The sequence below is a fragment of the Mustelus asterias genome, chromosome 8 (assembly GCF_964213995.1).
Source record: "Mustelus asterias chromosome 8, sMusAst1.hap1.1, whole genome shotgun sequence".
Lineage (NCBI taxonomy): Eukaryota > Metazoa > Chordata > Chondrichthyes > Carcharhiniformes > Triakidae > Mustelus > Mustelus asterias.
Genome location: NC_135808.1, coordinates 68,397,964 through 68,470,052, shown reverse-complemented (window position 1 = coordinate 68,470,052; position 72,089 = coordinate 68,397,964). Strand labels below are relative to the sequence as shown.

At 44.1% G+C, this 72,089-nt stretch overlaps 1 protein-coding gene across 1 annotated transcript; it reads right to left on the bottom strand.

Moving 5' to 3' along the window:
* Positions 1–60,298: 60,298 nt before the first annotated feature.
* LOC144497742 (regulator of G-protein signaling 8-like) lies at positions 60,299–69,205 on the bottom strand. The gene is given in 7 exon segments (XM_078219180.1): positions 60,299–61,401; positions 61,696–61,862; positions 62,521–62,582; positions 62,710–62,814; positions 63,564–63,615; positions 63,618–63,824; positions 69,106–69,205. Coding segments are annotated over 7 exon segments (879 nt in total). The 3' UTR covers positions 60,299–61,215.
* Between the last annotated feature and the right edge of the window lie 2,884 nt (positions 69,206–72,089).

Genomic DNA, 72,089 nt, shown 5'->3' with positions numbered 1-72,089 from the left:
CATTTACCATTAGTAAAACCCCCTTCTCAGAACCACCAGTGATACAGGCAGGGGATATTGCTATCTCTGTTTGCCCAAGGAGCCAGAGAAACTGCGCAGAGAGAATGGGAAAGGCAATTCATTGCTAACTGCAAGACATACTCATACCATGGGAACTTTTCTTAGCCACTGCATCTGTCGATTATAAAATCATCATTGACATTTATAAAACCGTGTCAGAAACTGCAAAGTCTCCACTCATTCTATGAGGTGAAAGCTTCCTCCAAATTTTACAATGAGTAATATAGTGTGGGGGCACCAGCCGGTTAGACGGCTAGCACGTGATTCCAAATAATGGCAACAGAGTGGGGTTTCCATTCTGGCTGATGGTTTTGGAAGACATGAACCTGCCTCCTCATCCTGCCCCTGAGAGTGGAAGGCAATGGCAAACCACCACTGACAAAATGGGCCAAGCGAACAGCACAGGATGAAGCATCAGCAGACAATGAACCAAGAAGGTCTTGTCTTTGGGCAGAGCACACATGATGTGAGTATAGTGTGGCCAAAACTTTAAAGCAACTCTCAACTCTGAGAGCACCTCCTACCTCTTACCATTGGGCTTCCTCTTGATGCCTGTGTGTGGTACATGACCCATTGCATTGTGCTCCTAAATGTTGAGTGTCAATAGCACTTGAGGTGAGTGATTCTTGTGTCCCAGCACAATCCCTTTGGGACTGAGCTGGCTTGTCACTCGCTGGGTGTGAGGGCAGAATATTGTGTCCTTGTTGTAATGGGTGGTGATCTGCCTTAACCAATCCCAGCCTGATTACCTACCTCTATCTGCATACCACACAAATACCAGCCCATACTCAGTAAAAGATCCAGGCTCTTTTGTCTACTTTTGCAAATATCTTCCCACTTTGTTTTGTTTTTAATCTGCCTCCTGCACAATGTAACATTACTCAGACGAAGGAGTGGGCAGGTGGTTATGCTTAACCTCTAACAACGCTGCTTTGAAACCATTTTTTAGGACCTGTATGAGTGCTGTTCTAATTGACTCCCATTTCTCCCCTCTCTTTTGCACTGGGCTTCGGTTTGGTACGTGCAATGAACCCAGGATGGCACTGCGCAGGGGGGTCACAGTTACAAACCTGTATCTTACCACTTTGTGTTACTACGTCAGCCTGTTGGGCAAAATCAGAAAATGTTACAGGATAAATGTGGCCTTGTCCTGGACACAGAAAATGCTGCAGTCAACAAAGAACAAAGAACAAAGAACAGTACAGCACAGGAAACAGGCCCTTCGGCCCTCCAAGCCTGTGCCGCTCCTTGGTCCAACTAGACCAATCATTTGTATCCCTCCATTCCCAGGCTGCTCATGTGACTATCCAGGTAAGTCTTAAACGATGTCAGCGTGCCTGCCTCCACCACCCTACTTGGCAGCGCATTCCAGGCCCCCACCACCCTCTGTGTAAAAAACATCCCTCTAATATCTGAGTTATACTTCGCCCCTCTCACCTTGAGCCCGTGACCCCTCGTGAACGCCACTTCTGATCTGGGAAAAAGCTTCCCACCGTTCACCCTATCTATCCCCTTCATAATCTTGCACACCTCTATTAGATCTCCCCTCATTCTCAGTCTTTCCAGGGAGAACAACCCCAGTTTACCCAGTCATAAGAGTTATAGAATCCCTACACATGCAAAAGGAGTCCATTTGGTCCATCATGTGTGCACCAATTCAGCATCTTACCCAGACTCAGCACCATTCCCCCCTCTTAACCCGCTTGCCCTAAGCCAATATCGCACGCATTTCACATGGCTAATCCATCGAACCTACACACCTTGGGACACTCATGGGCAATTTAGCATGGCCAATCCACCTTACCTACACATTTTTGGACTGTGGGAGGAAACCAGAGCACCCAGAGGAACCCCACGCAGACACAGGGAGAATGTGCAAACTCTGCACAGACAGTCACCCAAGGCTGGAATCGAACCCGGGTCCCTGGCGCAGTGAGGCAGCAGTCCTAGCCACTTTGCCACCATGCCACCTCTGGTGCAAGTTGCTAAATAGGCAAATGTAAACTGTGGCATTTATACTGAGATGTCCAGACGGGGAGGTTCCCAATTACAGTAACTGGTCTATTTTGAGTTAGCTGATGTCAGCCTCAGTGTCCCTGGACTAAGGAAAAATAAAACTCACCACAGTTCTCAGTTCTGTTCAATCTCCTGTGTCAGTGAGGGGACTCTAACCTCAGAAAGTTTTAGGTTTAAGGGAATTGAACTCCAGGCAGATTTGGGCTGACATTTCAGCACACGACGTGGTGCTGCACTTTCAAAGATACTGAGACATTGAAGTAAAGGTTCCATGGCATTATTTCGAAGAAGAGGAGGGGAATTGTCCCCATTGTCTTGGTTAATATGGATCCCTCCATCAGCATCAATTAAAAGAAACAGATTATTTGGTCATGATCACATTGTTGTTTGTGGGACATTGCTGTGTGCAAATTGACTGCCACATTTCTTAGTGGGCACATTAAAAAAAACATTGGCTGATAGGGTTTGGATACTCCTGAGGCTGTGAAGAAATGCACTAGTGGAAACGCTCTACTAACAATAAGTATGTATATGTGGCTGATGGATGGAATGAGACTCAACTGCATTGAATCCATTGTTGGATAGCATACTGGCATTCACAACTGAGGCTCACAGCTGGACAAGGTACTGAAGGGCTGAATATTCTTGAGGGGCAACACCTCTGGATGAATCAGGGAAAGGAGAATATTAGGAGAAAAGGAGAAAGGTGAGCTCTCTGGCCACTGATTAAAGTGAAGCATTTGTAAATTATACAGCTTAATAGGTGCTGTCTACGTTGGAATTCATAAAACTAATGAGTGATTATGAAATAAATTGATATCAGCACAATACACCAATCTGATGACAGTTGAAAGTGACGGGAATGCAGGACTATTTCACTTCTTCTTTAGTTAGCTCCATTCTTTGTCCTGTATGTTATTTCACAAAGTGTAATGACTTGACAAATCCACATACTTCGTCTTTTTAGCCTCAAGCCTTCAGCCAGCATTATTGCAACATCATCACAACCAAGGGAAAAAAAGTGCAGACCCAAGGTGATAGCTTTTCACCTGATACAAGATTTGCATATCTTGTTTTAATTTTAGTTTTGTTAAGGATGAAAAAATATTTAGTTGCTCAGTCATATTGTACAATGTAATTGTTAAAGGTACCGTTAATGCTAACATCACTATGTGTCTCTCCAGTTGTAGAAACATAGGCCAGAATTATCTGGCTGCTCACGCCAGCGGGACCTTGTGGTCTTGCCAAAGGTGCACCTCCTTCTCGGGTTTCCAGGCGGCGTGGGGTGCAGTCAATGGGAAATCCCATTGACAGCGGTGGGACCAGGAGATCCCGCCACCAGAGACTGGTGCGCCACCTCCTGCCGTGAGAAACATGCCGTAGGGAGGCCAGAAAATCCCCTCTGTAGAAAATAAGAGCAGGGGTAGGTCATTCAGCCCTTTCAGCCTGCCTCACTATTCAGTATGATCATGGAAAATCCTCTATCTCAAGGCTGTACGTATGCGATCTCCCCATACCCCTTAACTTCGGTACAGTCTAGCAATCTATTTTATTCTTAAATACATTCAGTGACTTGGCCTCCACAGCTTTCTGTGCAAGAGAATTCCACAGGTTCACCACTCTCTGAATGAAGAAATGTCTTCTCATCTCAGTCTTAAATGGCCTACCTTGTATCCTTAGACTTACCCTTTGTTCTAGATCTAGCAGCCAGAGGAAACATCATCCCTGCATCCAGTCTGTCCAGCCCTGTCAGAGCTTTATACATTTTAATGAGATCTCCTCTCATTCTTCTAAACTCCAGCGAAGGCAAACCTAGTCAATCCAATCTCTCCTAAATGACAATCCTGCCATCCCAGGAATCAACCTGGTGAATGTTTGCTCCATTCCATCTACGGCAAGTATATACTTTAAGGCAAGTACTTACTCTCTCTACGAAAATAATGGGTTCAATATAACAGATTACTGTCACTTAGCAAAAAAGCCAAGCTTATGCTCAGTTCTTCAAAGGGATGTATGACCCTGATACCAGAGACATAACTTTAGTCAAATCTGCCCAGCAGGAACCTGGTGGAATCCAATTGATCCCTTTCTTTTACACCACTCCTGATGTGGAAATCCATCTAGTCCTCTGCTGATTCTTCATGAATCAGCCTGGACAGTGAGAGCTGTGATGGCAGACTCATGCTGATCCTGATACCCAGAGATGCTTAACATCCTGCTGAGTGGAGAGTGGGAAACCTGGCTGTTTTTATATCCTTTCCCAGGCAGGGGTCACTGAAATCAAATAATTCAGTGTAAACTGATAATTGAACCTGCTGCAGTCCAATAATGGATGATGCCTTAAGCCTCCAAGCTATATGGGGGAGCTCATTTATAGAACCTTTAAGTGTGACCAACAGACTTATGTCAACGTGTTGCTTGCCACTTTGAAACATATAACAGGGTTGTAAGATAAAACAGATGATTAAAACTTTACTAATCCATTATGAGGCATAATGAAGGAATGTTTCATGATATTCAGCAATTCTAATTATTCTCCACAACAAGGCTGTTTGATCCAATTTGTGTAATTAATTTATTCATGTCAATTATAAGCAGACATACATGTGTATTGTCAGCCAGGGGTAAATTTGGCCTTCGGGGGTAAATTAAGGTTACCAGAGGATACGTTTAGGCTGCAGAGTTGAAAGCGGGCAACGTGACATTCCAAAATTAGAGTCCTTTAAGAGCATACGCTATGGAAAATATGTAAAGGAAGTACATCTCTGGATAAGATTATATCATGTGTGGTTTAACTAATGATAAAGCAACCATTGTTATCTGTCGGCATTATCTCGCTTTCATGGTGACTATGATAATTCCATAGCTGAGGATCTGGAAGGGAAGCAAAATGACAACTGAAATTGTAATGTGCCTTGAATTGTAAACAAAAACATCACAAGACACTTTGCAGATGAATGCCGGAAATGGATGTCAAAGAGATTAGGAGATGGACCAAACGATCTGGCTAAAAATATGAGTTTTGAGAAGAACTTTAAAGGCGGGGAGGAGAATGGTAGCAAGGCAGAAAACTCGAGGCAAAGCATTCCAGACAGCAGTCCAGATGTGTCTCCAGTGATGGGATGAAGAGAGGAAGGATAACTGGAGGGGTAGAGTCAGAGACGTAAGGTTTAAGAGACGTAAGAGTTTTAGGATTGGAGAAAGTCCGGAAATTGGTTTGAAGACAAGGAAATGGAATTTAAAGCTGATGCATTGCAGGACAGTGCCAACAAGCATCAGTGAGGGCAAGAGGGATAGACAGGGCTCAAGTAGAGTATTGGACAGAATTATGGTTTACAATGGATAAAATATAGAAAAAAAATGGATGATATTCAACTAACCAAGTCAGGAAGTGACAAAGCCATGGTTAAGACAGACTGGAGTAACAATGGAACAGGACTAGTGTGACAGCGGAAGTAAGTCATTCCATTCATTGTAGGATGCAGCATCCAGCGATGCACCCAGGTTTCCTCATTGAGATTGAGAGTGAGCTGGGGAAGGGGTTGGAGTCTGTAGCAAGGGGGCAGAGTTTGTGGACAGCTCAATTGATCAGAGCTTTGAACTGTCCAATGTTGAATTGGAGGACTTTTGATCCAGCCTGGATTTGAAGTAGGGCAAGTGGGGTCGCTTTCACTTTGGGTTGCAGCTGTTAAATTGAGTAGGATGTATAATGGACACTTGATCACTTCTGCCTATTCCATCCCCAGCCCCAGACCCCACCCAGCAAAAGTGAAAATTGCTCTCCCCCCCATCTCATGCAATATGTGAGCAGCTGAGGAATTGAATAAACTAGTGGACAGGCCTAGTTGAGTGTTATGAGCATATTCTGAGGAACGGCATTTATAGATCAGAGAGAATAAGAAATAGGAGTAGGAGTAGGCCTTTCCACTACTCAGGCCTGCTCCACCATTAAGTAAGATCATTGCTGATCAATCTCAACTCCACTTTCCCCGCACTCTCTCCATTAAACTTGATTTCCTTAACTTTCAAAAATCCAACAACTTCTGACTTGAATTTATTGAACGAGTGTCCACAGTCTTTCAGGGTAGAGAATTCCAAAGAATCACAAACATTTGAGTGAAGACATTTCTCCTCCTGACTGTCCTAAATGGTCAATCTCTTATTTTCAAACTTAAGTCCCATGTTCTAGACTCTTCATGATGTGGAGATGCCGGCGTTGGACTGGGGTAAACACAGTAAGAAGTTTAACAACACCAGGTTAAAGTCCAACAGGTTTATTTGGTAGCTTTTGCTACCGTGTGGCTTTTGCTACCAAATAAACCTGTTGGACTTTAACCTGGTGTTGTTAAACTTCTTACTAGACTCTTCAGCCAGAAGAACTAAACTCCCAACATTTCCATTCTCAATTGCCTTAAGAATTTTATATGTTTCATTGAAGATCTCTCATGTTCCTAACCTCTAGAATATGGATCTAGTCTACTCAATCTCTTCTCAAAGGACAAATTCCTTATCTTAGTCTAATAACTTTTGGAAGTTATAAATTGAGTCTAATGACTTTTTCTTACGCTTTGTCCAAGGCCAGTCATTCCTCCTTGGGTAAGGAGACCAAAACTATATACAGTACTGTGAGTGTGGTCTCAGCAGGACCCTTGCAGTAGGACTTCATGTCTTAGACCTGGGGCACTACCCTAAGGAACTCCTGCAGTGATATCCTGAGGCTGAAATGATTAGCCTCTAACAATCGCAACCTTTGTGCTAAGTATGATTTCCATCAAAGGACACTCTTCTCATTGACTTTAAATTTGCTCATGCTCCTTTATATCACTCTCGGTCAAATGCTGCTTTGATGTCAAGGCCAGTCAGTGCTTTTGCTCTTTTGTCCATGTTTGAACCAAGGCTATAATGAGGCCTGTAGCTGAATGTCCCTGGCAGAATGCAGACTAGGTGTTGGTGAGCAAATTATACATGAATAGGTGCTGCTTGACAGCCGTTGATGACACCTTCCAACACTTTGCTGATAATGGAGAAAAGACTGAGTGTGTGGTAATTGGTTGGATTGGATTTTCCCTGCTGGACAGGACATACCAGGATAATTTTCCACATTGCCGGGTTGATGCCAGTGTTGTAGCTCTACTGGAGCAGCTTGGCTAGTCATGTGGCTAGTTCTGGACCAGAAATCCTTAGCACTAGTCAGATATTTGTCAGGATCCATAACCCCTTTTTTAATTCAATGCCTTTAGCCATTTACTGATATCAGATGGAGTGAAGCAAATTGGCTGAAGGCTGGAATTTGTGATAGTGAACACCTCAGGAGGAGGCCGAGATATATCATCTGCTTATAGCTGAAGATGGTTGTGAATTCGACATCCTTGTCTTTTGCACTTGCACTGGGCTCCACGATCATTGAGGCAGGGAACATGTGTGAAGTCTCTTCCTCCTGTTAGTTGGTTAATTGTCCACTGCCATTCATGACTGGATGTGACAGGACTGCAGAGCTCAGATCTGATTCATTGGTTGTAGAGCTTCACCAGGCTGACATTTCATTTTCAGGTTTGCCCAATGCTGCTCCTAGTATGTTCCACAACAGTCCTCATTGAACCAAAGTTGGTCAGCTAGCTGCATGGTAATGGCAGAGTGAGGGTTATGCCAGCTGTGATGTTGCACATTGTGATTGAACACATTATGGTTGGTGGTCCACAGCATTCACAATGCCCAGTTTTGAACAGCTTAATCTGTTCCAAATCTGCCCCATTCAGCATGGTTGTAGTGCCTCGCAACACAATGGAAAGTTTAGTTTGAAGGCAATCTCCACAAGGCCTGTGTGGTGATCACTCCTAACAACACTGTCATGGACTGTTGGCAGGCAGATTTGGTGAAGTAGCTTTTTCCTTGTGTGGATTCCCTCACCACTTGCTGCAGTCGTAGTCTGGCAGCTATGTCCTGGCCACAGCCAGCTTGGTCAATTGTGGTGCTGCTGTGCTCTCTTGGCAATGGGCAATTATATTCTCCAACCAGAATACATTCGGTGGCTTTGCTGCCCTCAGGGGAAGTGTTGAACAACACAGAGGAGCACTGAGTCATTAGCTGGGACAGGGTGAATGGTGCAAGAGGTTTCCTGGCCCATATTTGTTCTGATACCATGAGGCTTCATAGGATTAGGAGTCACTGAGGACACACATGGCTATCCCTTCCCAGCTGTGTACCACTGCATCACCACCACTTCTGGTGGGCCTGACCTGCTAGTGGGACAGGACATATCGAGGGATGATGATGGAGGAGCCTGCTATATTGCTTGAGAGATATGTGAATATGATTATGTCAGACTGTTGCTCGACTCACCTATGGGACAGCTCTCCCAATTTCTACAAGTCCCCAGTGAGGATTAGTGAGGATGTTGCAGCGTTGACTGGGTGGGATGTGCTTAGTTGTGTTCGAATCTGATGTCAATGCCTGTGGTGACTCTCACATCCTTTAGCTGCTCTTCCTCTTTTTGGTCTGACCTTTCCTCTCCTGCTCTTTCTCAATGTCCCATTTCCTTAATTTTTCTCCATCCAGATCCTTCAATTTCTCTTAAACTTTTGCTCTGCCAAAATCCTAAAATTTTCAATTCACATCTTTCTATTTTTACCTATTTCTTGTCTTTCTTTGTACTTACCCTTCTTCCCTCTCACCTCCCATGTCCCATTTCCCTATTTCTTTCCTTTCCAAATTGCTCCTGAAACCCAATTTGTTTCTTTGCATTTTCCTCTCTAATTGCTCACTGTCAGTCTCTTCAGCTCACTCCTATTTTCCATTAGCATTTTCTCCCAACTTAATCCTACTTATCATTTCCTTTTCGCCTTAGACGTTTTATTATCTACTGATTGAACCTTCTCATCATTTCCTTAATATTTCTGTATAGATTATTTTCCATTTGAGCTCTCATTTTACTATTACGCTGTTCTTAAAGAATTAGGGACTGTATTGTTATGTACATGTACATCCAGAATGCCTCATCACCCACTACTGCATTAGTAAACTGCCAGCCAACAATGTATCTGTTGGCAGCACATTGCGAAATCTGTGATATATATTTGATGACATTTCCTGTATAAAATAATGTAATTATTTTGAAATTCTAGGAACCAAAAAACATAACATTTATCATTTGTTTTATGACCTCCTTCTGATCGGATTCTTTATCTACTGATTTTTCCTCCGCAGAACTCTCCTTTTTTCATTTTTTCTCTCCTTAGCTCCTTTTCCCTCCTTGTCTGTTTCATTTTCATTTTCATCTCTACTATCCTATCACTGTTTGGTTCTTCTATCATTCTGTTTATTCCTCCACTGCTTTGTTTCATTTAACGTTTTCCTTCTCACATTTGGTTTAATATTTTCCTATTTCTTAAGCTTATAATTAACCTACAGTCATCCCAGCAGGGGGTTCTAAATTCAGTTTGACTGGCAGCTCAAAAGTATTATTAAAGAATTAGTGACTTTCATGTGGGCTTCTGAATAGCAGTTTGTCTTTATAACGGATTATGGACTTGAGTATCTGGAAAATGTTTGAATGGCCTTTCTGGAATGGAAGTTTTTTTATTATTGTGAAGGCTGTAGTTGATATTTAGACCTTTATTTATGGCTTCTGAGAGCTGCACATGCTGGATATTAGATAAGGTCTAATGGAGAGTGCAAGAGCCAAGAGGAGCTGTCTACATGCTCCTCTGTCCAGTACAAGATTGCTTCTTAGACTTGGGTTATTTTTTCCTTTACATCACACTCACACTGTGGTTGGTATGGATTGGCATCAGGTTGACATGCAGGGTATGAGGGGATATTGGGCTGGGTTGTTGGACAATGAGATGGCATGGATGGGGCATGGGAATTGATGGGGGAAAAGGAGGTATGAAGAGTGAGTACTAGAAGACCTAAATTATAAGTGAACAACTGGGATGGAGCACCAAGGTGAGCATTTTAAACAGCCTGCCTCGACGCTCAGCAGCCCCTGTGGCCACCTCTGATTTGTGTATCAGGGAGTTGGACACGACTCCAGCCCATGCCCGTTCACCCCTTCCTTCTCACTCAGGGCAAAACCCAGCAGCAAGATCATAAAACCAGCATGGGAGGTGGTGGTCATGACAGTAGTCATGAGTGCCAACTCCAATCAGGAGAGGACAGCCATCCAGTGCTGGAAGAGGATGAACAATCTCCTCTATTCTGCCAAGGTAAATCACTCTCAGCTCACTCATATCCACAGAGATCTCACTCACTGCCAGCTCAAGGTAAACCACCACTCGTTCTCTCACACACATCTTCATCTCCCCTGCAGGCCATGGCCTCATCACCTTGCTTGTCCCACTTACCACCAACATGTGCCAGATATCCTTAGCATATGCCCTGGCATGTATCCTGCTTATACTCTCCCTATCTGTCTTTGTGCAGGACAAGTTGCCACACAAGAGGGAGAGATCACAGACTGGTGGTGGGATGCCCGAACTGAAGGTCCTCAAAGGGTGGCAAAGTGGCACAGTGGTTAGCACTGCTGCCTCACAGCACCAGCGGCCTGGTTTGATTCCTGGCTTGGGTCACTGTCTGTGTGGAGTTTGAACATTCTCCCTGGGTCTGCATGGGTTTCCTCCGGGTGCTCCGGTTTCCTCCCACAGTCCAAAGATGTGCGGGTTAGGTGGATTGTCCATGCTGAATTGCCCCTTAGTGTCAGGGGGACTAGCTAGGGTAAATACAAGGGGTTATGGGGATAGGGCCTGGGTGTGATTGTGGTTGATGCAGACTCGATAGGTCGAATAGCCTCTTTCTGCACTGTATGATTCTATGATTCTATGAGCTTTGAGGAGATAGCGCTTCACCTAGCTGGTGAGGACATGGACCATTCTTTTGCTGATGGTGAGGTCAGCAGTAATAAACCAAATGAGGATCCAACACTGCTGCATCGATGCGAGTCATCTCTCCCGTTTTGTGGGCCCCTGCCATGCAGTAATGGCCTCTCCTTTCTTTTGCAGGCACATCTGGAAGCTTAGGGGGCCACTCGCCATGTCCTGGGCACCAGCTCAGAAAGCAGCACTGACAATGATTTTTCAGGATCCCCAAGGGGACACCCATCACAGTACTCACCCACACCCTCCACCAGCACTGAATTGCACCATAGTGGGATCTAGTTTAAGAACAGCCTCGGGGTCACAATCTGGTGACCATATTTTTTAAAGTTCAATTTATTAGTCACATGTAAGGCTCACATTAACACTACAATGAAGTTACTGTGAAGTTCACCTAGTCACCACACTCTGGCGCCTGTTCGGGTCAATACACCTAACCGGCACGTCTTTCAGACTGTGGGAGGAAACCGGAGCACCCGAAGGAAACCCACGCAGATACGGGGAGAACGTGCAAACTCCACACAAACAGTGACCCAAGCCGGGTCCATTCCTTGTCACACCAACAATAGCAACTTGCATTCACATAGTGCCCAAAATGTAGAAATGCATCCCAAAGTGCTTTCTAGAGACAAAAGTTGAAGCTGGGCTAAATGAAATAATGAGAATGGGTGGCTAAAAGATGGGTTTTGAAAAGGATCCCAAGGAAAAGAAGGAGGTGGAGGAGAGGCAGAGAAAAAATTGGAAGAAATTCCAGTGCCTAGGATCCACTGATTTGGCATTGAGAAGGGCATGGGGATGTACAAGAGGTCGGCCAGAGTTGGAAAATGCAACATTCTTAGAGATTTGCAGGGTTCAGAGAAGAGTAGAACTATATTTTTGTGAGCACATTGATGTGATACTTTTGAGTTGGCAACACAGAACAGGGATTTTAAATGACAGGTGTAAGGCTTGGAAGAAGGAGCTACTCAAAAGATGAGAAGTTGCCAGGGAAAGAGGCCAAAGTGTGATTTAGCTAGAAGGGTTGCACCACCAGCATGGTGTTTTGAATGGGCCTAGTGGTGGACAGTATTGCCAGGCAGGGAAGACTCATTCAGAGGGAAGATGTCATAATCCCTCAGCTGCACCAATGACAGTGACAGTATTGATTAAAGATAGTAACGGTAAAGTTGCCATAATCCCAGATGACCATAGGCTGACTGGTGGTGATTTAACCTGAGGATCACCACACCTCAGGTGAGTGGCAAGGTTGAGAAGCTGGGGCCTACATGAATAACCTCTGCCGGTATGGGAATTGAACCTGCACTGTTGGTGTTGCTCTGCACCACAAACCAGCTGTGGTATTGCAGTATTGGAAAGAGAGGCTGCTCCAGAGAGGTCAAGGACAGAATCTGTCTGGCGAGAGGTAAGGAATGAAAAAGGTGCAATAACACTGATGACTGTAGTATAGAGACCACCAATGAGTGAAAGGGATGCCAGCAACTACAGACCAGTCAGTTTGACTTCAGTGGAAACTATTGTCTGGGACAAAATTAATAGTTCAAGTAGACAGATTAATTAAGGAAAGCCAGTATGGATTCATTAAGGGAAAATCATTTTAACTAACTTGCTGAGGTTTTGTGGTGGTTGGTAACTGAGAAGGTTGATAAAGGCAATGCTGTTGATGTGGTGCATATGGATTTTCAAAAGGCATTGATAGAGTGCCACACAACTGACATGTGAGCAAAATTCTAGCTCATGGAATAAAAGGGAAAGTAATCATTTGGATAAGAAACTGGCTGAGTGAAAAGAAACAAGAGTAGTGATAAATAGTTGTTTTTCAGATTGGAGGAAGGTTTGTGGTAGAGTTCCCCAGGTGTCTGTGTTGGGACCCTTGCTCTTCCTGGTATATATTAATGACTTAGACTGTGGGGTGCAGGGCATGATTTCAAAACTTGTGGATGATACGAAGGTTGGAAAAGCTACCAACCGTGATGAAGATAGTCTTGAAGTTCAAAAGGACATATTGGTGGATTGGGAAGACAAGGACATAGACATGTTGGTGGATTGTGCAGATAGTGGCAGCTGAAGTTCACCACAGAGAAGCGTGAGGTGATGCATTTAGTCGGAAGAATATGGAGAGACAATATTAAAAAAAGGGAGAAGCTCTAAAGGAGGTTCAGGAACAGAGGGACCTCAATGTATATATACATAAACATTGGCCAGGCATGTTGAGAGAGCAGTTAATAAAGCATATGGTATCCTAGGCTTTATTAATAGAGGCATTGAGTATAAGAGTAGGAAGTCATAATGAACTTCTATAAGACACTAGTTAGGCCTCATCTGGAATACTGCATCCAGTTCTGGGCACCATACTTGAGGAAGGATGTGAAGGCATTGGAGAGAATATAGAAGAGATTGTCAAGAATCATTCCAGGGATCAAGAACTGTGGCTATGTGGATCGATTGAGTTTGTTTTCCTTGGAGAAAAGAAGACTGAGAGGAGAGGTATTCAAGATCTTGAAGGGTACGGACAAGATAAATATTGAGACGCTGTTCCCCCTCAAGAGTATATCAAGAACTGAAAAGCACAGATTCAAAATATGCAGACTCCGCACAGTCACCCAAGCTGGGATCGAACCTAGGCCCCTGGCACTGTGAGGCAACAGGACTGTAGGAGAAAACCGGAACACCCAGAAAAAACTCATGCAGACACGGGGAGAATGCGCAGACTCCGCACAGACAGTGTCCCAAGCCGGAAATCGAATCTGGGTCCCTGGCGTTGTGAGGCAGCAGTGCTAACCATTGTGCCACTATGCCACCGGTGACGGAATTAAAATGAATTAACCTAGGCACTGAAGGTACTCAGAGGTTTCCCCCAGGATATCCAATCCCCGGTTCCCACTTAATGTCGGGGCCTAAATAATGCTTGCCATGTAGTGGTGAGCACATACGCTATGTTACTGAAGTTGGTTGAGGGATAAATATTGACCAGAACCCTGGCAAGGACTTCCCTTCTTCTCTTTCAAAGTCATGATGTGGAGATGCAGGCATTGGACTGGGGTGAACCCAGTAAGAAGTCTCACAACACCAGGTTAAAGTCCAACAGGTTTATTTGGTAGCAAATACCATAAACTTTCGGAGCACTGCTCCTTCATCAGATGGAGTGGAAATGTGCTCTCAAACAGTGCAAACAGACTGCGAATACTGATTAGAATGCGAATCCTACAGCCAGCCAGGTCTTAAAGGTACAGACAATGTGGGTGGAGGGAACATTCAACACAGGTTAAAGAGATGTGTATTGTCTCCAGACAGAACAGCTAGTGAGATTCTGCAAGCCCAGGAGGCAAGCTGTGGGGGTTACTGATAATGTGACATAAATCCAACATCCCGGTTTAGGCCGTCCTCATGTGTGCGGAACTTGGCTATCAGTTTCTGCTCAGCGACTCTGCGCTGTCGTGTCTCATGAAGGCCGCCTTGGAGAACGCTTACCTGAAGATCCAAGGCTGAATGCCCGTGACTGCTGAAGTGCTCCCCCACAGGAAGAGAACAGTCTTGCCTGGTGATTGTCGAGCGGTGTTCATTCATCCGTTGTCGTAGCGTCTGCATGGTTTCCCCAATGTACCATGCCTCGGGACATCCTTTCTTGCAGCGTATCAGGTAGACAATGTTGGCCGAGTTGCAAGAGTAGGTACCGTGTACCTGGTAGATGGTGTTCTCACGTGAGATGATGGCATCCGTGTCGATGATCCGGCACGTCTTGCAGAGGTTGCTGTGGCAGGGTTGTGTGGTGTCGTGGTCACTGTTCTCCTGAAGGCTGGGTAGTTTGCTGCGGACAATGGCCTGTTTGAGGTTGTGCGGTTGTTTGAAGGCAAGAAGTGGGGGTGTGGGGATGACCGTGGTGAGATGTTCGCCTTCATCAATGACATGTTGAAGGCTCCGGAGGAGATGCCGTAGCTTCTCCGCTCTGGGGAAGTACTGGACGACGAAGGGTACTCTGTCCACCGTGTCCCATGTTTGTCTTCTGAGGAGGTCGGTGCGGTTTTTCGCTGTGGCGCGTCGGAACTGTTGATCGATGAGTTGAGCGCCATATCCTGTTCTTATGAGGGCATCTTTCAGCGTCTGGAGGTGTCTGTTGCGATCCTCCTCATCCGAGCAGATCCTGTGTATTCGGAGGGCTTGTCCGTAGGGGATGGCTTCTTTAACATGTTTAGGGTGGAAGCTGGAGAAGTGGAGCATCATGAGGTTATCCGTGGGCTTGCAGTACAGTGAGGTGCTGAGGTGACCGTCCTTAATGGAGATGCGTGTGTCCAAGAATGCAACCGATTCCGGAGAGTAGTCCATGGTGAGTCTGATGGTGGGATGGAACTTGTTGATGTCATCATATAGTTGTTTCAGTGGTTGCTCACCATGACTCCAAAGGAAGAAAATATCATCGATGTATCTAGTGTATAGCATCGGTTGAAGGTCCTGTGCGGTGAAGAAGTCTTGTTCGAACCTGTGCATGAAGATGTTGGCATATTGAGCTGCGAATTTTGTCCCCATGTCTGTTCCGTGTGTCTGGATGAAGAACTGGTTGTTGAAGGTGAAGACATTGTGGTCCAGGATGAAGCGGATGAGTTGTAAAATTGCATCTGGAAACTGGCAGTTGATGGCATTGAGTACTGAGGCCGTTGCAGCAATGCCATCATCGTGGGGGATGCTGGTGTAGAGTGCTGAGACATCCATTGTGACGAGGAGTGCTCCTGGTTCAACTGCTCCATGTGTGCTGAGTTTCTGTAGGAAGTCTGTAGTGTCGCAACAAAAGCTGGGGGTTCTTTGTACAATGGGTTTCAAGATGCCCTCGACATAGCCGGAGAGGTTCTCGCACAGGTTTCCATTGCCTGAAATGATGGGACGGCCTTGTGTATCTTTGGGAGGCAGTAGAGATCTCCAACGCGTGGAGTACGTGGGATGAGAGCACGGAGGGTGTTTTGAAGGTCCGGATCAAAGGTTTTGATCAGAGTGTTGAGTTGGCGGGTGTGTTCTTTGGTCGGATCTGTGGGTAACTGTCTGTAGTGTTCCTCGTTGTTCAGTTGTCGGTACACTTCTTTGCAGTAATCCGTTCTGTTCAGTATGACGATGGCCCCTCCTTTGTCTGCTGGTTTGATGACAATGTTGCGGTTGGTCTTGAGAGCATGGATGGTGTTGCGTTGTGCTTGGGTGATGTTCGGGGCTGTCTTGTGAGTGCGGCTGATGAATTTGGTGTAGATGCAGCTCCTGATGGCTTGGGCATACATGTCAAGTTGAGGGCAGCGGCCTTCCGGAGGAGTCCAGTTCGACTTTTTCCTCTTCGGTTGCACTGCGGATCTCTCTGTCTGCTGTTCCGGTTCATTGGCTGTCTCATTGTGTTCACTGTTGGCCTCTTGGGGTTTGTGGAAGAACTCCCACAGCCTCATTCGCCTGATGAATTCCTCTGTGTCCGCTGCGAGACTGATGTGGTCTATTTTGGTAGTGGGACAAAAGTTGAGCCCTCGGCTGAGAGCTTCGATTTCATCTGGCTGAAGTGTGTAGTCCGATAAGTTGACAATGGACTTTCCTGCAGTGGTACTCTTTCAAAGTGCCATGTGATCTTTTTGTTAACCTGAGAAGGCAGGCAGGGCCCGTGGTCTAATGCATCACCTCAAATTCAGCATGTCTGACAGCACAGTACTGAAGCGTTAGCCTAGATTTTGTGCTGAAGCCTCTGAATGTACAAACCTTCTGACTCAGAAGTGAGGATGCTGCTGATGCTGCGGGTGGCACAAAGGGCGGGATTTTTCGGCCGCGCACGCCCCAAGGATGGAAATTCCCGCCCGAGGTCAACGGACCTTTACATGGTCCACCCCCACTCGCTCTAATTTCCCTGATGTGGAGATGCCGGCGTTGGACTGGGGTGGGCACAGTAAGAAGTCTCACAACACCAGGTTGAAGTCCAACAGGTTTATTTGGTAGCATGAGCTTTCGGAGGTGAAGGAGCAGTGCTCCGAAAGCTCGTGTTACCAAATAAACCTGTTGGACTTTAACCTGGTGTTGTGAGACTTCTTACTGTACAATTCCTTTGGCGGGAGGGACGGGAAAATTCCACCTGAAATGTTCAGGTGTTGCAGGCGTGGGAGAAAATATTGTGAAAGTTTGCTCCATAAAAACCATGAAGAACAGAAAGTACCTGAAGACCATAAGAAGTGATAATACCAATTTGTTTAGGAAAAGGAACCAGACTAAATGCAAGAGTTACAAAACATGCTGATTATATCCAGAAAAGTATTCACTCAGACACTTCAGAGGAAAAGGAAAAGATACGCACAAATGGAAAACACCCGGTTTTAGACCAGGATGAAGTACAATAGATCAACTGTTGGTGATTTCTTAGAAAAGTACAGAACGCAACATTCACTGCTATATCAAAGAAGGCAGCATATAGCCAGAGGGATATGGTATGGCTGGAGAAAGTAAAGTAAAGTCATCATAGTCCCAGGTGGCCATAGGCTGCCCACCCCTTGGAGGGGGAGAGCTGACTGGTGGTGATTTAAAGATCATCACACCTCAGACAAGATTGAGAAGGCAGGGCCTTCATGGATGACCTCAACTAGTACAGGAATTGAACCCGCACTGTTGGCATCACTCTTGCATCACTAACCAGTTATCCAGCGAACTGAGCCAAACTGACTCCTAATAATATATACTGTTCCTGAAAAACCTGTTAGTCTGATAGAAACTAAGATACAAATCTGAGTGTTATTGAAGTGCATAGGCATAGAATGGTTTAGACCAACAGTTTTAAGTTTAAAGTTTATTTATTAGCGTCACAAGTCGGCTTATATTAACACTGCAATGGAGTTACTGTGAAAATCCCCTAGTCGCCACATTCCGGCACCTGTTCGGGTACACTGAGGGAGAATTTAACATGGCCAATGCACCTAACCAGCACGTCTTTCAGACTGTGGGAGGAAACTGGAGCACCCGGAGGAAACCCACGCAGACACGGGGAGAACATGCAGACTCCACACAGACAGTGACCCAAGCTGGGAATCAAACCTGGTTCCCTGGCACTGTGAGGCAGCAGTGCTAACCACTGTGCCACCGTGCTGCCCCATAGTTGGTGTGAGACAAGTAGTGACAATGGGCGGGTCAAGCCAATTGGCGCTCAGCCAAATCTCTATGCCCATGTACAGCATAGGGACCAGAGAATCCCAGCTGCTGTGTTTTCAAATCCCTCCTTGGTCTTGCCCCTCTCTATCTCTCTCTCTGTATTCTCCTTCAACCCTACAATCCTCTGAGATATTAAACTCTTCGAATTCTGGTCTCTTGTGCATTCCCAAATTTAATTGCTCCATTATTGGAGGGCTGTGCCTTCAGTTGCCTGTCATTCTGAGTGGTGTTCTGCAAGAGGAAATAGGGTGGAGCACCCAATAAGTTGCTAAGCATGTACCAAATAGGGCAAAATGTAAACAGTAAACAAAAGAAATGCACTTGGCAGGATCTGTCAATTGATCTGATCTTGTAAAACGATAGCATCTCCTCAAACTGGTTTAGCTGCTGATTATTTGAGTTGAACTTTAAATGTAATTCAGTGAGTCTTTGTATGTTCAGACAAATGAATTGATCTTAACACCATCCTATATTTAGACAAAAAATGACGTCACATGGATCAGAATGTGCAGAAAGTAAGTGACTTCATAGAAAAACGTATAAGGTGCAGGACAAGAATGTTCCGTTTTGCAAGTCACAGTTATTAATTGAACGTTGAGTGTTGTGCATAGAACATAGAACAGTACAGCACGGTACAGGCCCTTCAGCCCTCGATGTTGTGCCGAGCTTTGTCCAAAACCAAGATCAAGCTATCCCACTCCCTATCATTCTGGGGTGCTCCATGTGCCTATCCAATAACCGCTTGAAGGTTCCTAAAGTGTCCGACTCCACTATCACAGCAGGCAGTCCATTCCACACCCCAGCCACTCTCTGAGTAAAGAACCTACCTCGGACATCCCTCCTATATCTCCCACCATGAACCTTATAGTTATGCCCCCTAGTAACAGCTACATCCACCCGAGGAAATAGTCTCTGAACGTCCACTCTATCTATCCCCCTCATCATCTTATAAACCTCTATTAAGTCGCCTCTCATCCTCCTGCGCTCTAAAGAGAAAAGCCCTAGCTCCCTCAACCTTTCCACATAAGGCCTACCCTCCAAACCAGGCAGCATCCTGGTAAATCTCCTTTGAACTCTTTCCAATGCTTCCACGTCCTTCTTATAGTGAGGTGACCAGAACTGCACACAACATTCCAAATGTGGTCTCACCAGGGTCCTGTACAGTTGCAGCATAACCCCACGGCTCTTAAACTCAAACCCCCTGTTAATAAACGCTAACACACTATAGGCCTTCTTCACGGCTCTATCCACTTGAGTGGCAACCTTCAGAGATCTATGGATATGAACCCCGAGATCTCTCTGTTCCTCCACATTCCTCAGAACCCTGCCGTTGACCCTGTAATCTGCATTTAAATTTGTCCTCCCAAAATGAATCACCTCGCACTTATCAGGGTTAAACTCCATCTGCCATTTTTTGGCCCAGCTCTGCATCCTATCAATGTTTCTTTGCAGCCTACAACAGCCCTCCACCTCATCCACTACTCCACCAATCTTGGTGTCATCAGCAAATTTACTGACCCACCCTTCAGCCCCCTCCTCCAAGTCATTGATAAAAATCATAAAAGCAGAGGACCCAGCACTGATCCCTGTGGTACACCGCTGGTAACTGGTCTCCAGTCTGAAAATTTTCCATCCACCACCACCCTCTGTCTTCTATGAGATAGCCAGTTACTTATCCAATCGGCCAAATTTCCCTTTATCCCACACCTCCTTACTTTCTTCATGAGCCGACCATGGGGAACCTTATCAAACGCCTTACTAAAATCCATGTATACAACATCAACTGCTCTACCTTCATCTACACACTTAGTTACCTCCTCAAAGATTTCAAAATTTGTGAGGCAAGACCTCCCCTTCACAAATCCGTGTTGACTATCCCGGATTAAGCTGCATCTTTCCAAATGGTCATAAATACTATCCCTCAGGACCTTTTCCATTAACTTACCGACCACCGAAGTAAGACTAACCAGCCTATAATTGCCAGGGTCATTCCTATTTCCTTTCTTGAACAGAGGAACAACATTCGCCACTCTCCAATCCTCTGGCACTATCCACGTGGACAATGAGGACTCAAAGATCAAAGCCAAAGGCTCTGCAATCTCATCCCTTGCCTCCCAAAAAATCCTAGGATATATCCCATCTGGCCCAGGGGACTTATCGACCCTCAGGTTTTTCAAAATTGCTAATACATTTTCCCTCAGAACATCTACCTCCTCCACCTATCAGCCTGTATCACACTCTCATCCTCAAAAACATGGCCCTTCTCCTTGGTGAACACTGAAGAAAAGTTCATTCATCACCTTTCCTTTCTCTTCTGACTCCATGCACAAGTCCCCACTACTATCCTTGACCGGCCCTAACCTCAACCTGGTCATTCTTTTATTTCTCACATAAGAGTAAAAAGCCTTGGGGTTTTCCTTGCTCTGACCCGCCAAGGACTTCTGATGCCCCCTCCTAGTTCTCCTAAGCCCTTTTTTTTAGCTCATTCCTTGCTGACGTACCCCTCAAGCGACCCAACTGAACCTTGTTTTCTCATCTTTACATACGCTTCCTTTTTCCTCTTGACAAGACATTCAACCTCTTTTGTGAACCATGGTTCCCTCACTTGTCCTCCCTGCCTGACAGGGGCATACCTATCAAGGACACTCAGTATTTGTTCCTTGAGCAAGCTCCACTTTTCATTTGTGCCTTTCCCTGACAGTTTCTGTTCCCATCTTATGCTCCCTAATTCCTGCCTAATCATGTCATAATTACCCCTCCCCCAATTATAAACCTTGCCCTGCCGTAAGGCCCTATCCCTCTCCATTGCAATAATGAAAGACACCGAATTGTGGTCACTATTTCCAAAGTGCTCTCCCACAAACAAATCTAACACTTGGCCCGGTTCATTTCCCAGTACCAAGTCCAATGTGGCCCCACCTCTTGTCGGCCTATCCGCATATTGTGTCAGGAAACCCTCCTTCACACACTGTACAAAAACTGTCCCATCCGAACTATTTGACCTATAAAGGTTCCAATCAATATTTGGAAAGTTAAAGTCACCCATGACAACTACCCTGTGACCTCCACACCTATCCATAATCTGCTTAGCAATTTCTTCCTCCACATCTCTATTACTATTTGGGTGCAGTCACGGGTAAATTTCAAAAGGTGCGCTCTGTCCAGCTACTCAAAATGAGACACTCCCTTTACGCTTTGTAACAAACCAAAGTAGATTTGTTTGGTTTGAAAAACCTGAAAACAACCATCCTGGTGGTTAAAGTGCAGAATAGCTGATGACGGCCACAATAGAGCCGTAACTATTGTTTAGTGGTGGAGAATCATTAAATAACCAAGCCGCTAGCCAAAATTTGTAAACTTTCTGGTCGTAACCTCCTCTAATGTCTGGGTTGATGTTGTGCTGCACAGCCTGGGAAGGTCCCAGGTTCCTTTACGTTCTTTGTTGAGTTGTTGTTGTTGGGGTGCGATGCCTAAATTGGCTTCAGCATATTCATGACAGGCGTCCAGGGTTCCTGACATTGACTGTAGCCAATTACTCCTGCCAGAAATATAACTGTGTAGACCCTTACTGTGTGTTTCCCATACAGCTCTGGCTCACATGCAAAGGGTGACTACTTGGGTAAAATGCAAAAGGTCTATTATTGTTAAGGAACAGAGAAACATAAGAACTGGAGCAGGCCATTCAGCCCCCTGAGACTGTTCCATCCTTCAATTAATTCATGGCTGATCTATATTTTAATTCCATCTACCCGCCTTGGTTCTGTATGGGAGATTGTGGTGTAGTGGTAATGTCATGTGACCAGTAATCTAAAGACAGAAGCTGATGTTCTGGGGATGTGAGTTCAAATCCCACCTTGGCAGCTGGTGGAACTTAAATTCAATTAATAAACTCAGGATTCGAAAGCTAGCCTCAGTAATAGTGTTTGTGAAACTCTTATTGATTGTTTGTAAAAACCCCATCTTGTTAACTAATGTCCTTTAGGGAAGGAAATCTGCCATCTTTCTGGTATGGCCTACATGATCCAGATCCACAGCATAGTGGTTGGCTCTTAATTGGCTTGCGAAATGACTCAGCAAGCCACTCAGTTCAAGGGCAATTAGGGATAGGCAACAAATGTTTGCCTTGACAACAATGAAAAAAAACCTTAATACCCTCACCTTACAAAAATCAGCAAGGCTCCTTTGACAGCATCTTCGAAACTTATGACTACCACTGTGAAGGACAAGGGCATTAGACACATGGGGACACCACCACCTGGAAATTCCTCTCCAAGTCACTCACCAACTAGACATGAAACCATATCCCCATTCCTTCACTGTCGCTGGGCGAAAATCCCTCCCTAACAGCACTGTGGGTGTATCTACACCACATAGATTGCAGTGGTTCAAGAAGGCAGCCCACCACCATCTTCTCAAGGGCAACTAGGGATGGGCAATAAATGCTGGCCCTGCCAAAGATGCCCACATTCCTTGAATTAATAAAATAAAATAGGTTAAAATGGCTGAGTAGTGCTAAGTCTTCAGTCACTAAAACTGGGTTGATGTGTTCATTGAGTCAAAAAGACCTAATGAGCAACATTGTTCTGGAATTGTTCAATTTGCAAGCACAATTGTCCAAGTCACAATTAAGCAGCCACGAAGATAGAGTAAGCCAAATCTGTACTGAACTCAAAAGTCAAATCAATTAAACCAAAATAGAACATTTAGTCTCTCAATTGGAAGACTATAAAGAAGGGGGAGGGGAGTGAAATCATGCTCTCCTGGGCACTGTGTCCAAATGTTGCGTTGGAGTGAGAAAGAAACTTGTGCTGTAAAAGACTCTATATTTACTCCTGAAGAAGCCGAGTAGCCATAACATTTGGGTAGTTTATTGCAGTCTTTGTGCCAGAATTGTGCTGTGCTTTATCTGTTAAATTCCCTATAAATATAAACCTTGGTTTTAGCCAACGCCTTGCCCGCTGAGAGGTAATGGTTGAGTTAAAATCACAAAGGATTGTACTTCGCTTGTCCGTGCCACATCCTCATTCTGCATTTCAGCTAGTGAGGGAAGCCTTCACCCTTTGCAAACCAAGACCCAGTAAGATTCACATTCAGATCAGCCACGATCTTATTGAATGAAGCAGGCTTGAGGGGTCAAATAGCCTTCCTCTGCACCTATTTCTGATGTAAAAGTGGTGCTTAGATAGTGGCAAATTGCACCACGACTTGATCACCCAAACTACAGGTTCCATTTCTCACATATTGTTAGGGCCACTTTCCATTACCAAATTGAGCCACGTAGTTGCCTCAAGACTTCCCCGATAAACTGGATCATGAAGGTGTCTCACATCACAATGACCAATTCTGACACTAGAACCCTTACACATTTGCAACTTACACCACAGGGGAGAGGGGGCTAATTGGATAGCTCTTTCAAAGGACTGATGCAGGCGGAATGGGCTGAGTGGCCATCTTTTGTGTTTGGTCATTCTATGATTCCATGTGAGAACATGGTTTGCTAGCCCACTGCACCAATCAGTCTCTCCAAATGGTTTTTTTAAAGTTGCTGTAACTGGTAGCTCATAAAACCTTTCACTGTAAACAATTGCTATCAACTTTTTCCACTGTTTGGGGCATGTTCAAAACAGTGTTGCATTTTGTCCTTTCTTTATTATTGACATACATAGAAACCTTGTCCAATATCAGATGTAGTTTACTCAAGTCTGATTATCCAGACTTTGTTACAATATTTGCATCAAGATAAAATATTTATATAGTAATTTTATTGCACCAGTGTAGGTGCATGTGTGTACTACTTGAAACTCATCACACACAAGAACTGTTTTATTTCCTATTCTATCTTTCACTCTAATCTACCACTGGATGTCACCATAATTTACCATTGGAAATTTAATATTGGAAACAGCCTGTCATTGTGATACCAAACAATGGATGGTGACATTGACTGTTATCCACTGGCACTTACACAGCAATAATCTGCTCACTGGGATCCTGATCTCATTGCAGATTGCTTCAATCTTAGATAAGAAAGTTGAATTCAAAAGGGAGGTGATGCTCTTGACATTAAATTAGCATTTGACCGAGTGTGACATCATGGAAACCAAGCAAATTAAGTCAATGAAAGTCGGGGAAAACTTTCCACTGATTGGAGTCACACCTAGCACAAAGAAAGATGATCGTTGGAGGCCAATCATTTCAGCTTCAAAATGTAACTGCATGAGTTCCTAAGCCCAACCATCTTCAGCTGCTTCATTAAGAACCTTGCCTCAAACTTAAGTTCAAAAGTGGGGACGTTAACTGATGATTGCATAATGTTCAGTACCATTCGCGACTCCTCAGATACTGAACAAACCCTGTCCATACACAGCAAGACCTGGATAGCACTTAAATTTGGGCAGAACAGAGGCAATGAATACTGGTGCCACACAAATGCCAAGCATTGATCATCTCCAACAAGAGAGAATCTAACCACCTCCCCTTGACATCAGTCTCTGCTCAGCGACTCTGCTTCGAAAGCTTGTGTGGCTTTTGCTACCAAATAAACCTGTTGGACTTTAACCTGGTGTTGTTAAACTTCTTACTGTGTTCAATATCATTACCATTGATGAATCCCCAATCTCAAAATCCTGGCGGTCATGATTGACCAGAAACTGAAGTGGACCAACCGTATAAATACCGTGGCTACAAGAGCAGTTAAGAGATCTGGAATCCTCACCTTCTGACGCCCCAAAGCCTGTCTACAAGTCAGGAGTGTGATGAAATACTCTCCATTTGCCTGGCTGAGTGCAGCGTCAGTCACACCCCTTGAAGAAAATACAAATACAGCCTCTGGTGTATTGTAAATCAATTGCTAGATCTGCTCATACACTCTGTTGGATAAATGAAGTATGATGTGGCCAGCTGCAGCATAAACCTCCTCCTTTCCATCCCCAATCTTTCTCAATTTAGCCTTGGAAAATTGCAATCTCTACCTCAAACAGCAACTCCTGCCCCACCACTTTCACCTCTCAGTTCCCCGTATAAGTCATCCTCTGGATTCTTTAGCGAGATTTAAATTTAAGAAGTAATTTTCTAAAGGTGCCTTTTTCTATGGTGTCCATTGTTTGATATGGTCCTTTTAAGCCAAATTCTAACTTTGCAGAAGATTACTGTAAACAAACAACTGTCCTTAGTTAATACAGCCACGATGGTGAAAGAAAGCGATCAGCTAACCTTCTGAATCCAGTTGTGAGGTGATCTAGAGATAGTTGGATTTGTTAGAACAGCAGGGGAATGAAATGCTCAGAAAGTGGGGATTCCTTGATTACATCTCTCAGCCCTCTTCATGGACCATTGCTCCCGCTGTACTCATAGGATCCTGTTTGACAGGTTTTCAGGTTATTTACACTAGTTTGCAACCAATCCCAAGGCTCCAATAATATCACTGTTTAAAATAATGAATCTTAAGCTCCCTGATATTTTCTCTGTTGGTTCATTTCTGTCGGTAACAGAGACATCAGGGGTAGGAAAGTCTCAGATCTGGCCCTCGGCCTGAATTAATGAATGAGAAGGAATTTCTTCAGCCAGAGGGTGGCGAATCTCTGGAATTCATAGCCACAGAAGGCTGTGGAGGCCAGGTCATTGAGTGTACTGAAGACAAAGATAGATGGATTCTTGACTCTTAAGGGGATCAAAGATTATGGGGAGGCGACGAGAAAATGGTGTTGAGAAACACATCAACCACGATCAAATGGTGGAGCAGACTCAACGGGCCAAATGGCCTAATTTTGCTCATTTTTCTAATAGTCTTATGGTCTTATCTCAAACAAGGTGGCAGTCAGACTGCTGCAATTGTCCCTCTGTGCTGTGGTTGAGAGCTCATCCAAGGTTTGCTGCCCTGTATCCTTTCCAGCAGTTTCCGGAAAGTTTGCACATGTGGCCAGACTGATAGTCGGTCATGATAGACCTTAGGGTCAAAGAATCAACATACACTCACTCGCTAGGGTGAGACACCAGAGCAGAATGTCTCCCCACGAAACTGTAATCCCAACATCAGTACTTTAGGGGAGAAAAGAAGAACAAGAAGAGATTATTTGTTTTTACAATGATGGCAACCTTGGGGGCTGGAGGCATTAATATTTCTATTCTTATTACAGGTACAGCGAGTTGTGTTCTGTTAAAATATATATATTATTATAATTCTGCAGTCTGCATGTTGATTCTCACTGTTGCAAGTGGAACACTTTTTTTTTGCCTGCTTATCTCTATATTGGACTCCAGCCAGTGGACAAAATGTCTAAGCATGTATAAACTACTACACTGTAATTTCCCAATCAAGTAACATTGTGTACTGTGGCTTATTCATATCTAGTCTTTGTTGGTGCATGCTCCTGAAAGATGCATAACAATTGTGGCTTACGGCTGCAAACTTAACAAAGTCCTTGTGTCGGTAGTTAGAAAACAACTCATGGAAATGCAAACATATCATCACACTCAATTAATGCCTCAATATTTATCCACAGGATGTTCTTGAGTGAGAATCTCTTGAACAGTATAACACACTCAACATTCCAATCATAGCCAATGCCTGCCTCCAAGAAATGGAATCCTACTCTATCATTATTAAACATCTTAAATCATTCACACAATGTGTACATTGTGTACTTTGGGCATTTGATACCTGCAATCACTATTTCCAACCAACACCTCAAATGCCATCATATTTTGATGTTAAAGCAGCACATGGTAGCTTATCTGATTTGGCGAGATTTATGTTATTCATGTTTCATTCTCCGAAGATGGATGCAGTGGCTCTGAAGCCTGGCTAATATACTTCATTGAAATGGTTTGATCAGATTCCTAGATGTGGCTCAGTTGGTAGCATTCTTACTGCTGAGGCAGTAAGTTCTGGGTTCCAGTCTCACTCCAGAGACTCGAGCATAATATATGGTGGTGAACTCAAAAGCTCAAGGCCCCATTTCTTTAGGATATGAGGTTAAACTAATGCCCCTTCTGTCATTGATTGATTGATTGTGTAAAAGATTCCGATGGCAATATTCGAAGAAGAATGATGGAGTTTTCCATTGTGCCAAATTACTCAACCTACACCATAAAGACAGATTATTTGCTCACTATCACAATGTTGATTGGGAAACCTTACACTGCACAAATTAGCTACTGCATGGCTTACATGACACGGGTAATTACAGCTCAAAAGCGCTTAACTGGCTATGAAGTTGCTTGGGATGTCAGGTGCTTTTTCTTTGAATACAACAACAGCATTAATCTGCAGATTCCTAACATCTTGCCGAGAGAGAGCTGAGAACTTCCATATATTTTGTGGCACATGGCACATACAGGAGAATACATTGGCATCTTTAGGGTTATGGTGTAGGTGTGGACTGCTTGGGATAAGGCTGAATCTGGATTTTTATCAAGGGTCCTAATTATCTGCAGAGTAGGGCCATTGTGGAGTTACTGAGAAGGCTTAGTAGTTTGTGGCCCCATTCTCCCCACATGGCCACTTGTCCCTTGTTTAGTTTTGCTCCCACAGAGCGCTGACCTTTCTTCTCCTATTAACACATTCTTCCATCCTACCATTTGCCACTATTAGCACAGTTCAGTCCTTAATGGCATCATTAACATACTTTGTTAATCGATGGCATAGTGGCACAGTTGTTAACACTGTTATCTCACAGTGCCAGGAATCCGGGTTCAATTATGGCCTCTGGTGACTGTCTGTGTGGAGTTTGCATGTTCTCCCCGTGTCTGTGTGGGTTTACTCTGAGTGCTCTGGTTTCCTTCCATAGTCCAAAAATGTGTGGGTTATGTTGATTGGCTAAAATTGCCCCTTAGTGTCACAAAGACTAGCAGGGTAAATACATGGTTATGGGGACAGAGCCTGCGTGGAATTGTTGGTGCAGGCTCGAAGGGCTGAATGGCCTCTTTCTGCACTGTAGGGATTCTATGATACCCATTTGTCTGATATCCAAAACACCTTTGTCAATCCGTGTGACCTATCCCTGTCTTTCCATTCTGCCCCACTGCCTCCAACCTCTTCTCCAACTATATAATTCACTACATTTAGACCTCTATTCAGTTTTGTAGAAGGGTCATGTGGACTCGAAATGTTATCTCTGTTTCTCTCTCCACAGATGCTGCCAGACCTGCTGAGTTTATCCAGCATTGTCTGTTTTCATTTCTGAATTTGGGAGCTGGTATGTATAGAAATGTATGGAAGGTGCCTGAGTTGTGTTTGGGCTGCAAGGATGGAATTGCAGTCCACATGTTAACTTTCCAATCATTGTTGTGGGAAAGATTGTCCTTCAGCACAGTGGGGCAATAGGCACCTTCCTTGCGGCATGGTGCCATTAGGCCATATGTTGTATGTAGGAGGCTTTTGATTGCCAAGAGGCAGCTGCAGCAAGCACAGGCCTGGGACTGCAGGAACTGTGATGTGTATTGTGCTGTCTGTGGCGTCCTGGAATGATTGCTGCATGATCAGCAATCATTGAAGCTGCATGCTGCCACTGTGTGTCAGTGGTGGAGGGAGTGAATGTTTATGGTGGTAGGTGGATTGTCCTTCTGGTACCATCCCCTGACAGGAGTGAAATCCGTGCAGTATTTGGGGGTGAAGGGATGAATGGTGAGTGGGGGCAACAATATTACATAGTTGTTTATTGCATTAAAGCAGGAAACCTGCATTCTGCTTACTGCACAAACGTCACCACTGATCCTGTCAAAACTGGAAGATTAGGCCCTCGGATGCAGGTGGTTGGCAGTGGAAGGGGTGCACCTGCATGACACCCTCCAAAGCTGAAGACTGTTGGCTTGGGGAAGAGCGTTGAGTCTGGGGTGTGACAGGTTCCCTCCTAGAAAAGCATGATTCACGCATTTCAACAGCACTTCACCCAACTGTCAGCCTAGATTAAAAACTCACTCTGGAATGAAGTTGGGTCTGAACACATTATTTTCTGACTCAGTAAGTTTGGCAGGCACAAGAAGTTATGTTCCAAACACTCTCTTTTAGTCAAAAGAACATGGGTGTGTACAGATTCTTGGTGAGTTGTAAAGATATGAATTCTCAGAATCTGCGTATCGCTGGCAAGGCCTGCATTTGTTGTCCTTCCCTAGTTGTCCGAACAACATAATGGCGGTGGGCCTCCTTCATAGAATCATAGAATCCCTACAGTGCAGAAGGAGGCCATTTGGCCCATTGAGTCTGCATGGGCCCTATCCCCGTAACCCCACATGTTTACCCCGCTAATCCCTCTAGCCTACGCATCCCGAGACACTAAAGGACAATTTAGCATGGCCAATTAACCTAACTGCACATCTTTGGAGTGTGGGAGGAAACTGGAGCACCCGGAGGAAACCCACGCAGACACGGGGAGAATATGTAAACTCCACACAGACAATGACCACTTCATAAGCCACTGATTGCACTATTGATAAAACTAAGTGCGGTTAGGTCGCTGCAGAGGATAGTTAAGAGTTAACTAGATTATCTGTAGGACTGAAGTCATATACAGATCAGATAATGTAAGAATGGAAAATGTTGTAATCAGAAGGAGAGTAGCGAACCATTTGGGTTTTCACAACAATCTGACAGCCTCACTTTTACTGATAAGAATTGTGTCACGAAATGGTCATTTTTTTAAACTTAAAAAAGCCCTTTCACAATGTGTCATCATTGATGGCGAGACCAGCATTTATTGCCGATCTCTAATTGCCATTGAGAAGGTGATGGTGAGCTGCCACCTTGATCTGCTTGCAATCCATTTGGTGTTAGGAAGGGAGTTCCAGACTTTTGGCACAGTGATAGTGAAGGAATGGCGATGTAGTTCGAAGTTACAAAGGTGTGTGGCTTAGAGGGGAACTTGCAGGTGGTGGTGTTCCCATGCATCTACTACCCTGATACTTCTAGGTGAGAGAAGTTGCAGGTTTAGAAAGTATTGTCGAAGGAGCATTGGTGATTTGATGCCATATATCTTGAAGCTGCATGCTGCCACTATGTGTCAGTGGTGGAGGGAGTGAATGTTTATGGTGATAGGTGGATTGTACTGGATGGTGTCAAGATTCTTGAGTGTTCTTGGAGCTGCACTCGTTCAAAAAACAAAGAACAAAGAAAATTACAGGAACAGGCCCTTCAGCCCTCCAAGCCTGCACCGACCTTGCTGCCCGACTTAACTAAAACCCCCTACCCTTCCGCGGACCATATCCCTCTATTCCCATCTCATTCATGTGCTTGTCAAGACGCCCCTTAAAAGTTACTACCATATCCGCTTCCACTACCTACCCCGGCAACGAGTTCCAGGCACCCACCACTTTCTGTGTAAAAAATCTGCCTCGTACATCTCTTTTAAACCTTGCCCCTCGCACCTTAAACCTATGCACCCTAATAATTGACTCTTCTACCCTGGGAAAAAGCTTCTGACTATCCACTCTGTCCATGCCTCTCATAATCTTGTAGACTTCTATCAGGTCTCCCCTCAACCTCCGTCGCTCCAGTGAGAACAAACCAAGTTTCTCCAACCATTCCTCATAGCTAATGCCCTCCATGCCAGGCAACATCCTGGTAAATCTTTTCTGTACCCTCTCCAAAGCCTCCATATCCTTCTGGGACTGTGGCGACTAGAATTGAACCCTATGTTCCAAGTGCGGCCTAACTAAGGTTCTATAAAGCTGCAACATGACTTGCCAATTTTTAAACTCAATACCTGGCCAATGAAGGCAAGCATGCCGTATGCCTTCTTGACTACTTTCTCCACCTGCATTGCCACTTTCAGTGATCTGTGTACCTGTACACCCAGATCCCTTTGCCTTTCAATATTCTTAAGGGTTCTGCCATTTACTGTATATTTCCTATTTGTATTAGACCTTCCAAAATGCATTACCTCACATTTGTCCGGATTAAACTCCATCTGCCATCTCTCAGCTCAAGTCTCCAACTGATCTATATCCTGCTGTATCCTCTGATGGTCCTCATCGCTATCCGCAAATCCACCAACCTTTATGTCGTCCGCAAACGTACTAATCAATCCAGTTACATTTTCCTCCAAATCATTTATATATATATTACAAACAGCAAAGGTCCCAGCACTGATCCCTGAGGAACATCACTTGTCACAGCCCTCCATTCAGAAACGCACCCTTCCACTGCTACCCTCTGTCTTCTTTGACCGAGCCAGTTCTGTATCCATCTTGCCAGCTCACCTCTGACCCCATGCGACTTCACCTTCTGCACCAGTCTGCCATGAGGGACCTTGTCAAAGGCCTTACTGAAGTCCATGTAGACAACATCCACTGCCCTACCCTCATCAGTCATCTTCGTCACTTCCTCAAAAAACTCGATCAAGTTCGTGAGACACGACCTCCCCTTCACAAAACCATGTTGCCTCTCACTAATACGTCCACTTATTTCCAAGTGGGAATAAATCCTGTCTCGAAGAATCCTCTCCAATAATTTCCCTACCACTGATGTAAGGCTCACCGGCCTGTAATTATCTGGATTATTCTTGGTAACCTTCTTAAACAAAGGAACAACATTGGCTATTCTCCAAATCTCTGGGACCTCCCCTGTAGCCGTATTGAAGAGTTCAGCCAAATGGCTCTGGTGAAAATCCAACTGAGTGAGCAGATTATTGCTAAGGAACAAAAGGGTTGTCAGGGAAAAAATCGGACCTCTCAGGGACAAAAGTGGGGAATTATGCTTGGAGCCCAAAGAAGTAGGGGAGATCCTAAATGAATACTTTGCGTCGGTATTCACAAAGGAGAGGGATGTGTTGACTGGGACTGTCTCGGAGGGGAGTGTTGAACCGTTGGAGAAAATCTCCATTACAAAGGAGGAAGTGTTAGGTTTGTTAGAGAATATAAAGACTGACAAATCCCCAGGGCCTGATGGAATCTATCCAAGGCTGCTCAGGGAGACGAGAGATGAAATCGCTGGGCCTCTGACGCAAATCTTTGTCTCGTCACTGGACGCAGGTGAGGTCCCAGAGGATTGGAGGATAGCTAATGTGGTCCCGTTATTTAAGAAGGGTAGGAAGGATAACCTGGGTAATTATAGGCCGGTGAGCTTGACGTCCATGGTGGGGAAGTTGTTGGAGAAGATTCTTAGAGATAGGATGTATGCGCATTTAGAAAGGAATAAACTCATTAACGATAGTCCGCATGGTTTTGTGAGAGGGAGGTCATGCCTCACTAACCTGGTGGAGTTTTTTGAAGAAGTGACCAAAATGGTTGACGAGGGAAGGGCCGTGGATGTCATCTATATGGACTTTAGTAAAGCGTTTGACAAAGTCCCTCATGGTAGGCTGGTGAAAAAGGTTGGATCTCATGGGATAAAGGGGGAGGTGGCTAGATGGGTGGAGAACTGGCTTGGTCACAGAAGACAGAGGGTGGTAGTGGAAGGGTCTTTTTCTGGCTGGAGGCCTGTGACTAGTGGTGTTCTGCAGGGCTCTGTATGGGACCTCTGCTGTTTGTGATTTATATAAATGATCTGGAAGAAGGTGTAACTGGGGTGATCAGTAAGTTTGCGGACGACACAAAATTGGCAGGACTTGCAGATAGTGAGGAGCATTGTCAGAAGCTACAGAAGGATATAGATAGGCTGGAAATTTGGGCAAAGAAATGGCAGATGGAGTTCAATCCTGATAAATGCGAAGTGATGCATTTTGGTAGAAATAATGTAGGGAGGAGCTATACGATAAATGGCAGAACCATAAAGGGTGTAGATACGCAGAGGGACCTGGGTGTGCAAGTCCACAGATCCTTGAAAGTGACGTCACAGGTAGAGAAGGTGGTGAAGAAGGCATATGGCATGCTTGCCTTTATAGGACGAGGCATAGAGTATAAAAGTTGGGGTCTGATGTTGCAGATGTATAGAACGTTGGTTCGGCCGCATTTGGAATACTGCGTCCAGTTCTAGTCGCCACACTGCCAGAAGGACGTGGAGGCTTTGGAGAGAGTACAGAGGAGGTTTACCAGGATGTTGCCTGGTATGGAGGGGCTTAGTTATGAGGAGAGATTGGGTAAACTGGGGTTGTTCTCCCTGGAAAGACGGAGGATGAGGGGAGACTTGATAGAGGTGTATAAAATTATGAAAGGCATAGATAGGGTGAACGGTGGGAAGCTTTTCCCCAGGTCGGTGGTGACGTTCACGAGGGGTCATAGGTTCAAGGTGAAGGGGGGGAGGTTTAACACAGATATCAGAAGGACATATTTTACATAGAGGGTGGTGGGGGCCTGGAATGCGCTGCCAGGCAAGGTGGTGGAGGCGGACACACTGGGAACGTTTAAGACTTATCTAGACAGCCACATGAATGGAGTGGGAATGGAGGGATACAAAAGAATGGTCTAGTTTGGACCAGGGAGCGGCGCAGGCTTGGAGGGCCGAAGGGCCTGTCCCTGTGCTGTATTGTTCTTTGTCTTTGTAAATGCCACTAAATAGTACTGTTAACAATACCTCGCACTCATGATTCTCCATTCGATGTCTCTCCACAAGGTGGAATGGAAAATCAGGCATGTCTTTTGACTGGCTTACGAGCAGGATGGTCCAATCAAAATGTTCTTGTGGAATTACACCAACTGTTGGGCCCTCTTCTCTTGGTAGGCTCTCTGCTGTAGGTTGGGGGATGGTCCCAGCTAAAAACTGTAAGTGACTCCAACCCCAGTGAAATGGAGCCAAGATCAGAGGTGCAGCCTTGCTGGGGTGGAGATTCCACCACCCCAGAGATGAGCTGAGGTTCCCCAAAATCAGAAAAGCCGATGTGAGTAACTCACCTGTTCGCTTTTTGTAATGAGAAACTGCATCAAATGAAAAAGGTGAGGGAGAAATAAACCAAAAACAGGTTCATTTTTTAACGGAATTAATAAATTAATTATTTAATAAAGAAGGAGAGGAACATATGGACAACATGCTAACTTCAGAATGTCTCCAGCAGCAGTATGCATTCAGGGTGATGCTTCGCGTGTGTACCAGAATGGAACACATGCACTCCAGCTTTTATGGCACAAAAACATCATTCCTGACTGGGCTGTGTACCAGTTTATTTCAGGAATTATCATAACATAAGCATGGGCTAAAATAACACAGAACCTGCTCTCACGCATAAATTGTGCTCTGTAATATCCATGCACATGTGCACAGTTACTAAGGCTTTAAGGGAGGACACCACTTTAGCAATGTGGCTTGATTAAGCAATTAACGGCCACCCATTCTGATGAACATTGTATATAGGGCAGACGCTATAGTCGAGGCTTGGTGGATCTTGGGGTCACTCCTTCCTGTGTAGACCAAGGTTGCAAATTCCTTTTCACATTTACGTTTAATCCAGATTGGATTTGTTAGTTGTTTGAATTTACAGGTGAAAGCTCAGCTGAATGGGAGCAGGTGCAAGCTGCAAAACTCTGCGTTACACTGTACCATTAATGCAACACAAAGAAACATACACTGGAGAACGTGTTGGATGGCAAGGCTTCCCGCCCTGTCACTTGAAGGGTCCATGCTGATCACCCCAGATATTTAATGATCTGAGGAGCGTTAATTGCCACACAAAAGATTAATTCACATGGAATCAGGGGTAATTTATGAGCTTGGATAGAGGACTGGCTAACCAATAGAAAGCAGAGAGTCAGGATAAATGGGTTTTTATCTGGTTGACAAGATGTAGCTAGTGGGTTAGGGTTAGGGTTAGGGTTACAGACAAAGCATACTGTTCATAGAGAAGGAAACGAGAGAATGCAGAATGTAGTGTTAGGATGTAGAGAAAGATCAACTTAATGCAAAGTATGTCCATTCAAAAGTCTAACAGCAGCAGGGAAGAAGCTGTTCTTGAGCCGGTTGGTACATGATCTCAGACTTTTGCATCTTTTTCCCGGCGGAAGAAGGTGGAAGAGAGAATGCCCGGGGTGCGTGGCGCCCTTAATTATGCTGGCTGCTTTGCCAAGGCAGCGGGAAATGTAGACAGAGTCAATGGATGGGAGGCTGGTTTGCGTGATGGATTGGGCTACATTCATGACCTTTTGTAGTTCCTTGCTGTCTCAGGCAGAGCAGAAGCCATACCAAGCTGTGCTACAACCAGAAAGAATGTTTTCTATGGTGCATCTGTAAAAGTTGGTGAGAGTTGTAGCTGTCATGCCAAATTTCCTTAGTCTTCTGAGAAAGTAGAGGCATTGGTGTGATCTGGGTGTCCTTGTGAATGAATTGCAAAAAACTAGAATGTGGGTACAGCAGGTAACAAGGAAGGCAAACAGAATCTTGGCATTTATTGCTAAAAGTTTACAATACTTTTCACTGTATGTTAATACATGTAACAATAATAAATCAAATCAAATCAAATCCCTCTACACCGAAGCACTCCGAAGTTTCTCTCCATTTAGATAGTAATTTGCCTTTGCATTTTTCCTATCAAAATCGATAAACCTCACACTTATCCATGAAAAACTCCATCTGCCAAATTTTACCCCATTCACTTAACCTATCCATATCTATTTGTAAATGTCTTATTTGATTATCGCAACTTATTATCCCACCCATTTTAGTATCATCTGCAAATTTTGCTATGGTAACTACTATCCCTGCTTCAGTGCAGAGGGATCTGTGTGTTCGTGTGCATGAATCGCCGAGAATTAGTACACAGGTGAGGTAACGTGGTGGCACATTGATTAGCACTGCTGCCTCACAGCAGCAGGAACTTGGATTCGATTCCTGGCTTGGCTCACTGTCTGTGTGGAGTCTGCATGTTCTCCCTGTGTCTGCATGGGTTTCCTCCAGGTGCTCCGGTTTCCTCCCTCAGTCCAAATGACGTGCTGGTTAGGTGCATTGGCCATGCTAAATTCTCCCTTAGTGTACCCGAACAGGCGCCAGAGTGTGGAGACTAGGGGATTTTCACAGTAACTTCATTGCAGTGTTAATGTAAGCCTACTTGTGATGCTAATAAATAAACTTTAATTTTAAGGAAGGCAAATGGAATCTTGACATTCAGTGCTAAAGGAATGACATAAAAGTAGTGAAGTGTTGCTGTTAATGTACAAAGCATTAGTGAGACTGCACTTAGAATATTGTGTACAGTTTTGGTCTTCTTACTTGAGAGAGGATGTCGTTGCATTGTAAATAGTTGGAACCCAAGGACCGAACACTGTGGAATCTTGGCATTTATTGCTAAAAGTACTGAAGTGTTGATGCTAGAGTACAAAGACACTGCTCTTCGAATATTGTGTACAGTTTTGCTCCCCTTACTTGAGGAGGGATGTAGTTGCATTGGAGACAGTTCAGAGGAGGTTCATTAAATTGATTCCAGTGATGAGGGGTTTGTTTTAAGAAGAGAGATTGGGCCGTTTAGGCCTATAGTCCCTGGAGTTTACAAAATGAGAGAACTAATCGAGATGTACCAGATGATAAGGGGGATTGACAAAGTAGACGTGGAGAGGATGTTTCCTCTTGTGGGGCAATCCAGAACAAAAGATTCTCGGGATGGTTTTAGGATAAGGGGTGGCAGATTTAAAACAGAGATGAGAGAAATTACTTCTCTCAAAAGGTCATGAGTCTGTGGAATTCACTATCCCAAAGCGTGGTGGATGCTGGGACATTGGGTAAATTTAAGGGAGAGGTGGACAGATTTTTAATTAGTAAGTGTTTTTGAAGGGCTATAGTGAATGGGCAGGAAAGTGGTGTTGAGGCTGAGATTTCTGATGCTGGGGCTGAGACTATTTCCTTTGGCAACTTGTTGCATTGTGGAATTTTCCTTGGAAAGAAAGATTGTTGATGCACTGTCTTGGAAACAAATGGGGCGGGATATTAAGGCCTCACTCATCCCAAAACCGTAAAATCCCGCTTGAAGTCAACGGGCCTCCCCATTGTCCGCCCCTTGCCCGCTACCATTCCTGTGGTGGGCAGGGCGGTAAAATTCCAGCCATGGTCTTTGTTGTTTGTGTGGACAGTTACCTCGTGTTTTGCCATTGCAGGAGGGCACAGGGTACTAGTTTCTGTCAATTCCCACCAGTCCATTCCATATTTTACAGAACACAGTCAGTCTATCCTTCTCCCTCCTTGTTGTAATGTTTCCCATTCCAAATCTCTGATCAAAGGTGTGAAACTGGTGAATTTTTCATACTGTTTCATGCAGAATCATGCAATATATCTTTGGATCACCTCGGCCTTACTTATATCTCTCGTCACACACAATTTGAATTGGACAAACAAATGTTTGGCAAGCTCTAACTCGTGATATTTGTGTAACAATATCAAAGATATCTCCTCAAAAATCCAAGAACGCTTGAGGGAGGCACCTCCCTGTTCCCCTCCGATGCCCGAGCAGGGTGACCAGCAAGTTTGCCCCCCTGCATCTGAACTCCCCCGGCGGTTCCAAAATAGAGGCTGGACGGGAGACAGCCCATGGGCCACTACTGGGATAGCTGGTCTAGGCCTTACCCACCCCACATAACACTTGCAGGATTACAGGGAAAGGGCAGGAAGAGTGGAATTAGCTGAGCTGCTCATACAGAGAGCTGGCACAGACGTGACTGGCTGAATAGTCTCTTTCTGTGCTTTAATCATTCTATGATTGATTGATTCAACATTGGGACTGGGAGGAGAAGCGGGCAAGGTGTGAATTTCAGCCGTGGACCTCAGAAACTGGAAGGGAAATAGCGCTCCAGTGAAAGTGTCTCAGCACTAAGTGAATCATTCATTGAGAGGAAGATAAAGAGGTGAGAAAATTTGCACGGAAGTAATTGGAGCAAACAAGGAGGAACTTATATAAGGAAGAGAAAAAGGCCAGCGTAAAGACTAAAAGAAAATAAAATATAATAATGAATGCTGTTGCATAAGTCTATTTTGGACTCTATAGGTTCATTTTAGCAGCTGAGTTACTGGTTGAAAAAGAGAGAAAGACTTGGGGTGGAATTTTCTCAAAGAAATTCTAGCTGTAAAATGAGAGAAAATGGGAGGTTTTCTCACCTTTTCTACAGCAAGCTGAGTAATGGTAATTTCCAGCACTCTGTGCAACACAGAGGATGCAATGTGAATCTTGCCAGTAGGGGTGGAGTCTCAGCTCACCTCTGAGGCCGGCTGCTGAACTCTAGGGGTGCCATTGCGCAGGCACCCCCCATTTCCCAGTATACCTTCACTAAATTTTTAATTTCTGTAACCAGGGAAACCAAGGCCTACTGCAGAAACCCTACTAACCCTACTCTTCTAATGGAGATTGGCTAGCTCAACATGGAATGGAAGAGTTATTGGAGGATGTCTCACTGCTGTCTGATTGTTACTTCTGTTAAGAGTTACAGAAGATTAGCTGGGAGTGCTTTCACTTTCCATCCTATTGGGTGGCAAAGGGATGCGGCCCAGTTTACCAACTCCCCGATGATCCATTTGAGATTGACAAATCAACACCGGCTGGGGACAAAGTCAACTCCAACTCCTCTGTGATGCATTAGTGATCAATTTTAAAGTTAAAGTTAAAGTTTATTTATTAGTCACAAGTAAGGCTTACATTAACACTGTAATGAGGTTATTGTGAAATTTCCCTAGTCACCACACTCCGGCACCTGTTTGGATCAATGCACCTAACCAGCACGTCTTTCAGATTGTGGGAGGAAACCGGAGCACCCGGAGGAAACCCACACAAACACAGGGAGAACGTGCAGACTCCGCACAGACAGTGACCCAAGCTGGGTATCAAACCCAGGTCCCTGGCGCTGTGAGGCAACAGTGCTAACCACTGTGCCACTGTGCTGCCCTGCTGCCTGCGCTGACAATTTATGTCAACAACGGCTACTACTGGCATTTAAAGACCACCTTTAACATAGCAACAGATCCTATGATGCTTCACATTGTCCCAACTATTTGCTTTACTCCCAGCATCGAAGTCATCCTTATGGTCTTAGTTCCATCGGTGAGAGGAAGATGCGTACATGATGGCCATTATATCAAATCATACGACTGCTAGGGCAGGTCATGTTTCCCTGTGGCCTGATTATATTCCATATTTCATTCCTCATTAGAAACGTGACTTGTGAACATGTCCTGCAGGTCCAAGGTTCAATATTTGTCTCTGAGCTAATGAGGCCAAGAGATGTGCTGTTTTGAAATCCAGTCTGTGTTGAGTTAGCTGAACAAGTTGAGTATTATCAATGGCACACGTGACCTCATGATTACTCAGCAGCACCTCACTATGGGGAGGGTGTGTGTGCAATACTGAATGACGATGGCATTGGGATTGGCTGTACTGTAATATCTTCCACAGTCAGGTACTGAGTGAAGGGCCATTGGCAAGGTTTACACACAGCCACTTGGTCACAGTGCCATAAGGTGGTGCTGCTCATGGAAACCTATTAAGAACCTTCAGGAGAGAAGGAAAGAAAAAATGTTTTTGTGGGAAACAACGCAGAAATGCTTGACAGGCATTTTTTGGAAATAAAATAATTTATTTATGTGTGACCTACTCTTTCTGTACACGGGCTGCTTTTGAAGTAATTTGTCATTAGGAGGTGCAGTGAGATGTAATGTTTGCACGATGAATCCCTGACCTCAACTTGGAAGTTATTAAATGAATCAGAGGAAGAGGTGGGCCCTTCCCAACAGGTTAGCTATTGGTATTGACGGGGAGCTGAGAATAGATTCCTGATGTGCTCTCAGCCATGCTGAGACAACAGTGACATGTTAGTGAGGTGGAATCCTACTATGTGGTGTTAGCACATACATGTGTTGACGTGAAGGTATTCATCTGCTTATTTCAAATCTGATTTCAGCCCATAAGATCTACTGCAGTGTATTGCATTTCACTCAATCTTTTCATCGCTACCATTCAGAGGAAGGAGAAAGGACTCCTTTTGGCTGTGAGAACAACAGCAGCACAGTTAATATTCGGTGACACAGTGCAAGAGAATCGTGATGAGGTTTTCTGATCTTTAGGTTTAGCCTCACGAGTTGCCCGCCTTGGTAGTTTTGCTTCTGTAATGTCTTGGAATCAAACAACAAGAAGGAGGCCACTTGGCCTATTGTATAGCTTGGGCTGGCCCTTTAAAAGAGTTTTCCAATCGGTCCCACTCTCTCATCATTCTTTTGAAATCACCCTGCAAGCTTTTGCTTTCAAGTTATTTGAAAGTTCCTACTGAATCTGCTTATGCCACGCTTTCAGACTGTACATTCCTGTCTTCTGGAAGTTTTCACACTGCCTGATGGACAGGATATTAATTTCAGCCGCTTCAAGTTGACCTAGATTCAATGGAACACAGAGGACGGATTGGTCATTTGCATTGTTAAAGACATGCCTTTATTCAGTGAAAAGTCTGGGCTGTAGGAGGTGATGGATGTACTGGGGGAGGGGCAAGGGTTGTTGGCACACAAATTCTCATTAGTTTTCATTCTTTACAGCTCTCTCCAGCCACATTGATCGCAGCTCATGACCTCACAAGATGCGAATGTTTGAGGGATTAATGATGATTTGTCACACTGTCAACTCACACTGACGCTGTAGAACATAAAAGCAGTGACTCTCATTGAAGTTTGTGACCGAACAACTCAGCAGTGATTTTCCATTGCGGAGCTGAAGCATGAAATAGTTTTGCTAGATCTGTGACCTGCTGGAGTCTCACTGAAGTCACAAGAAGTGGACTCAGGCTTAAAAATGGCTGAAGAAAAGTCAGCACACTTTTTTATGTTCTAAAGCTAAAGGTTCCTCGAAATAATACTTAATCTTAAAGCAGCAAAGCTTTTTTTCGAAACTATCAAGCCTCAATAAACTCCCCTGCATATTCCAAACTTCCAAACTTTATCTAAAATGTTTATTATCTGGAATTTCTGGAACAAAAGCAGAGCCCCCTTGACAAGTTTATTTAAAACAATACTGAACCGTTTTGTAACTAGGCAACATCTTTCGACTTATTAACTCTTTGTGAGCTGAATTGCTTCTGCAGTTTTCAAACTGTGGTGTTAATGAGCGGGTATTCTATAAGTTGTTCCATGTGGTGTTTTTGTTTGGTTAAGACTGATCTGAACCCTTCTTTGAAGAAAGAAATGGAACTGAAAGAGTCAATACCACAGGTATACCACTGGCCCCTCGCCAGGGTTTTCAGTTGCTATGTAGACAAGGATGAATCAACTGTATCAGATTGCAATTGACATTTCAAAATTGGCATGGGGTTCAATTTCCCTCCCTCACATTCATAGGTGGTGAATTCTAAATCCTAAATAATTGCTATGTGCAAAGAAATTGCTTCCTGTCGCCATTAGGTAAGTCCATGTCTGGGTTCAAGCTGAAGAATAAATGTGGTCGTGCTAGAAAGCTGATACCTATGAGTCAGTGGCCTATTAGACCACAGAGCACTTTGAAGATCAGCTCAAGTTCTGTTCTCATACTCACAATTCCAGCTGCAAATAATGGATAGAGGATAGAGAGCAGGAGCATTAGTGTTATTGGATAGCAATCCAGAGCAAGAACACTGGTGTTACTGGATAGCAATCCAGAACTAGAGCATTGGAGTTACTGAATCAAAATCCACAGTAGGTGCACTGGAGTTACTGAATAGCAATCCAGAGCAGGAAAACTGGAGTTACTGGATAGTGATCGCGGGCAGTAACACTGACTGATCATTTTCATTTGCTTTCCTAACACTGGGAAATTGGAGTTTCTCATGTTGGAAAGGTTAAAATCGATATAGTCCAGCATGATGTCAGAGGATGAACCATCGGACCCTCATGGTTCAGCTACTCACTGAGTAGCTGGGGAGTTATTGGAGGATCTCTCACTACTGTCTAGTTGTTACTTCTGTTAAGAGTTACAGCAGATTGGCCAGGAGTGCTTCCACTTTCCATCCTTTTGGGGTGGCAAAGGGATGTGGCCCAGTTTACCAACCCACTGATGATCCATCTGAGATTGACAAATCAACATTTGCTGGGGACTAAGTCAACTCCAACTCCTCCGTGATGGATCCGTGATCACTGTTTGTCACCAACAACTACTACTGGCATTTATATAGCACCTTTAACATAGTAAGACATCCCATATAAATAACATAAGGTGATATGGGGTGGGTGAGGGGATGGGGTGGAGTGGAGGAGATGACCAAAATCCTTGTCAAAGGAGTAGGTTTCAAGAAGTGCCTTAAAGATGTGGGTAGTGGCAGGGGGGGGCGGGGGGGGGGGGGGGGGGCGGTGTTGTGGGTGTTCTTGCTCACCTGGCAGGATCAACATTTGACACACCGTGGATTATAGCTTGAGTTCCGTGTCAGGATTGCTCCCAATAAAAATTAATTGAGACAATAATGTGTGAAATATAGATACACATGGAATGAAATCTTAAAAACCCAAGTTCTGGATTAAAATAACCTAGGATTGGGTCTTTGGGCTCACTGCTTAGAATTTTATAGGAGGAAACTAGGAGGATGGCAAATCTGGAGGTGCTTGTCCCAGCTGCTTGCGGATTCCCATGTTTGAGAAGGTTTTGGTGCATAGGTTTTGTACAGTATTACTCCCACAGCTTGTTCCAGACTTGTTATCTACCAGATATAGAAATCCATTGTTATAAGGTCACAAGATAGTAAAATAAAAAAGACTTCATAGCAACTATTACCCCTACCCTCTAGCAGAATTTATTTATTTTAAAAATAATTCCAATGCTTTTCTCTCCTGAGGTTTATTCCACCAATTGACCCTATGCAAAAGAATCAACTGATATCTAATTTTATTTCTTTATTACTTTGAACTCGTGTCAATGTGGATACTTTTTATGCAGCGGATTATTGTGACCTGGATTGGACCACCTGAAAGACTGATTCAATAATAACTTTCAGATGGAAATCGACAATAGAGCAGAGAAGTGGGACAAATTTTGATAGCATAGGCATGAAGGGCCAAATGGCCGCCTTCTATGCTGTGATATTCTATAAGTCAATGTTGCGGGGTTTACTACAATTCATTCGATTTGTCACTTTCTCAAATAAGTCAAGGGAATTGGTTGGCTTAGACTTCCCCTTCTGAATCCATGCTGATTGCTGTTCCCTGGATTGCTATAACATACAGAATTCTCGAGTTTATTCCTGATGAAAAATTCCATTAATTTGAATTAATGTAGCTGTCTGCTTTGACTGAGTTGATAGAACTCTTGCCTATGGTCAGATGGCTATGGGCTCAGGGCCCACTCTGAAGACTTGTGCACAAATCCTAGGCTGATACTCCAGTCCCAGCATTGTCAGAGGTGCTATATCTTGATAGGACATCAAGCCGAGGTCCTGCCTGCCCTCTCATGGAGGTGCAGGATTCAAACTTGTAGCCTCGTTAATGAGCATTTATGATGTATGGATTATGATTCCGAATTTCACCAGTGGCAAAGGTTACCGCTATGCAACTGCTGAGGGGAAGATTACACATTGTTTTCCCGCCGACGGATTTTCGACTTTTCGCCTCGTTCTGCTCCTGCCCTCCACAATTCCTGCTGCTGCTGAGACTGGAAAATTTCCATCCAAATATACTGCCATGATTTCTACACTGCAACAGTGACCATACTTCAGAAGCACTTCACTGGTTGTAAAGTGCTTTGGGACATCCTGAGGTCATGAAAAATGCTACATAAATGCAAGCCGCCTTTTTTTTTCAGTCGAACAGGCCTCTGAAGCTATGGTAGAGCCAATCCCTCCAATTTTGGCTGAACTTTTACCTGAACCAGAAGGTCTGGCCTGGTCTACTTTTATTACAGTCAGTTTCTCAGTTGGAAAAGATGGTCTTCAATTTTCCGCGATGGTGCTGATCCCACTGGAATTATGTCTGGGCCGGACCTGTCCATCTTTATCTCAATGCATCACCACCCTGGCCAACCACAGACTTATCAGCATGAATGAGATTGGTGACCACCAGTGATATTTTCACTGCAGTTAGGTCATTGAAGATGAGGAAGGCAGCTCAGAAACCTGGTACACTGTGGAATGGCCAGTGATGCTAGTTACAGGGAACAAAATGCATGTTGTCTGTACTTATTCCAAAACCCCAATTTTTGGTGGGAGACTCTTTAAATTTTAAATCTGTTCTGCATTGCCTCAGCATTGCTGGATGCTCGGAGTGCTGTTTGGTGTTGCTAAGGTGATAATGACAAGAAATACATTGGATGATGTATTCCAGCCACTGACCTTTCTTTTCGTTGTTCCCACCCGAATATACGCAGACGCACTTAGCATCCACCAGTGCTTCTGGAGAAAAATTCTAGAACTCTCTCCCTTGGAAGGTTCGTCAATTGAAAATTATAAGACTGGGTTTGATAAAGTTTTGTAAAGGGACCAAAGGATCTGAATCAAAGACAGGTAAGTGGGGCAGAAGCTCAGATCAGCCAGAAATGAAAGAATGGTGGAACAGCTTCGAGGGGCTGAATGACCACCTCCTGTTCCTTTGTACCCTGTTCCTGTGGTTCAAATGAGGTTAAAAATCCCTCTGCACAATTTGGAGAAGAATGGCTTGGTCAACATTCTTCCCTTCATCAACAGCTTCAAAGATTAATGAACTGCTCAGTGTTTTTGGAATCACTCGATGACTCCAAAATGAGTGTTGTTGCCTTTTTGCCCATATTGTAATAATCACTCAGCTTTTCATAATATTTTAGGTAATGTATTTCAGGTATTGCGGAGAGACATAAGGTGATTCGTCTTTCGTCTTTTAATGACTAGTTACAAACCAATTGCCATATCGCATTACATGGGACTTTTTAAATGAAAAAGAGAGTAATCCGAAAGAAAAGACTTTTTCAAAAAAGCTACAAGACAAGTTTTATTCACAGCTTAAGAACATAGAAGTAGGAGCCAGGGTAGTCCATCAAGCCTACTCTGCCATTCGCTAAGCCAACGGCTGGACTTCTTCATCAACTTCATGTTTTTGGCTGATCCCTAGATTCCAAATAGTTCCCAAATATCTTTTGGTCTAAGTTTTGAATATACTCTTTGATTGGGCATCCAAAGCATGCTGGTGCAGAGAATTTCAAATAATTATAATCCCTCGAGTGAAGAAATTTCTCTTCATCTCAGTTTCCTTTGTTGACTCCTTGCTCTGAGACTATACCCATCATTCTAGGCTCACCAACCAGGGGAAACAACCTTTCAGCATCTTCAAGCCCTCTAAGAGTTTTGTCTTTTAATGAGGTCACTTTTCCTTCTTCCGAACCCCATTCTGCTCAACCCTATCTATTTCAGGAATCAGTGAACTGTCATTGCACTCTAAGGCAAGTATATCCTTCCTCAGAGTACTTCAGGAATTGTGGCAAGACTTCCTTACTCTTTTCCTCTGAACCTCTTGCAATAGAGGCTAACATACCAAATGCTTTCTTAATTGCTTGCTATACCTGCATGTTAACTTTCTGTGATCCATGTACATGGACGCCAAATCCTTCTGAATATCAACATTTACTAAGCTTTCACTTTTAAAAAACAATTGCGCCTAAAAAGGGAACAATTGCAAACTTCACCACATTGTACTCCATCTTCCATCTTCCTGTCCAATCACTTAAATTAATACGTTTTATTGCTTATTTATGTCTTACCGCTTACTTTCCTATTTAGCTTTACAATGACAACAAACCTGGATCTATAACACTCTGCCCCCTCCTCTAAGTCACTGATAGAACGTAAATAGTTGAGCTCAAAGCACTTATCCTTGACGCCACTCCACTCATGTTACCCTTCCATCCTGAAATGGCCATTTATTCCTACTCTCTGTTTTTTGTTTAGTAAACATTGAGAAGATGTGAGCCTAGTACGCAGTCTCAGGATAAGAGGCAGGCCATTTAAGGCTGAGATAAAGAGGAATTTCTTCACTCAGACGATGGTGAATCTTTGGAATTCTCTAACCTGGAGGGCTGTGGAAGCTCAATCATTGAAAATGTTTAAAACAGACTTCAATAGATTTCTGGACAGTAATGACATCAAGGGAAATGGAGATAATGCGTGGAGGTGACATTGAGGTGGATGATCAGCTATGATCTGATTGAGTAGCAGAGCAGGATTGATGGGCCGAATAGCCTACTCCTGTTCCTATGTTTCTAACCCCATGATACATGATCTTGTGACAGCTTCTGAATATCCAAATATACTACATCTAGTATTTCCCCTTGCTCACCTTGCCAGTTACATCCTCAAAAGATTTTGTCAAACATTATTTTCCTTTCATACAACTTCATTGACTTTGCTTATATGATATTGTGATTATCCAAGCGTCGTGTTACTATGTTTTTAAGAATAGATTCTCACATTCTCCCTATTACTGATGTCAGGCTAACTGGCCTTTTGTTCTGTGTTTCCTGTCTCCCTCCTTTCCTGAATTTCAGGGTTGCATTTGCTATCTTCCAATCTGTGGGGGTTGTTTTAAAATACAAGGGATTCTGGAAGATCAAAACTAATACACCATAACCGCCTCTTTTCAAACCCTAGGACGTAGGTCACCAGGTCCACGGGATTTGTGGGCTTTATTTGCTCCTGTACCTTTTCTTTACTAATATTAATTACTTTAAGTTCCGCATTCTCATTTCAGCCTGTTCCCCTCAATTTACGATATGTTCTTTGTGTCTTCTACTGGCTAAAGGAGCCGGGTATTCTGCATCCAAACATCAGGCTTGAGGGATGGTGGAACCTAAATCAGGGTATTAGAAAGGGGAGGATTTTCAGGTGGGAAACTCAAACCAAATGTTACATCAAAATCTGACAGCCATTCAGTACATTAGGAGTTGGGATATCAATGGTTTTTGAACATGGAAGGAGAAATGTTGGTGTGGTCAGTGCGTGGCAAAAGATTTCAAGCATCAGTGTGACTGGAAAAGCACTGAAGCACACACACCTGAGCAGGACTGATCCATGCACTGACAGGGGAAAGAGTTACACAATTATCAGTTGCACAGCCTGAAAAATCTGTTCATCTGTTTTGAGTGAGGAAGGATACTCAATCGCTTACTCTGTTAATGACCCCAGCAAGCTCATAACTGACCGCAGTGATTCGGTTCTGCTGTTAATACCATCCAGGATTGAGCTACGCTTATTTTACAGCGGTGGCTCAGTTAGTATCATTTTCCCTCCGAGTCACAAGTTGTGGGTTCAAGTCTTACTCCAGGACTTATGAGTACAGGAGTCTAGGTTGATGACCGTATATGGGATTAGCACGCCTTTAGTAGTGGATATTGTCAGTGCAGACTCGATGGGCCAAAGGGCCTATTCGGCACTCTATGATGTTCCAGTAAATGGTGCTGCATTATCTTTTGATTTTTATTTATTTGTGGGACATGGGTGTCGCTGGCTGGCCAGCATTTATTGCCCATCCCTAGTCGCCCTTGAATTGAATGGTTTGCTAGGCCATTTCAGAGGACATTTAAGAGTGAACCACATTGCTGTGGCTCTGGATTCTCATGTAGTCCAGACCAGATAAGGATGGCAGATTTCTCTTTTCTACAGGACATTAGTGAACCAGATGGGACATTATAATGAGGTCAAGTGTACCCAGTCAGAGGGATATAAAAAATCCTACAGCACTATTTGGAAGAACGGCAGGGAAGTTATCCCCTGTGTCCTGGCCAATACTTATCCTTCAATCAACATCCCAGAAACAGGTTATCTGATCATTATCACAGAGCTTGCTTTGCACAAATTGACTGTCACCTTTCCGAAACTATAACAGTAGCGATGCTACCAGAAATACTCTATTGGCTGTAATGTTCTTTCCGATGTCCTGAGGTTGTGCCCATCAAACCTTCCAGAATTGGCTTTGTTTAAATTTAGAGTTAAGATCCCAGTTTGGAGTTAACTGCAGCAACCTCAAATGTAAGATGAAGTTTGATTCTGTTGTCATGACAGTATGCCTTGACTGTATCATAAATTGTGAAAATTGTATTTTTAAAGTTACATTTTTTAAAAATGTAAGTCAGAAATGCACTCTGAGGCCACATGACTTCCCTCGTGGATGTCAATTGTTCTCTCTTCTCTCAGGAGGGGACAAAAGGCTGCTTTCCCCGACATGAAAGACATTTAGAATTCAATAGGTACTCGACAAATCAACAATCTTTACTTCCTGCAAAAAATATAGAAATCTGTTCAAAGGAGGCAGAACTCCGAGACAGAACTTCATCACACAGGGAGAGAGAGAATAACAAACATAGTTTTCAAACTGCTGGAATGGACCAGGCTAAACAAAAGGGCCGTACTGCAGTGACTTGAAAGAGAAATAAAGAACTTCCTCTCTCTCTGACTTCCTCATTTCATCTTCAGGCATAACTGAGAAAACCAATCGCCGGCAGATCGACTCTGGGAGCCGTCACAATTGCTGCGACATTTCTGCAATTTCAAACCCCTTCACTTCAGAAAACGTAACACGGCGACCCGGAAATAACAGGCATTCATCGAAACAGAGACCGAGATCCATTTCAGTGTTACGAGTATCACTTTTATTTTCATCTGGACCTAGTTTTGTGCGTGAGTGCGAGTGCGAAAGATTGAGTGAGGGGTGGGATTTTATGGCCTCGCTCGACTCGAGACCGGAAAATCCTGCCCGAGATCAACAGGCATTTCCATTGTCCGCCCCTCACCTGCTCCGATTCCGTGGCGGGCAGGGTGGTGGAATTCTGGCGATAGTTTTTTTATAGTAACCCCCAGGGCAAAGGTGTGGGAAATAAATTAACTTTTTAAATAATAAAAAAGGATTGATTTATTCACTCCAATGGTAAGAAATACACACACTTGTATACAAATATAAATGATCACCAGCAATATAAGGGAACGCTTTAAAATTGTCCATGGCTATATTATGAACCCCTCCTACCAAGATTATAAAATTACCAATTAACTGTTTCACTACACAATATATATCTAAAGTAGCCTGTTCCCTATTTAGTTCCTCGATAAACTGTTATGGAAAACTTGCTTGAATGTCTTCCATGAACTTGTTCTCAAAGACACTTTTGCCAACTATCTTTGCCAAGTCTATAATGAAGATTGAAGTCCGCCACTATTATTACACCACCCCCTGTGTGATGCTTCATTACATTTCTGATTCACGTCCTGCCCAATACTATGGGCCCATAAAATCTATTTCCATCTGTACTTCCTGCCCTTTGCTATTTCTTAGCTCCCTCCGTACTGATTACGCACCCTGATTTTCTGAGATCTTTTTTTCACTGCTGCCTTTATCTCATCCTTTAGTCATACTATTTTGCTATTTTGCCTATTTGTTCGAAAAACAAATTTTGGAATATTTAGTTCTTGACCTGTTCCCATGTCTCTCCCCATTTATCCCTATTTGTATCGTTTACTCATGGGCCTGAATCTTTTGCTCTTTGGGTGAGTGCACTTGGTGAGCCCGGAAGTGGGTGTGAAATGCATTTTGGGCCGTGATGGGCCCTGGAACACGATTCCACAATGTCTGATCAGTTAATAGGCAGCCTGTGTGAACCACGCACTGGGAAAGGCTGGGGAGGTGGGCAATGATAAAAGGGAGGAAGTGGCCTGTCGCTCCTAACGTGCTCCTTCAGGAGGACAGCTGCTGTGGAGCTGTCACGGGGTGCTGCAGATCTCTACAAAGTAAATAGCAATGGAAAAGCTATGTGAAGACTGTCTGGGCAGCACACTCAAACACGAACCTCAGTCCCTGGACAACTTATTAAATTTTATTTCGGCTCTGACATTTCACCTCACCCTGGATTAGGAATGAAACTAAAACCGCAAAGGCTGCTTGGCCAATCGACCTGCCCGCCAACCATAAAAAGATGGGCCACATAAAATTGTGTTTAATTGTCCCCTCATTGGGCTAAATTGCCTGTTTCATTGCTGGCGGACATGCTTCCGACTCACGCAAATGCCCGCCGGCTGAAATATTGCTTGAGTGCACGATGACATTGGAGTGTGTGCCCGCCGTCTTCTCACGAGATTGCTCTCGTTTCCGAGCCAGATGTGTGTCAGCCCAAGAGACGTAAAGTGTCTGGCCATTGTTTTGTGTATTTAGATATAGTACCTATACAGTACTCGGCGATGGCCTTGTGGTATTATCGCTAGACAATTAATCCAAAAACTCAGCTCATGTTCTGCGTTCGAACCCTGCCACAGCAGATGGTGGAACTTGAATTCAATAAAATAAAGTTTGGAATTAAGAATCTACTGATGACCATGAACCCATTGTCAATTGTCAGCAAAACCCATCTGGTTCACTAATGTCCTTTAGGGAAGGAAATCTGCTGCCCTTATCTGGTCTGGCCTACATGTTACTCCAGAGCCACAGTAATGTGGTTGACTGCCCTTGGGCAACTAGGGATGGGCAATAAATGTTGGCCAGCCAGCGACGCCCATGTTCCGTGAATGAATAAAAAAATAACTTTTTCCGATAGTTTCCTGACCAGCTATTATCATTTGTATCTGTGTAACAAATGTAACTGCCTTTTTTTATGAATGAGGATCAAATTTAGACTTGCATGTTACAAAAGAGTCAGTTACTGACAAAGCATATTAATAGTTATGTGTCATTGAGATGGAGGCATGCACACATGCTGCCTTCCTGGGTGTGGACATCGTAGTCATATATGTCCATGGGGGTGACACAAATGATTGAAAATCACTAGCCAAGAGCAAACCGATTAAGTAAATGTAACCATTTTGCAGTAACATTTTCTTTCATCCAGTGTTTTGATAGAGTAGGTAGAGAGGGATTGTTTCCACTGGCAGCAAGGTCAGTAATTCAGGGACAGACTTAACATAATTGGGAAAAGAGCCAGAAGGGAGAATGAAGAGAATTTATTTTATGAATTAAGTTCTTGTGATATTGAATTCATTGCCCGAAAGGCTGGAGATTGTGAGTTTAGCAGTTACTTTCTAAAAGGAATTGGACAAATATTTGAAAAGGAAGAATGTAATGGGGGAGTAGCAGTAATTGAACTGCATTTTCAAACAGCTGACACAAGAATTATGGGCTGAATGGCCTCCAGCTATGTTCTGTAGCATCACACAATTTAGTTCATTCTTACACCCAATGAACCTATAATTACTTTTATTAGCTTTTGGTTGCTGTCCTTTTTTTTCCATGTGCAATGCACAAATAGATGTTCAGGGGGTTCATGCAGAAGATTTGTACTTTGCTCTGTATCATCTCCCATCATCTTGGCTGAGTTTCAACTTTCTCACTGAGTGATAGGAATGAACTTCCCCAATGATTCAGGTAATCACCCTCTGAACATGCCCCTCAGACGGCCACATGAATTACAATTAGTTGTTGTCTAGTGGGCAAACAAACCATGTGCTGTATTGTCATGTCGCATAGAGCAGAAATGTTCCTTGTCTATGCCGAGTTGATGAGATTTACCTCAGGTGATAGCTCTCCTTGAGCTCAGAAAAGGAAAAGTCATCCAAGGATCCCACTGCAGATCCCTTTCTGAAAAGTGTGTGTGTGTGTGTCGGAGGCTGGGTAAATACAAGATCAGACAGAATGGCTTTCACAGTGTAATAGGCTGATAACAATCAGTCAATCAGGTACTGAGGACTTCCGACACTTAATTATACTGTGGAGATGCCGGCGTTGGACTGGGGTAAGCACAGTAAGAAGTCTCACAACACCAGGTTAAAGTTAAACCTGTGTGGTGAACCATCGTTGGTTCCCACTGGATAGTGCTGAGCCAGGGGCTGGCCAGGACTACAAGGATGTGCTATTGTTGCTGTTGGGTTAGGGTGGGGTTGTTACACCTTTGTACTGCAGTGTTGTGGCACATCCCAGTCGGGCCCCTCCTCCTGGGAGAGGTATAAGAGTCCCGGCTCTGGCCGGGACCCCTTCAGTCTGGGATAGTGTATATAAGTTCTGGTAGCTTCGTTAACAGTAAATAAAAGCCTTTCATTTACTGAGCTTCAAGCTTCGTGTCTGAATAGCGCATCAACCTGTTGGACTTTAACCTGGTGTTGTGAGACTTCTTACTGTACTTAATTATACACCACAGGAAGTCGCCACCTTCAGGGTAGAGGACAATAGAATAGCAGCAGTGGAAGTGGAATGGAATAATGAAATTAGCTGTGACCAGTGAAGGAGTCTCTGCTCTGTTAACCTGTAGTGTCTGCCCACATCCTTTGCCTCCGGATTTTCCCCATTCTATCTTTATTACTCATGCCACTTGGCTCAGGGCTCATTCTACCCAACACCTACACCTGTGATTTGGACTTTTCTCCATATTTCACATTCATTGTGAGTAGCACTCATAGCTAAAAGCTCTTTGTTTAGGGAAGTGTATCATTTGTAAAGGCAGTTTGAGACCAGGGTAGGCCTGGTATCATTCACCATGAATTCCACATGCCACCTTTAAATAAAACCAACTTGAGACTAAGTTTTACATCATATCCACTTCAGAGATGTTGCATTCCAAATGGCAAGAGGATTTATGGCCGGATTTTCTCGATTTACATCTTCTTCATTTTGCCCATTGTCCATTTTGCACACGGTATATTTGAGTGTGCATGCAAAACCCGGCACAGGCACAAAATGGATAGAGCAGCTAAGAGATAGTGTAGTGCGTATTTTTAAAAATTCATCTGTGGGACAAATGGCCATCACTTATTGCCCATCCTGAGTTGCCCTTGAACTGAGGGGCTTGCTAGGCCATTTCCGAGGACAGGTGAGAGTCAACCACATTGCTGTGAGTTCTGGATTTGAACCCACGTTCTCATAGAAATCCTACAGTGCAGAAGGAGGCCATTTGGCCCATCGAGTCTGTACCGACCACAATCCCACCCAGGCCCTACCCCCACATATTTACCCGCTAATCCCACTAACCTACGCATCTCAGGACTCTAAGGGGCAATTTTTAACCTGGCCAATCAACCTAACCCGCACATCTTTGGACTGTGGGAGGAAACCGGAGCACCCGGAGGAAACCCACGCAGACACGAGGAGAATGTGCAAACTCCACACAGACAGTGACCCGAGCCAGGAATCGAACCCGGGACCCTGGAGCTGTGAAGCAGCAGTGCTAACCACTGTGCTACCGTGCTACGTTCTCAGGGACATTAGCCGAGTTTCTGTATTAATGATTTAGACCATCACTTCCCTGGTGCATGAAGCAGGGTACATCGAGAATGGTAGTTTTATGGTTCCGGTATTGAACTGGTTCTCCAGAAGTTATGAGTTTAATTCCCAGCATGGAAGTTGAATTGAATTCTGACAGAATGCTCCTATGAAAACAGGATTAATGTCCTTACAGGAAAGGAGCTGCTTCTCGCCTTACTTGTCTGGCCTAAATGTGACTTTCATTGCATAATTCTCCCATCTGGGACTAAGTCTTGGCAAAGGTGGGAATATGGTGTGTTTTCCACTGCAAAGGTCAGAGGGAAGCCATGCCATAATCTTCCAGCCCCAACCTTATTAATTATTCACCCGGGGGTTTAATGCTGTATTCTGCGGTGGGGCAGGCATGATGGTTCACCATCATATCTGGGTGCTATATTGCAAAGGCGCCCAACATCACTGACCCACCATTGAAGAAAGAAGATGGACCTCCGGAAAAAGATAATGGATCTCCAGGAGCACTCTGAGGCTGGAAGATAGACCTCCTTAATGACACTGAAGCTGGAAGATTCACCAGATGGATGCTTCCCTCCACCCACTGCTGTGCTGTTCCAGTCTCTAGGGTTGCTGGCAGCCTCCATCCTGAACACCAGAGGCAACCCCAGGCATTGTACAGGCGAGTTCCGACTTCTGCATGCCTCAGTGTTCCAGATGTGTTCTGGACCAGCGTGTTATCCCACTGATGCCGAGGAGAATTGGGACTGGAAGGGATGATTCCCATCAGGCCTTCATCTGAAGCCCATTAGTAGGATGCAAATCAGTTCCATGTTTTCCTCCAGCAGGTTTCCCAATCTGCCATGGCGGGTACCAGCAGAAGATCCCACAGGAAGTTCGCGCCAGTGTGGAACTGATTTTTGGGCTCCTGCCGAATTCCCCTCCCCATCCACCATTGAACCTGCCAACAAGACCATGGGAGATTTCCACCCTCACATTGTAGTTCACTCTTAATTAGGATCTGATTCACTGAGGGAATTGCTTGCTCGTAGACAGTCCAGGTCTCATTCGCATAAAGAAGAATGGAAAGGATGATTGCCCAGTAGACCTTGATCTCGGTTTTACACTCACTGCTGTACATTCCCAAATAGAATAGTGAAGTCTTTCGAAGGACGCACTGGCCTTGGCAATTCTGGCATCGGTCTTGCCATCAACATGAATGCAGAATGAGAGAATGCTGCCTATTTAGGTAAACTTGTTCACAGCGGTCAGCTTCTGATGTTTGTTGGTTCTTGATAGAGCTTTCCATGAGCAGGTTGGAACATGTCTTCTGTCTTCTTTGTGCTGATGGTGAGATTGAAGTTATCACAGGATGGGGAGAACAAGGCCATAATGTGCTGCATGTCTACCTCACTTCCAGCATTTAGTGCACAGTCATCAGCAAATAGAAAGTCATGCAGTCTATCAATGAGGACCTTTTCCTTGGGCTGGAAGCGTTGCAGGTTGAAGAGCTTGCCATATATTCCGGAGTTGATATCAAGGCCTGGGTTCTCATCCTGGAAGGTGTCAATGAGCATGGCAAAGAACATCATGCTGAAACGGGCTGGTGCCAATATCTAGCCCTGTTTCACTCCATTGGAGACAGGGAAGGGAGCCAAAGCCTTATTGTCGTCAAAGATGTGAACCTGCAGACCCTCTTGGAACTGTTGAACCATCTGAATTAATTTGTCTGGGCACCCAAACAGGCTCATAATCGTCCAGAGGCCTTCACGGTTGACGGTGTTGAAAGCTGTGGCTGGGTAAATAAAGGTGGTACCCGCAGCTGGTGAGCAGCAAACACCATGTGGATGGTTCTCCTACCTTTTTCTGAAAGCCTCTGATGCAAATAAGGAATATCTACTGAATGCTGTTACACTGATAGAGTTTAGTTGGCAGCAGTGTAATATAAAGTCGGGGAATTTTGAGGATTATTGGCAGCAGAGGTCTACATTTTCCCTCATCTAACTGGCTGAATTCAGGTTTCCCAGAATGTGCAGGACCAGATCCCCCCTTCAATTGTGGGTTTCCAGCCTCTAAATGGGCCTTAATTTGGCGAGGCTGCAGGGAGAGGAGTAAGTAGCAGGAGGTCACACAGTGACAAACACAGTCTCCAATTTGGGTGCTGGTTCATGGGGCTTTATGGCCTAAAGGTGCAGAAACTCATTGAGTCATTGGGTGGAAATCTCCTTGCAGTGAGGAAGTGACAAAAACGGTTGATGAAGGAAGGGCCGTGGATGTCGTCTATATGGATTTCAGTAAGGCATTTGACAAAGTCCCACATGGCAGGTTGGTTAAGAAGGTTAAGGCTCATGGGATACAAGGAGAAGTGGCTAGATGGGTGGAGAACTGGCTTGGCCATAGGAGACAGAGGGTAGTGGTCGAAGGGTCTTTTTCCGGCTGGAGGTCTGTGACCAGTGGTGTTCCGCAGGGCTCTGTACTGGGACCTCTGCTATTTGTGATATATATAAATGATTTGGAAGAAGGTGTAACTGGTGTAATCAGCAAGTTTGCGGATGACACGAAGATGGCTGGAATTGCGGATAGCGAAGAGCACTGTCGGGCAATACAGCAGGATATAGGTAGGCTGGAAAATTGGGCGGAGAGGTGGCAGATGGAGTTTAATCCGGATAAATGCGAAGTGATGCATTTTGGAAGAAATAATGTAGGGAGGAGTTATACAATAAATGGCAGAGTCATCAGGAGTGTAGAAACACAGAGGGACCTAGGTGTGCAAGTCCACAAATCCTTGAAGGTGGCAACACAGGTGGAGAAGGTGGTGAAGAAGGCATATGGTATGCTTGCCTTTATAGGACGGGGTATAGAGTATAAAAGTTGGAGTCTGATGATGCAGCTGTATAGAACGCTGGTTAGGCCACATTTGGAGTACTGCGTCCAGTTCTGGTCGCCGCACTACCAGAAGGATGTGGAGGCATTGGAGAGAGTGCAGAGAAGGTTTACCAGGATGTTGCCTGGTATGGAGGGTCTTAGCTATGAGGAGAGATTGGGTAGACTGGGGTTGTTCTCCTTGGAAAGACAGAGAATGAGGGGAGATCTAATAGAGGTATACAAGATTATGAAGGGTATAGATAGGGTGAACAGTGGGAAGCTTTTTCCCAGGTCGGAGGTGACGATCACGAGGGGTCACGGGCTCAAGCTGAGAGGGGCGAAGTATAACTCAGACATCAGAGGGACGTTTTTTACACAGTGGGTGGTGGGGGCCTGGAATACGCTGCCAAGTAGGGTGGTGGAGGCAGGCACGCTGACATCGTTTAAGACTTACCTGGATGGTCACATGAGCAGCCTGGGAATGGAGGGATACAAACGATTGGTCTAGTTGGACCAAGGAGCGACACAGGCTTGGAAGGCCGAAGGGCCTGTTTCCTGTGCTGTACTGTTCTTTGTTCTTTGTTCTTTGTCCAGTGGGTGTAATGGCAGTCGAGATGGGACAATGTGCCAAGAGCTGGAAAATCAGTTTCCTGTTGGTGTAAAATGGTAATGGGAATGTGCTCTCCCGCTCATCATGGCAGGTCTCGCCATTCCCGCGTGAAACTCTTTGCATCCCATTGATGGGATGAATGTGAAGACCTGACCGGAATTGTCTCTCCCTGTCCAATCATCCCCACCGCCAGTGGAATATCACATGTGATCGGAATATGTCCGACCTATGTGACATGGTCATATTGGGACTAACATGGAAGGAAGCCTGGGCAGCCCGTGGGGATCGGAAAATGGAGACCTCCAGTGACCTCCAGTGGACCCTGGAACATCACGTGGAGCAGTGGCTGGGCGGAAAATCTATAATGCGGATCTTCTGGATATTCTCCGTCATCAGTGGTTAAGTTGATGTCCAGGCACCTTTAAAATATGGCACCCATATATGACAGCGGGGCACACATCATCCAGCCCACCCTGCCATGCAAACTGTCTGGAAACTTCCAACTGCACAATTAATTAGGCATCTCACGATTCATTCCCACTGGGCTTCCATGCTGGGAAACATTCCCAGTGCCAGCCCTGCCATTGGATTTAGTCCCCGAATGGAAAATTCCACCGAGAGAGTCTAGATTCAGCAATCTTGCCTCACTTGAAACACAGTCTAAAAATACGATCATGCCACCTTGGGCAAATAGCTTGGTTAATACAGGATGTTGAATTTATCACCCTTTGGTGCATTTCACAAGCAGCCTAAAATCCTTTCATTACCAGTCACCGATAAACCATGACAGGTTGCTTTCGAAATAAAGTTGCAGTTTTTTTTATCAGATAGGCATGATAGCCACACCATATACTTTGGAGGATGAGTCACAGTCTGTATGCACCATTCCAGTTGTGTCACCTGTACTTGATTCAGCCGACAGCGTGCCAAGCTGCTGCCCATTTTTCCATTACAATAAAGGTTATTTCCTAATAGTAAAGAATGAATGGGCGTGTCTGAATTTGTCATTCTGAGTATCCTCCTGACTGATTAACAACTTCACTTCTGGAATGAAGAGTTACTGATTGTGTGTTGAAATCCACACATTGCTCAGTTTGTGACCACACTAAGTGATTTGGCCCAGAACAGTATAGATCAAGACAGTATCAAGTTTAATCTCTGGTTTTGTGCTGAGTTAACTAATCACACTTACATGGAATGACATCTAACAGAAGCTGGTCTTTCTGTCCAACAGATCTCCTCCCCCCACTATCTAACACTAGATCTCCTCCCCCCACTATCTAACACTAGATCTCCTCCCCCCACTATCTAACCCTATCTACCCATCTTTCCATTCCTTTCTTCTCCGTGTACTTACCAGCCTTTCTTTAGGTGCATCTCTGATACTTCAACTATCCTGTGTGGTAATGAAGCCCAGTAAGAAGTTTAACAACACCAGGTTAAAGTCCAACAGGTTTATTTGGTAGCAAAAGCCACACAAGCTTTCGGAGCTGCAAGCCCCTTCTTCAGGTGAGTGGGAATTCTGTTCACAAACATTCACAAATTCCCGCTCACCTGAAGAAGGGGCTTGCAGCTCCGAAAGCTTGTATGGCTTTTGCTACCAAATAAACCTGTTGGACTTTAACCTGGTGTTGTTAAACTTCTTACTGTGTTTACCCCAGTCCAACGCCGGCATCTCCACGTAATGAAGCCCACCAGCCCACCTTCACACCACCTGACTTTCTTGAATTCCTTATTTATTGAGGTAGGACTAGGAAATGCATTTGTAGAATCATAGGATGATATAACCCAGAAGGAGGCCGATTGGGCCTGCAGTGAAAGCTAGCCAATTTGTCTCATTCACACCACCCACCCCTCCCCCCCCCGCCCCACCCCCCTTTCCCCATCACCTTCTATCCAATTCCATGTTGAAAGTTCTTATTGAATCTGTTCTACCCTACTTTAAGGTGTGGAAGATTCATAAGATCACAACAACTCACTGTGTAAAAACAAATCACCTTAAAGGAGCTTCTGGTGTTTTGGTCAATCACCTTCAATTTGTGTCCCCTGCTTACAAACTTTCCTGCTCCTTAAAACAGTTTCTGTTCATGTACCATTTATGAATTTGAACACCTCTATCAAACCTCCCTGAAATCTGCTCTGCACTATAAGGAGAACAACTCCAGTTTCTGTAGTCTGATGTAACGGGAATCTTTCATCACCAGTAACGTTCAAGTGAATCTCCTCTCCACCCTCCCCAAAGCCTTGACAGACTTCCTAAAGTGCGGTGCCCAAAGCTGAACACCATGTGCCAGTGAATGATAAAGCTTGAGTATATCTTACTTGCTTTTGTATTCTATGCCTCTATTTATACTGCCATGGATCCAGTATGTATAACAGTCACCTCAACTTGTTTTGTCACCTTCAAAGATTTGTTTCTGGACATCCCAAAGTCTTTCTGTACAGATACAGTGGGGTATACTTTCCGGTCCCTCCCATCGCACGAAGGTCGGGAAATTTGACGGACCTCAGATGGGAATGTCTGATCTTGGGATGGCAATGACTGGAAAATCCCACCCTGTGCCTGAAAACTGGCTATCCAAAAGCCAGAGATCACAGAATCACAGAATCCCCTCAGTGCAGAAGGAGGCTATTTGGCCCATCGAGCCTGCACTGACCACAATCCCCCCAGGCCCTATCCCCGTAACCCCACGTATTTACCCTGCTAATCCCCCTGACACTAAGGGGCAATTGAGCATGGCCAATCAACCTAACCCACACATCTTTGGAGTGTGGGAGGAAACCAGAGCCCCCAGAGGAAACCCACGCAGACACGGGGAGAATGTGCAAACTCCACACAGACAATCACCCGAGGTCAGAATGGAACCTGGGTCCCTGGCACTGTGAGGCAGCAATGCTAACCACTGTGCCACCGTGCTGCCCATGTCTGAAAGCCAGACATTTTAACAAGATGCATAAATCTTAATTCTTCTGAAATGAGTAAAATTATTTACTGACATCTTTGGCTAGGTGTTGCATTGATGCGGTGATGTGACAGTCTTTTTGCATGTTCCGAGTAGCCCGAGGGACTCTTGCTCCAACCAATCTGGCTCGGCTCGATCAACCTAACCCAACCTGTACCTCATGACCCAAAAACCGGCAAGGTCTGAAATTTAGCCCAGACTCAGTCCCAAGGTTGCCAGTTTTGGGACATCGCATCAATACCTGCGGTTCATGTAACATTGTACCTTTTAGTTCATATTGCCTCTCCTCATTCTTCCAACCAAAATAATTATTTATATAGCACCGTCCTCAACCCAAAAGCATTTTAGAACCAATGAAGAACTTTTGAAGTGTAATTTCTATTGTAATGTAGAGAATACAGCTGCCAATTTGCACACAGCAAGGTCCCACAAATAGCAATATGGTGGCCGAAATTCTCTGACCTGACCCGAGGCTGGGATTCTCTGGTCCCGCTGCAGTGAATGGAGGTAGGGCTGAGCACCAAATTCTCCAGTTTCACTGGCATTGGCGACCAGATAATTGCTTTTCGTGAATCGAGGACTAAATTTTTCCACAGCTTTATTATCTTGCAATAAGTTATTGCACCGCAAGCGTAGCCAAGAACTCTTCCTAAATCAATCATGAAAAGACAAAAGAATTGGTGCATTATTGAATGCAATTCAAATAACTTTATTGGTGACCTTCATTGGAACTACAGATGCAAGTTGATTCGAAAACAATTGTTCACGAAACAAACTAGAACACAATTCCGGAAATAGCATTTTTAAAACATTTTAAATCAGATCTCTGAATCATTTAAGCCCCTCTTAAAGAAGTATAGTTTCATTCAGTATTCAGAGGGGGCTTGTCCATCACGCAGGATGGCATTGTCTTATGTAAAGAAACACACAGACACACATTGCATTTTGTAGCTCATCACTGTTTAACATTGAAGTGATTGGCAGTGTTGCATTATACAGAACCAATGTAACAAGAACTCAGTATAGTTAACCCTTTCCTTTGTAATAGCAAAACCCCAAAACATTTTAACCTGTCAATGGGAGTGTGCACCTGGTTAATCCTTTTAAACCTGACACCCAACTCTGTGCTTAGAAGCACAAATCCAATCTTGTTAGAGATTTTAGATGCAGGTTGTACATTCTCCACTGCCAGATAAACATGTTGCAAGATTGAGGTATTTAACTGTGTAAGTACATAAATCCTCACACTGGTGGAGGAATGGTATTCTCAGGGTGTTAATGCATTTTTAGAGCACAGATACCCTGCTAATAGATCCTCTCATTGCCCTCATTTCCTGTGCTCTCTGGTTCACCCTTTCTCCCAGGTCTGCTCCTCAAAGACCTCAGTTGGCCAGGAGACTCTCCACCTTATTCTGTTGCCTTCTACTCTGTGGGCAGATACCTGGCCCTGCTTGGCAGCCATCTGCAGCATTGCACACCAAGGCTTGAAGCTCAGCCCAGTCGAAGGGAACTGAGCCTTCTGCCCGCCATGGTTTGTGACAGGACTCTCTTGATCCTCTCTGTCATGCTTTCTACATCCCAGGCTTGACCTTTCCGTTCTGTGTCCTATCAGTTATAAGGACAAGCATTCTGGTGTTATTTGACATCACACCAAATACTTTATTCACAGCAGAAAATACATCTCCATAAGAGACCAGCATCTGCTCTTGCGAAGAGTAACAGCATTCATGTTTCATGATTGTCATGGCTATTATTGAGTATGTTCTGGTAGATATCTGATTGAAGGAACCTGCTGTAGCCGTTGTTTTCCATCAGACCATAGATCTTCTTTTGTGCTGCTTCAAAGCATGTGTAGGTTGGATGTTGCACATTTTTAGAGACCGCGTCTTTGGTGTAGTAATCCAAATTGATCTGATTGGAAAAAAAATCATAGTATTCATTAATGATTGGTTTACATCATCGAGTAACATTGAAGTATTTAATCTTCAGTAATTATTAACTATTTTTTGCGAAGAGAAGCTCAGACCAATGGTCATGTACTTATTGCCTTTGCATTGATGTGCGGCTCAGTAACATGTATGTGACACATGCAGCCAGCACTGGCGGGCATTCGATTGTCATCATTAATTCCTTAGACATTTAAGTTTGAACAGTTTTCTATGAAGTAAGCCCCATAAAAAATAAGGGCGATAGGACAGTAATTACCTCTTTTGGAGACATTGGTTCAACAAAATCTGAGAAGATCTTCCTTGCTTTGCAGGCTTGTTTGGTGGGTGACTTAATTTTCTTGTAGTCCTCACAAGCCAGCCAGAACTCAATGTTCTCATCATTGTACTCTGATTTGAGGAAGGTTTTAAAAGCAATCAGGCCATCTAGAAAGAATAAAGGAAAATGAGACATTAGTCACTGTTGCAACTTTATTCCTTTGTCACAGTGATTACATTACATTGAAAAACCTACACTAACAACATTAATCTACAATGTTTACCCTATTGATTGATCCCAATATCTTTGATTATTGCTGTATTGAGCCTATACTGGGCCAGTTAGCTCAGCTGGCTCGGTGCCTAGCATGGAGTTTGATCAACAGCATGGAGTTTGATCCACTTGTAGCCTGCCTCTGTGCCCTACCCATAGTCAACAACATGGCACTTTGCCATAGTTCAGAAAATAAACACTAAGGAGCTGCTTTCATGGAGAACTCAAGAACAATTCTACACTATAGGCTAATGCAGCCTTTCCATTTTGTACAGGTGGCTGCAGTTTTGACATATGCAACGAGGTTTGCAATGCCACATATTGCTAAGGGACGGAGAACAATGTTATTACTTATAACGTGAAATATTTTGATATTAATATCATTTTCCTTAACTTATTACCACTTCAGTGAATTTTTATTAAGTTAAGTCATACTTTCTTATTGAAGACCCATATTTAAAAGGCAGGGCTGTGAGGGATTGTTTATCTGTAACTGTTTCATTTTGAACAAGAGTGGGATAGTCTAGAAAGCTATTTGTATAAGCTGCTTACATTTATGAGCCAGTAGGTTGTCCAGAGATTCAGCCCACTTCAATACTTCTTCGTGGGAGGGACTGTGGATAAAGTAGAAATAAAATAAATATTGATGCTTTTGCTTGAGAACAGATTATAAATGAATAGTTCTTACATTTTAATTAAACCTCAGAGAGCACTGAAGTGTAGTTAATCACAGTAACTTACTTCAACGTTAGTTTTGCCTCTCTCGATTTGACTGTCAATTGTTCAGAAGAATCAGTTTTCTGATGATGCAAAAGGTGCGAACATCGGTTCTTCAGCCCTTTAATGCTGTGAAAGAAAATCATTAACATTAAGAATAACGCAGGGAAAGCCACTGCAAGTGGCCTTGTATTGTATTTACATTAGCTACGCAGCATTAGTTATCACATATCCATCTTATTCCTTTCCAGCTCAACTTTAAGAGCAACACTTACTGATGTCCCTTCACAAATAAATGAGCAAACAGGTAAGACAAAACTCAGTGTTGTCTCCAAGAGCCATGCAATGCAATATCTGCCCATTTCCTAAAATTAATTTTCAACTTAATGCTATAAGCATTGTTTTTGTATCAATCATTTTTGGTTTGCCTTTTTAATTAAGGAAGTTACGTTATTTTTCTTCAAAATGTTGGCAAAGCACTGGACTAAAGCCATCATTGTGCAAGATTCTGGCGGATTATCTTGACTGCCCTTTTACTTATGCACAGAAACAATGAGGAACCTTTGTGCCCCAGACAAGCCAGTTGCCTTCTGATATCTCAGCCAAGTGACAACTAATCATGCACAAAGCTTGTCACTGAGTGTCAGCAGGTAATGGCAAAATCCCAGCCAAGTTTGATCCACTGCTCACATGACACCCTGCCCAGCTGAAGAGACTGGGCAAGAGTTTTGAAAATGCAAATGATTTTTCGCACAGCATGCACTAGAAGAACCTCATTATCTTATGTATTTGCCCGAGTGCCTGACAAATATACAAATAGCTTTACGGAGGTCTGCGCAACAACCAGTTTGAGGCTTAAAAGGTTACTTATTACTTACAAGCTGTGCTCTTTTATGTTTGCTGGCATCTTGTCTTGTGACTTTTGTTTTATATTCTGCTTGGAGAAGGTTTCTGTTGCACGAGCAGGATCAGATCGCTTTGCAAGTTTTTCCTCACCGAGAACTGCAGCTCAGTTTTTACGATTATACTCCAGTTGCTATCTCTGCCAAGAGCTATTAGCTTCTGCCCTCTCTCCTTGCCTGCTTCTCTATTTATGCACTCAGGCTGACGTTGAGCCAGTGGGCGTGGATGAGCTGTACCTGTAGTGATTTGTTATTGTATAACAAGCAAGAACCAGTTCTAAGATAGGGGAACCTTATTTAGTACAGTGTTGACGTACGAACCTCAGCAATACTCTGTTCGGACTGCCTCAGGCGAAACAAGATTAGGATTGCATGACAACAGCAACTAAGGACACAAACCATATTTTTGGCTCATTGAGAGAAAGCAAGCATTGTGTCAATAGGCAGCCACAGGAAATTAGATTAGAAAGCATTAACATTATGTGAATTCTTTTAAAGGTGTGACCCGTCCTGTGCTAAATTCTTGTAATTCTGGACGCAAACAAAATAGGCTGCTCACCTTTAGGTATGCTAGCCATGCATCATATGATATTGCAGGTAACTTTGGTACAAACTGCACTGCAGTTAGAAAAGGCAGGCAGTTTCTGTCCATTTAAAACTCTTCCCTTTTGCTTTTAAGATGCAAGAACCAACTTGTCTGTGCTGCACTGTTGTTCCCCAGAGCTACTCCTTTATTTACATGTTTTCAAGTTTTAAGAGAATGCTAAAAAGACCAAATCAAAGCCCCAAAATCTCAGCCAGTCTGACAGCATCTGTGGAGAGAGAACAGAGCTACCCTTCCGAGCCTGGATGACCCTTCGAGTCAACTCGAAACGTTGGCTCTATTCTCTCTCTCCACAGATGCTGTCAAACCGGCTGAGATTTTCCAGCCTTTTCGGTTTTTGTTTCAGATTCCAGCATCTGCAGTGTTTTGCTTTCAAATCAAAACCCAAGATGGATTATTCACCACTTAAGAGCTGAATTTTTGTAAACTATGCAATGTTGAGGCATTTACCATTAGAAACTTAGAATCCCTACAGTGCAGAAGAAGGCCATTCGGCCCTTTGAGCCTACACCAATAACAATCCCACCCAGGCCCCATCCCCGTAACCCTATGTATTTACCCTACTAATCTCCCAATCCACCTAACCTACACATCTTTGGATTGTGGGAGGAAACTGGAGCACCCAGAGGAAACCCACGCAGATGTGGGGAGAATGTGCATACTCCACAAAGACAGTGATCTGAGGCTGGGATTGAACCCAGGTCCCTGGCACTGTGAGGTAGCAGTGCTAACCACTGTGCCACCATGCCATCCTTGACCAGTGCTGCATGGGATTTTGGACAGTATTGTAATTTAGGGTGGATTTTGGGATCATTCATTATTTATGCTCTAAATTATCTTGGATAGTAAAAGTCATTGCAAAAGCAGCAAAAAAGAAATTAAATCAGTATTCACTGAGCCCATCCAGTTATTTTCATCTATTCCCTCTTCCTTTGAACTTCAATCATTTTGGTCCAAAATTCCTCCCCACACAAAAAGCTTAATTTACTTAATTTATCCTGTGATTATTGTCCACACTGTCCAGGCTTTTACCTAGTGCAATACTGAGGGAGCGCTGCACTATTGGAAGTGTCGACTTTGGGATCAGATATTAAACCTGGTCTGTCCTCTCCGATGGATGTAAAATGCCCCAGGGCACTATTATAAAGAAGGGCAGGGAACTTCTCCCCAGTGTCCAGGCCAAGCTTTATCTTTAAGCCAACAGCACTAGACCAGATTATTGAATCGTTGTCTCTGATGTTTGTGGGAGCTTGCTGTGCACAATTAGACTATTGCATTTCTTATGTTACAATAGCATTTACAGTTACAAATGTACTTCATTGGCTGTGAAGCACATGGGGAAGTTTTGAGGTCAAGGAAGGCAGGGCATTAATGTAAGTCTTTCCATCTCCCCCCAATGAAATGACAGGAACATGGAAGCTGTGTGAATGAGGTATTGTTATGATTCATTCATTTTGAGAAAAGGAGGCGGTGGGAATTCAGACAAAAATCACAATCAATCTCATGACTTCCAGATTGGGAATACAGTGGTTAGCTGCTATTGTCACTGGGTGCCTTAATCACAAGTGATATATTTTGGAACTGGCGCTTTGCACGTCAGGAGAAACCTCAATACCCAGAGAGATGCAAGAATAGAGAACCTGACACCACAAGGAGTGGTTAAAGTGAATAGTATAGGTGCATTTGGAGAAGTGAGAAAAGCGCATAAAACATGTATATGCAACATTGTGATGACTTTGGAATAGACTCCCACTCTTAACGGTTGACGTTCAGTATCCTTGTCAGGATCACCTGAGAATCATAAGAACAAAATATAAAACATTGACTGGAAATTTGTTTGGAATCCAGTTATAATGTGTTTGTTGATCTACTGGGAGTGAAACATCCACATGTCCGAACATACAGATTAGCAGGGGTTGGCTATTCGGCCCCTTGAGCCTATTCTTCCATTTGATAAGATCATGGCTGATCTAATTGTGGCCCCAACTCCACATTCCACCTACCGTCAATGCCCTTTGACTCCCTTTGTTAGCCAAGAATCCATGTCTGTCTTAGAAATATTCAATGAACTTGCCTCTACCACTCTCTGCGGAAAGGTTCCATTGACTCACAATCCTCTGGAAGAAATAAAGTTCTCCTCATCTCTGTCTTAAGCTGGAGACCCCTTATTTTTAAACTAAGTTTCCTAATTCAAGTCTCTCCTGCAAGGGGAAACATCCTTTCAAGATTCGCCCTGTCAAGTTCCCTCAGGATATTATATAGTTTACGGAACGATCATGTCTCATTCTTCTAAATACCAATAGATACAGGCCCAGCCTGTCCAATTTTGCCTCATAACACCCCCATCCCAGAAATCAGTAAAATGAACCTCCTCTGAACTGCTTCCAATGCAATTATGTCCTTTCTCAAATAAGGAGGCTAAAACTGTGCACAGTAGTCAACATGTGGGCGGGGATTTTAATGGCACTCCAAATGTTGCCATCCCACCCACACCGATGCCCACCAGTGTCGGGGCCAGAAAATCCACCCACCTGTACAACTGCAGCAAAATATCCCCACTTTTATTCCATTCCCCTCACAATACATGCCAACATTCCATCAGCCTTCCTAATCACTTGCTGTACCTGCATACTAACTTTTTGTGATTCCTGTATTAGGACACCTAGATCTATCAACATATTCTGCACTATCCCTCCATTTATCGCTAGTCTGTTCTTCTTGCCAAAATGGACAAAGTGTATCACCTTCTCCAACTATGGCTATTGGTATAGGAGGGGCAGGAATCCCAATCAGTCGTAAATTGTGTATATCGAACCAAGTGTATTTCATCAACTTGGGGGGTGCAGACTGAAAATCAAAGATTCAATCCCTAAAAAAGCACAATTAAAATAAATGATGCAATGTGAGTGGAAAAAGGAATGGATGGATATGCTGATAGTGATAAATGAGGAAGGGCACGAGGCAGCTCAAGTGCAGCATAACAGTTGACAAACTCTGACACCGGAAAGCTCCAACTTCGTCCGTGGCTGGGATTCTCCAGTCCTGCTGCAGTGAATGGAATTTTCCAACTTCGTCCGTGGCTGGGATTCTCCAGTCCCGCTGCAGTGAATGTAGTTTTGGCTGAGCGTCAAATTCTCCATTGCCACCGGCAGTGGGGTGGGAACGAATGAGATTGGAGAATCCCGCCCCAAATGTTTCAATACCATGCACTACATGCTCCAGTGTAAAACCGACCCCTTTACAGAGCAGAAAAATAACACGACTAGCCACTACTGATTGTTTCTTTCTCTGAAAGGAATAATTCCAAATGAGAAATACTGTTGCAGGAAAGGATTGGAAAGAGAAATGTAATGATGGAATGCTTTTTCGATATATGTACCAATAGCAAATGCAAATGAAACCTTTCCACTTCCTTGAAGGATCAGCTGAGGCTCAGTTGGTAGGTAGCATGCTGACCTCCAAATCACTAGCGTTCTCGCTCAAGTCCCACACCAGGCTTGAGCATAGAGGGTCAGCACTGGAGTGCTGCACTGTCAGAGGGTCAGTACTGAGGGAGTGCTGCACTGTCGGAGGGTCAGTACTGAGGGAGTGCTGCACTGTCGGCGGGTCAGTACTGAGGGAGTACTGCTCTGTCAGAGGGTCAGTACTGATGGAGTGCTGCACTGTCGGAGGGTCAGTACTGATGGAGTGCTGCACTGTCGGAGGGTCAGTACTGAGGGAGTGCTGCACTGTCGGAGGGTCAGTACTGATGGAGTACTGCTCTGTTAGATGGTCAGCACTGGAGGAATGCTGTCCTGTCAGAGGGTCAGTTTGGTGGGAGTACTGTACTGTCACATGGGCAGTCCTGATGGAGTAGTACTGCAGTCAGAGGGTCAATACTGAGGGATCTCTACACTGTCAGAAGGGCAGTACTGAGGGAATACTGCACTGTCAGAGGGTCAGTACTGAGGGAGCTCTGCACTGTCAGAAGGTCAGTACTGAGGGAGTACTGCACTGTCAGAGAGTCAGTATTGAGGGAGTGCTGCACTGTTGGAGAGTCAGTACTGAGAGAGTGCTGCACTGTCAGAGAGTCAGTACTGAGGGAGTGCTGCACTGTTGGAGAGGCAGTACTGAGAGAGTGCTGCACTGTCAGAGGGTCAGTACTGAGGATGTACTGTTCTGTCAGAGGGTCAGTACTGAGGGAGCACTGCACTGTCAGAGGGTCAGTACTGAGGGAGTGCTGCACTGTCGGAGGGTCAGTATTGAGGGAGTGCTGCACTGGTGGAGAGTCAGTACTGAGGGAGATCTGCACTGTCAGCGAGTCAGTATTGCGGGAGTTCTGCACTGTTGGAGAGTGAGTACTGAGGGAGTACTGTACTGTTAGAGGGTCAGTACTGAGGGAGTGCTGCACTGTCAGAGGGTCAGTACTGAGGGAGTACTGTACTGTCAGAGGGTCAGTACTGAGGAAGTGCTGCATTGTCAGAGGGTCAGTACTGCGGGAGTGCTGCACTGTCAGAGCTGTTGTCTTTCAGATGAGATGTTAGGCTGAAGCCTCATCTCGCTGTTTGGGTGGACATATATGATTCTTTGGCACAATCTCAAAGCAGAGCTGGGGAGTTATCCCTGGCGTCCTGGCCAATATTTCGTTCTCAATCAAGATCAAAGAAAAATAGGGATTATCTGCTCATTACCATGTTGATGTTTGTGGGAGTTTGCTGAGTACATGTTGTTTGCCACGTTTCCTGCATGACAACACTAAGTGCACTTTAAAAAAAAGTACTTCATTGGTTGTAAAGTACTTTGAGTTGTCCAGTAGTCATTAAAACACTATATATGTTAAGTCATTTTTTTAATGTCAACATTCCTTTGGCACTTTTCCCGTATCACTACTCTTCATGCGTGAACTTTGCATTGAATATGGATCAGTAGTTTTACAATGAGAGAGGAACACAACCCTCTTCTCGTCTGATGTTCCTGCATCTGGCTGATTCACCTCCTGTTTAGAAATGCTGAGATAATGGAAGCCTCTCCTCATTTTCCATGTCACAGTGGTTAAGGGCACAATTAAAGCATGTACCCAATTGAGCAACATGTATGATCACTGTTGGAATAATCAGTGTAATAATCAGTGATGGCATCTCTTGAACAAAGAGCAAATATTAACAAATATGTGAGATAAAAACGAGGGTTATGAGGTTACTTCAGGTTGTTATTAGAGAGGATGGCAAATGACAGAATTTAAAGGTTATTGATATTTAATTCAAACCAGTGAAGTCAACACATTTTGATGAAAGAAATTTTGGGCAGATGTGCTTTTTCTTTTAGCTCTTTGCTAAAAAGGTTTGACAACTCTTAGAGGGCCTAGCCAATGTAATGTGATTGCACAAAGGGGAAATGTTTTCATAACAGAGGTATGGCCATGATTCCACATATAGTAAGTTCTTGACTTTTCCTGAGAAGTCTCACAACACCAGGTGAAAGTCCAGCAGGTTTATTTGGAATCACGAGCTTTCGGAGCGCTGCCCCTTCATCAGGTGAGATGGAAGGAAAAATAAACCTGTTGGACTTTAACCTGGTGTTGTGAGACTTCTTATCGTGCCCACCCCAGTCCAACACCGGGATCTCCACATCATGAGTCCATAAAAGAAGATACCTGCAGATATGAGATATTTTCCTTTGGGGAGGGAAAATCTGATAACAAATCTATCCTGACTGGCCATAGTACATCTTTGGAAGAGAGCAGATAATGGAGCATGGAAGTGATAGTGAAGTCTAAAACAATGGGATGGGAGTTGGGGGAAGGGAACACATTGAAAGTGAACGTCCATGTTCCTTTGCGAATGAGTTAGATTATTGGGCAGGCCAAAGATTTATTAGTAAAGACAAATGTTTCTAAAAGCAATAAATGCTTGCATTTATATATCACTTTTCACAACCACCAGGTATATCAAAGTGCTTTACAGCCAATTGTCACAATGATGTACCTTGTGCATGAGCAATATTAATTTTCAATTAATTGGCTGATCAAATATATATTGAACTGTTTAAAAAGGACTTTAAAAAAGCAAGCTATGACACTGACTTAAGATGGCTGCCACAAATCACCTGGCAGCTGGTATCGCAAGTTGACCAGTTTCTGCAAAGTTCCAATGTGAATTATAATTCTTTATATCATGGCATGATTCAATAGAATTTTACACCTATTGATGTCAATAACTACTTGAAAGTATTTACTGAAGCTGTACTGGACGTCACATTTGCACTTCTGTAAGGCAAGTGAGACAGAAAGTTGACCAGGAGAATAGCTATAAGAAAGCTGTTTTCCTATCTCTTCAAGATGGATAATGAATCATCATGGTACATTATAAACAATGGGGCAATAGCCACAGTTGATTCAGACATCAGCTCATTAAATACCTTCTGAAATCATTATGGAGAGAGAGGTCATGTGATTGGTGATTTTTGAAATCTCGTTATTGAAATTATTTTCAATAGAATACAAGGCTATGCATTTGTAAATTTAAAAATAATATAAATTTGAACCATTTCCAAAGTTGCCTAAACTAATTTGTTTTGCCGGTGCAGTTTCCTCTACAATATGTAGAGGGAACCTCAGAAAGACTTGGAAGTGTGTCTGCTATCCTTCTATAGAGGTGATGTTCTCCTATATTTTCTCCAACATAGTAGGGAAAGAGAACATGGAAAAAAATTGCTAGTTGGAAAAACTTTGTTCAAAAAGAAGCTGCCACAATAAAGTGAAGACTATTGATGGTGACCATTTTAGCTTTTACCTAATCATGACCAATTTAAAAGGAATTCTGATTTAGTGGCCAGACGTTGCGTGCCCTGGTAGCTGAAGATCTGAAAGTGCACAGAATGTAACAGTAAATGTCCAGGTTCCCAGCAATCTACCAGCACCCCATCTCTCTACTGAGTCTGCATGCTCCACATTCAACCTCCACAAGGTTAAAATCATGCAGTGCAACATTAATTATGTATTTATGTGAGCTTCCTCTAGTCTTTAATTTTACATCAACTATTTATTTTACCCATGTTAATATTTTTCTTAAGATAGTACTAAGGGAAATTTCCCTCAAAAACAAATTAAGTCATTCATTACTAATACTGAGCAGTTTGATTTCACCCCATATGAATCTATTTATACTCCCTGGTTTTCAGTAATTATTGCGATAGAACATGATGAGATTTTCAATATTTGTGCAACTAACAAAATCAATGGGTCTGATTTTATCATTTTGAGTCTAAGTGCCAAATCCGGGCGTCAAATAGATCCATGCCTGGAATTCTCTTTCCAGCGCGCCCATACGTGTTTTGCTGGCTCTTGTCCAATTTGCGCTGTGGGCAGGGCTTAGCGCTGGCGGACCGATCGGAGCTCTGAACTGTGCATGCGCTGTACGAAAAAAATCTGACAGAGCGCGCCTGGGCGCGAAAGGAAAAAAAGCAGAAAGCGGAGAGAGCGGCTCTCTGACGGTCATCCTCTGGGTGGGGGGCGGGGGGACCAAGCTGGGCCTGTAAAGGGATACAGCATCACTGGTACACTACCAGCCACAGCCACCTCTCCCGCTCTCTTGCCCCGGCAGGGAAGAGTAATCTGTGGCTGGTAGTGTATCAGTGATGCTGTATCCCTTTACAGGCCCAGCTTGGTCCTTCTCCAGTGTCTCCTCTTGGACTTGTACTGATCTTGTAGCCGGTTTTCATGCGGATCCACTGTGGAATCGGCCGGTTCTGCTTCATCTTCTTAGCGAGGAATCGCTTCATCCTAAAGGTTTTGTGGGATGGCCTGGCCGCACGTCCACTCCGGCAGGAGGGATTCATTCCTCCGGTGGGGAGGAGGGATCTCCCGCAGAGTGGCGGCGGACCCCCCGCCCCCTCCCTCCCCGCCCCCCAACCAGAGGATG